This window comes from Triticum urartu, chromosome 6A (genome assembly GCF_056163025.1).
Source record: "Triticum urartu cultivar PI428250 chromosome 6A, HENAU_Tu73, whole genome shotgun sequence".
Classification (NCBI taxonomy): domain Eukaryota; kingdom Viridiplantae; phylum Streptophyta; class Magnoliopsida; order Poales; family Poaceae; genus Triticum; species Triticum urartu.
In genome coordinates this window covers 250,308,326-250,379,499 of record NC_141878.1, presented here as the reverse complement: position 1 = coordinate 250,379,499, position 71,174 = coordinate 250,308,326, and positions in this window count along the sequence as shown.

The following is a 71,174-nucleotide window of genomic DNA, read 5'->3' as shown; positions in this document are numbered from 1 at the left end:
GTTGCTCACCACTTGGTAGGATTTTTCCAACATAGGCGAATACTAGACTGCAACTAAAACCTCGAGTGAGAGGGTTGCTCACCACTCGGTAGGATTTTCCAAACTTAGGCGAGTACTAGACTGCAGCTAAGCCCCCGAGTGAGAGGGTTGCTCACCACTCGGTAGGATTTTTCAAATTAGGCGAGTACTGGACTGCAGCTAAGCCTCCGAGTGTGAGGGTTGCTCACCACTCGGTGGGATTTTTCAAACTTAGGCGAGTACCAGACTGCAACTAAGCCTCCGAGTGTGAGGGTTGCTCACCACTCGGTAGGATTTTTCAAACTTAGGCGAGTACTGGACTGCAGCTAAGCCCCCGAGTGGGAAGGTTGCTCACCACTCGGTAGGATTTTTCAAACATAGGCGAGTACTGGACTATAGCTAAGCCCCCGAGCGAGAGGGTTGCTCACCACTCGGTAGGATTTTTCAAACATAGTCGAGTACTGGACTGCAACTAAAACCCCGAGTGAGAGGGTTTCTCAACACTCAGTAGGATTTTTCAAACTTAGGCGAGTACTGGACTGCAGCTAAGCCTCCGAGTGTGAGGGTTCCTCACCCCTCGGTAGGATTTTTCAAACTTAGGCGAGTACTGGACTGCAGCTAAGCCTCCGAGTGTGACGGTTGCTCACAACACGGTAGGATTTTTCAAACTTAGGCGAGTACTGGACTGCAGCTAAGCCTCCGAGTGTGATGGTTGCTCACCACTCGGAAGGATTTTTCAAACTCAGGCGAGTAATGGACTGCAGCTAAACCTCCAAGTGTGAGGGTTGCTCACTACACGGTAGGATTTTTCAAACTGAGGCGAGTACTGGACTGCAGCTAAGCCTCCGAGTGTGAGGGTTGGTCACCACTCGGTAGGATTTTTCAAACATAGGCAAGTACTGGACTACAGCTAAACCCCCAATTGCGAGGGTTTCTCTCCACTCGGTAGGATTTTTCAAACTTAGGCGAGTACTGGACTGCAGCTAAGCCCCTGAGTGAGAGGTTTGCTCACCACTCGGTAGGATTTTTAAAACTTAGGCGAGTACTGGACTGCAGCTAAGCCCCCGAGTGAGAGGGTTGCTCACCACTCGGTAGGACTTTTCAAACTTAGGCGAGTACTGGACTGCAGCTAAACCTCCGAGTGTGAGGTTTGCTCACCACTCGGTAGGATTTCTCAAACTTAGGCGAGTACTAGGCTGCAGCTAAGCCTCCGAGTGTGACGGTTGCTCACTAATTGGTAGGATTTTTCAAACTTAGGCGTGTACTGGGCTGCAGCTAAGCCTCCGAGTGTGAGGGTTGCTCACCACTCGGTAGGATTTCTCAAACTTAGGCGAGTACTGGACTGCAGCTAAGCCTCCGAGTGTGAGGGTTGCTCACCACTCGGTAGGATTTTTCAAACTTAGGCGAGTACTGGACTGCAGCTAAGCCTCCGAGTGGGAGGGTTGCTCACCACTCGGTAGGATTTTTCAAACTTAGGCGAGTACTGGACTGCAGCTAAGCCCCCGAGATGAGAGGCTGGCTCAACACTCGGTAGGATTTTTCAAACTTAGGCGAGTCCTGGACTACAGCTAAGCCCTCGAGTGAGAGGCTTTCTCACCACTCGGTAGGATTTGTCGAACTTAGGCAAGTACTGGACTGCAGCTAATTCCCCGAGTCGGAGGGTTGCTCACCACTCGGTAGGATTTCTCAAACTTAGGCAAGTACTGGACTGCAGCTAAGCCCCCGAGATGAGAGGCTTGCTCAACACTCGGTAGGATTTTTCAAACTTAGGGGAGTACTGGACTATAGCTAAGCCCTCGAGTGAGAGGCTTTCTCACCACTCAGTAGGATTTTTCGAACTTAGGCAAGTACTGGACTGCAGCTAAGCCCTCGAGTGAGAGGGCTGCTCACCACTCGGTAGGATTTTTCAAACATAGGCGAGTACTGGACTGCAGCTAAGCCTCCGAGTGTGAGGGTTGCTCACCACTCGGTAGGATTTTTCAAACTTAGGCGAGTACTGGACTATAGCTAAGCCCCGAGTGGGAGGGTTGCTCACCACTCGGTAGGATTTTTCAAACATAGGAGAGTATTGGACTACAACTAAAACCCCGGGTGGGAGGGTTGCTCACCACTCGGTAGGATTTTTCAAACTTAGGCGAGTACTAGACTGCACCTAAGCCCCCGAGTGAGAGGGTTGCTCACCACTGGGTAGGATTTTTCAAACTTAGGCGAGTACTGGACTGCAGCTAAGCCTCCGAGTGTGAGGGTTGATCACCACTCGGTAGGATTTTTCTAACTTAGGCGAGTACTAGACTACAACAAACCTCCGAGTGTGAGGGTTGCGCACCACTCGGTAGGATTTTTCAAACTTAGGCGAGTACTGCACTGCAGCTAAGCCTCCGAGTGTGAGGGTTGCTCACCACTCGGTAGGATTTTTCAAACTTAGGCAAGTACTAGACTGCAACTAAGCCTCCGAGTGTGAGGGTTGCTCACCACTCGGTAGGATTTTTCAAACATAGGCGAGTACTGGACTGCAGCTAAGCCTCCGAGTGTGAGGGTTGCTCACCACTCGGTAGGATTTTTCAAACTTAGGCGAGTACTGGACTGCAGCTAAGCCTCCGAGTGGGAGGGTTGCTCACCACTTGGTAGGATTTTTCAAACGTAGGTGAGTACTGGACTGCAGCTAAGCCCCCGAGATGAGAGGCTGGCTCAACACTTGGTAGGATTTTTTGAACTTAGGCGAGTACTGGACTACAGCTAAGCCCTCGAGTGAGAGGCTTTCTCACAACTCGGTAGGATTTTTCGAACTTAGGCAAGTACTGGACTGCAGCTAAGCCCTCGAGTGAGAGGGCTGCTCACCACTCGGTAGGATATTACAAACATAGGCGAGTACTGGACAGCAGCTAAGCCTCCGAGTGTGAGGGTTGCTCACCACTCGGTAGGATTTTTCAAACTTAGGCGAGTACTGGACGGCAGCTAAGCCTCCGAGTTTGAGGGTTGCTCACCACTCGGTAGGATTTTTCAAACTTAGGCAAGTACTAGACCGCACCTAAGCCTCCGAGTGTGAGGGTTGCTCACCACTCGGTAGGATTTTTCAAACTTAGGGGAGTACTGGACTGTAGCTAAGCCTCCGAGTGTGAGGGTTGCTCACCACTCGGTAGGATTTTTCAAACTTAGGGGAGTACTGGACTGCAGCTAAGCCTCCGAGTGGGAGGGTTGCTCACCACTCGGTAGGATTTTTCAAACTTAGGCGAGTACTGGAGTGCAACTAAAACCCCGAGTGAGAGGGTTGCTCAACACTTGGTAGGATTTTTCGAACTTATGCGAGTACTGGACTACAGCTAAGCCCTCGAGTGAGAGGCTTTCTCACCACTCGGTAGGATTTTTCGAACTTAGGCAAGTACTGGACTGCAGCTAAGCCCTCGAGTGAGAGGGCTGCTCACCACTCGGTAGGATTTTTCAAACATAGGCGAGTACTGGACTGCAGCTAAGCCTCCGAGTGTGAGGGTTGCTCACCACTCGGTAGGATTTTTCAAACTTAGGCGAGTACTGGACTGCAGCTATGCCTCCGAGTGTGACGGTTGCTCACCACTCGGTAGGATTTTTCAAACTTAGGCAAGTACTAGACTGCACCTAAGCCTCCGACTGTGAGGGTTGCTCACCACTCGGTAGGATGTTTCAAACTTTGGCGAGTACTGGACTGCAGCTAAGCCTCCGAGTGTGAGGGTTGCTCACCACTCGGTAGGATTTTTCAAACTTAGGCGAGTACTGGACTGCAGCTAAGCCTCTGAGTGGGAGGGTTGCTCACCACTCGGTAGGATTTTTCAAACTTAGGCGAGTACTGGACTGCAGCTAAGCCCCCGAGATGAGAGGCTGGCTCAACACTTGATAGGATTTTTCGAACTTAGGCGAGTACTGGACTACAGCTAAGCCCTCGAGTGAGAGGCTTTCTCACCACTCGGTAGGATTTTTCGAACTTAGGCAAGTACTGGACTGCAGCTAAGCGCTCGAGTGAGAGGGCTGCTCACCACTCGGTAGGATTTTTCAAACATAGGCGAGTACTGGACTGCAGCTAAGCCTCTGAGTGTGAGGCTTGGTCACCACTCGGTAGGATTTTTCAAACTTAGGCGAGTACTGGACTATAGCTAAGCCCCCGAGTGGGAGGGTTGGTCACCACTCGGTAGGATTTTTCAAGCATAGGCGAGTACTGGACTGCAACTAAAACCCCGAGTGAGAGGGTTGGTCACCACTCAGTAGGATTCTTTAAACTTAGGCGAGTACTAGACTGCAGCTAATGCCCCGAGTGAGAGGGTTGCTCGCCACTCGGTAGGATTTTTCAAACTTAGGTGAGTACTGGACTGCAGCTAAGCCTCCGAGTGTGAGGGTTGCTCACCACTCGGTAGGATTTTTCAAACTTAGGCGAGTACTGGACTGCAGCTAAGCCTCCGAGTGTGAGGGTTGCTCACCACTCGGTAGGATTTTTCAAACTTAGGCGAGTACTGTACTGCAGCTAAGCCCCCGAGTGGGAGGGTTGCTCACCACTCGGTAGGATTTTTCAAACTTAGGCGAGTACTGGACTGCAGCTAAGCCCCCGAGATGAGAGGCTGGCTCAACACTCGGTAGGATTTTTCAAACTTAGGCGAGTATTGGACTACAGCTAAGCCCTCGAGTGAGAGGCTTTCTCACCACTCGGTAGGATTTTTCGAACTTAGGCAAGTACTGGACTGCAGCTAAGCGCTCAAGTGAGAGGGCTGCTCACCACTCGGTAGGATTTTTCAAACATAGGCGAGTACTGGACTGCAGCTAAGCCTCCGAGTGTGAGGCTTGCTCACCACTCGGTAGGATTTTTCAAACATAGGCGAGTACTGGACTATAGCTAAGCCCCCGAGTGGGAGGGTTGCTCACCACTTGGTAGGATTTTTCCAACATAGGCGAATACTAGACTGCAACTAAAACCTCGAGTGAGAGGGTTGCTCACCACTCGGTAGGATTTTCCAAACTTAGGCGAGTACTAGACTGCAGCTAAGCCCCCGAGTGAGAGGGTTGCTCACCACTCGGTAGGATTTTTCAAATTAGGCGAGTACTGGACTATAGCTAAGCCCCCGAGCGAGAGGGTTGCTCACCACTCGGTAGGATTTTTCAAACATAGTCGAGTACTGGACTGCAACTAAAACCCCGAGTGAGAGGGTTTCTCAACACTCAGCAGGATTTTTCAAACTTAGGCGAGTACTGGACTGCAGCTAAGCCTCCGAGTGTGAGGGTTCCTCACCCCTCGGTAGGATTTTTCAAACTTAGGCGAGTACTGGACTGCAGCTAAGCCTCCGAGTGTGACGGTTGCTCACAACACGGTAGGATTTTTCAAACTTAGGCGAGTACTGGACTGCAGCTAAGCCTCCGAGTGTGATGGTTGCTCACCACTCGGAAGGATTTTTCAAACTCAGGCGAGTAATGGACTGCAGCTAAACCTCCAAGTGTGAGGGTTGCTCACTACACGGTAGGATTTTTCAAACTGAGGCGAGTACTGGACTGCAGCTAAGCCTCCGAGTGTGAGGGTTGGTCACCACTCGGTAGGATTTTTCAAACATAGGCAAGTACTGGACTACAGCTAAACCCCCAATTGCGAGGGTTTCTCTCCACTCGGTAGGATTTTTCAAACTTAGGCGAGTACTGGACTGCAGCTAAGCCCCTGAGTGAGAGGTTTGCTCACCACTCGGTAGGATTTTTAAAACTTAGGCGAGTACTGGACTGCAGCTAAGCCCCCGAGTGAGAGGGTTGCTCACCACTCGGTAGGACTTTTCAAACTTAGGCGAGTACTGGAGTGCAGCTAAACCTCCGAGTGTGAGGTTTGCTCACCACTCGGTAGGATTTCTCAAACTTAGGCGAGTACTAGGCTGCAGCTAAGCCTCCGAGTGTGACGGTTGCTCACTAATCGGTAGGATTTTTCAAACTTAGGCGTGTACTGGGCTGCAGCTAAGCCTCCGAGTGTGAGGGTTGCTCACCACTCGGTAGGATTTCTCAAACTTAGGCGAGTACTGGACTGCAGCTAAGCCTCCGAGTGTGAGGGTTGCTCACCACTCGGTAGGATTTTTCAAACTTCGGCGAGTACTGGACTGCAGCCAAGCCTCCGAGTGGGAGGGTTGCTCACCACTCGGTAGGATTTTTCAAACTTAGGCGAGTACTGGACTGCAGCTAAGCCCCCGAGATGAGAGGCTGGCTCAACACTCGGTAGGATTTTTCAAACTTAGGCGAGTCCTGGACTACAGCTGAGCCCTCGAGTGAGAGGCTTTCTCACCACTCGGTAGGATTTGTCGAACTTAGGCAAGTACTGGACTGCAGCTAATTCCCCGAGTCGGAGGGTTGCTCACCACTCGGTAGGATTTCTCAAACTTAGGCAAGTACTGGACTGCAGCTAAGCCCCCGAGATGAGAGGCTTGCTCAACACTCGGTAGGATTTTTCAAACTTAGGCGAGTACTGGACTATAGCTAAGCCCTCGAGTGAGAGGCTTTCTCACCACTCAGTAGGATTTTTCGAACTTAGGCAAGTACTGGACTGCAGCTAAGCCCTCGAGTGAGAGGGCTGCTCACCACTCGGTAGGATTTTTCAAACATAGGCGAGTACTGGACTGCAGCTAAGCCTCCGAGTGTGAGGGTTGCTCACCACTCGGTAGGATTTTTCAAACTTAGGCGAGTACTGGACTATAGCTAAGCCCCGAGTGGGAGGGTTGCTCACCACTCGGTAGGATTTTTCAAACATAGGAGAGTATTGGACTACAACTAAAACCCCGGGTGGGAGGGTTGCTCACCACTCGGTAGGATTTTTCAAACTTAGGCGAGTACTAGACTGCACCTAAGCACCCGAGTGAGAGGGTTGCTCACCACTGGGTAGGATTTTTCAAACTTAGGCGAGTACTGGACTGCAGCTAAGCCTCCGAGTGTGAGGGTTGATCACCACTCGGTAGGATTTTTCTAACTTAGGCGAGTACTAGACTACAACAAACCTCCGAGTGTGAGGGTTGCGCACCACTCGGTAGGATTTTTCAAACTTAGGCGAGTACTGCACTGCAGCTAAGCCTCCGAGTGTGAGGGTTGCTCACCACTCGGTAGGATTTTTCAAACTTAGGCAAGTACTAGACTGCAACTAAGCCTCCGAGTGTGAGGGTTGCTCACCACTCGGTAGGATTTTTCAAACTTAGGCGAGTACTGGACTGCAGCTAAGCCTCCGAGTGTGAGGGTTGCTCACCACTCGGTAGGATTTTTCAAACTTAGGCGAGTACTGGACTGCAGCTAAGCCTCCGAGTGGGAGGGTTGCTCACCACTTGGTAGGATTTTTCAAACGTAGGTGAGTACTGGACTGCAGCTAAGCCCCCGAGATGAGAGGCTGGCTCAACACTTGGTAGGATTTTTTGAACTTAGGCGAGTACTGGACTACAGCTAAGCCCTCGAGTGAGAGGCTTTCTCACCACTCGGTAGGATTTTTCGAACTTAGGCAAGTACTGGACTGCAGCTAAGCCCTCGAGTGAGAGGGCTGCTCACCACTCGGTAGGATATTACAAACATAGGCGAGTACTGGACTGCAGCTAAGCCTCCGAGTGTGAGGGTTGCTCACCACTCGGTAGGATTTTTCAAACTTAGGCGAGTACTGGACGGCAGCTAAGCCTCCGAGTTTGAGGGTTGCTCACCACTCGGTAGGATTTTTCAAACTTAGGCAAGTACTAGACCGCACCTAAGCCTCCGAGTGTGAGGGTTGCTCACCACTCGGTAGGATTTTTCAAACTTAGGGGAGTACTGGACTGTAGCTAAGCCTCCGAGTGTGAGGGTTGCTCACCACTCGGTAGGATTTTTCAAACTTAGGGGAGTACTGGACTGCAGCTAAGCCTCCGAGTGGGAGGGTTGCTCACCACTCGGTAGGATTTTTCAAACTTAGGCGAGTACTGGAGTGCAACTAAAACCCCGAGTGAGAGGGTTGCTCAACACTTGGTAGGATTTTTCGAACTTAGGCGAGTACTGGACTACAGCTAAGCCCTCGAGTGAGAGGCTTTCTCACCACTCGGTAGGATTTTTCGAACTTAGGCAAGTACTGGACTGCAGCTAAGCCCTCGAGTGAGAGGGCTGCTCACCACTCGGTAGGATTTTTCAAACATAGGCGAGTACTGGACTGCAGCTAAGCCTCCGAGTGTGAGGGTTGCTCACCACTCGGTAGGATTTTTCAAACTTAGGCGAGTACTGGACTGCAGCTATGCCTCCGAGTGTGACGGTTGCTCACCACTCGGTAGGATTTTTCAAACTTAGGCAAGTACTAGACTGCACCTAAGCCTCCGACTGTGAGGGTTGCTCACCACTCGGTAGGATGTTTCAAACTTTGGCGAGTACTGGACTGCAGCTAAGCCTCCGAGTGTGAGGGTTGCTCACCACTCGGTAGGATTTTTCAAACTTAGGCGAGTACTGGACTGCAGCTAAGCCTCTGAGTGGGAGGGTTGCTCACCACTCGGTAGGATTTTTCAAACTTAGGCGAGTACTGGACTGCAGCTAAGCCCCCGAGATGAGAGGCTGGCTCAACACTTGATAGGATTTTTCGAACTTAGGCGAGTACTGGACTACAGCTAAGCCCTCGAGTGAGAGGCTTTCTCACCACTCGGTAGGATTTTTCGAACTTAGGCAAGTACTGGACTGCAGCTAAGCGCTCGAGTGATAGGGCTGCTCACCACTCGGTAGGATTTTTCAAACATAGGCGAGTACTGGACTGCAGCTAAGCCTCTGAGTGTGAGGCTTGGTCACCACTCGGTAGGATTTTTCAAACTTAGGCGAGTACTGGACTATAGCTAAGCCCCCGAGTGGGAGGGTTGGTCACCACTCGGTAGGATTTTTCAAGCATAGGCGAGTACTGGACTGCAACTAAAACCCCGAGTGAGAGGGTTGGTCACCACTCAGTAGGATTCTTTAAACTTAGGCGAGTACTAGACTGCAGCTAATGCCCCGAGTGAGAGGGTTGCTCGCCACTCGGTAGGATTTTTCAAACTTAGGTGAGTACTGGACTGCAGCTAAGCCTCCGAGTGTGAGGGTTGCTCACCACTCGGTAGGATTTTTCAAACTTAGGCGAGTACTGGACTGCAGCTAAGCCTCCGAGTGTGAGGGTTGCTCACCACTCGGTAGGATTTTTCAAACTTAGGCGAGTACTGTACTTCAGCTAAGCCCCCGAGTGGGAGGGTTGCTCACCACTCGGTAGGATTTTTCAAACTTAGGCGAGTACTGGACTGCAGCTAAGCCCCCGAGATGAGAGGCTGGCTCAACACTCGGTAGGATTTTTCAAACTTAGGCGAGTATTGGACTACAGCTAAGCCCTCGAGTGAGAGGCTTTCTCACCACTCGGTAGGATTTTTCGAACTTAGGCAAGTACTGGACTGCAGCTAAGCGCTCAAGTGAGAGGGCTGCTCACCACTCGGTAGGATTTTTCAAACATAGGCGAGTACTGGACTGCAGCTAAGCCTCCGAGTGTGAGGCTTGCTCACCACTCGGTAGGATTTTTCAAACATAGGCGAGTACTGGACTATAGCTAAGCCCCCGAGTGGGAGGGTTGCTCACCACTTGGTAGGATTTTTCCAACATAGGCGAATACTAGACTGCAACTAAAACCTCGAGTGAGAGGGTTGCTCACCACTCGGTAGGATTTTCCAAACTTAGGCGAGTACTAGACTGCAGCTAAGCCCCCGAGTGAGAGGGTTGCTCACCACTTGGTAGGATTTTTCAAATTAGGCGAGTACTGGACTATAGCTAAGCCCCCGAGCGAGAGGGTTGCTCACCACTCGGTAGGATTTTTCAAACATAGTCGAGTACTGGACTGCAACTAAAACCCCGAGTGAGAGGGTTTCTCAACACTCAGCAGGATTTTTCAAACTTAGGCGAGTACTGGACTGCAGCTAAGCCTCCGAGTGTGAGGGTTCCTCACCCCTCGGTAGGATTTTTCAAACTTAGGCGAGTACTGGACTGCAGCTAAGCCTCCGAGTGTGACGGTTGCTCACAACACGGTAGGATTTTTCAAACTTAGGCGAGTACTGGACTGCAGCTAAGCCTCCGAGTGTGATGGTTGCTCACCACTCGGAAGGATTTTTCAAACTCAGGCGAGTAATGGACTGCAGCTAAACCTCCAAGTGTGAGGGTTGCTCACTACACGGTAGGATTTTTCAAACTGAGGCGAGTACTGGACTGCAGCTAAGCCTCCGAGTGTGAGGGTTGGTCACCACTCGGTAGGATTTTTCAAACATAGGCAAGTACTGGACTACAGCTAAACCCCCAATTGCGAGGGTTTCTCTCCACTCGGTAGGATTTTTCAAACTTAGGCGAGTACTGGACTGCAGCTAAGCCCCTGAGTGAGAGGTTTGCTCACCACTCGGTAGGATTTTTAAAACTTAGGCGAGTACTGGACTGCAGCTAAGCCCCCGAGTGAGAGGGTTGCTCACCACTCGGTAGGACTTTTCAAACTTAGGCGAGTACTGGACTACAGCTAAACCTCCGAGTGTGAGGTTTGCTCACCACTCGGTAGGATTTCTCAAACTTAGGCGAGTACTAGGCTGCAGCTAAGCCTCCGAGTGTGACGGTTGCTCACTAATCGGTAGGATTTTTCAAACTTAGGCGTGTACTGGGCTGCAGCTAAGCCTCCGAGTGTGAGGGTTGCTCACCACTCGGTAGGATTTCTCAAACTTAGGCGAGTACTGGACTGCAGCTAAGCCTCCGAGTGTGAGGGTTGCTCACCACTCGGTAGGATTTTTCAAACTTCGGCGAGTACTGGACTGCAGCCAAGCCTCCGAGTGGGAGGGTTGCTCACCACTCGGTAGGATTTTTCAAACTTAGGCGAGTACTGGACTGCAGCTAAGCCCCCGAGATGAGAGGCTGGCTCAACACTCGGTAGGATTTTTCAAACTTAGGCGAGTCCTGGACTACAGCTGAGCCCTCGAGTGAGAGGCTTTCTCACCACTCGGTAGGATTTGTCGAACTTAGGCAAGTACTGGACTGCAGCTAATTCCCCGAGTCGGAGGGTTGCTCACCACTCGGTAGGATTTCTCAAACTTAGGCAAGTACTGGACTGCAGCTAAGCCCCCGAGATGAGAGGCTTGCTCAACACTCGGTAGGATTTTTCAAACTTAGGCGAGTACTGGACTATAGCTAAGCCCTCGAGTGAGAGGCTTTCTCACCACTCAGTAGGATTTTTCGAACTTAGGCAAGTACTGGACTGCAGCTAAGCCCTCGAGTGAGAGGGCTGCTCACCACTCGGTAGGATTTTTCAAACATAGGCGAGTACTGGACTGCAGCTAAGCCTCCGAGTGTGAGGGTTGCTCACCACTCGGTAGGATTTTTCAAACATAGGAGAGTATTGGACTACAACTAAAACCCCGGGTGGGAGGGTTGCTCACCACTCGGTAGGATTTTTCAAACTTAGGCGAGTACTAGACTGCACCTAAGCCCCCGAGTGAGAGGGTTGCTCACCACTGGGTAGGATTTTTCAAACTTAGGCGAGTACTGGACTGCAGCTAAGCCTCCGAGTGTGAGGGTTGATCACCACTCGGTAGTATTTTTCTAACTTAGGCGAGTACTAGACTACAACAAACCTCCGAGTGTGAGGGTTGCGCACCACTCGGTAGGATTTTTCAAACTTAGGCGAGTACTGCACTGCAGCTAAGCCTCCGAGTGTGAGGGTTGCTCACCACTCGGTAGGATTTTTCAAACTTAGGCAAGTACTAGACTGCAACTAAGCCTCCGAGTGTGAGGGTTGCTCACCACTCGGTAGGATTTTTCAAACTTAGGCGAGTACTGGACTGCAGCTAAGCCTCCGAGTGTGAGGGTTGCTCACCACTCGGTAGGATTTTTCAAACTTAGGCGAGTACTGGACTGCAGCTAAGCCTCCGAGTGGGAGGGTTGCTCACCACTTGGTAGGATTTTTCAAACGTAGGTGAGTACTGGACTGCAGCTAAGCCCCCGAGATGAGAGGCTGGCTCAACACTTGGTAGGATTTTTTGAACTTAGGCGAGTACTGGACTACAGCTAAGCCCTCGAGTGAGAGGCTTTCTCACCACTCGGTAGGATTTTTCGAACTTAGGCAAGTACTGGACTGCAGCTAAGCCCTCGAGTGAGAGGGCTGCTCACCACTCGGTAGGATATTACAAACATAGGCGAGTACTGGACTGCAGCTAAGCCTCCGAGTGTGAGGGTTGCTCACCACTCGGTAGGATTTTTCAAACTTAGGCGAGTACTGGACGGCAGCTAAGCCTCCGAGTTTGAGGGTTGCTCACCACTCGGTAGGATTTTTCAAACTTAGGCAAGTACTAGACCGCACCTAAGCCTCCGAGTGTGAGGGTTGCTCACCACTCGGTAGGATTTTTCAAACTTAGGGGAGTACTGGACTGCAGCTAAGCCTCCGAGTGTGAGGGTTGCTCACCACTCGGTAGGATTTTTCAAACTTAGGGGAGTACTGGACTGCAGCTAAGCCTCCGAGTGGGAGGGTTGCTCACCACTCGGTAGGATTTTTCAAACTTAGGCGAGTACTGGACTGCAACTAAAACCCCGAGTGAGAGGGTTGCTCAACACTTGGTAGGATTTTTCGAACTTAGGCGAGTACTGGACTACAGCTAAGCCCTCGAGTGAGAGGCTTTCTCACCACTCGGTAGGATTTTTCGAACTTAGGCAAGTACTGGACTGCAGCTAAGCCCTCGAGTGAGAGGGCTGCTCACCACTCGGTAGGATTTTTCAAACATAGGCGAGTACTGGACTGCAGCTAAGCCTCCGAGTGTGAGGGTTGCTCACCACTCGGTAGGATTTTTCAAACTTAGGCGAGTACTGGACTGCAGCTATGCCTCCGAGTGTGACGGTTGCTCACCACTCGGTAGGATTTTTCAAACTTAGGCAAGTACTAGACTGCACCTAAGCCTCCGACTGTGAGGGTTGCTCACCACTCGGTAGGATGTTTCAAACTTTGGCGAGTACTGGACTGCAGCTAAGCCTCCGAGTGTGAGGGTTGCTCACCACTCGGTAGGATTTTTCAAACTTAGGCGAGTACTGGACTGCAGCTAAGCCTCTGAGTGGGAGGGTTGCTCACCACTCGGTAGGATTTTTCAAACTTAGGCGAGTACTGGACTGCAGCTAAGCCCCCGAGATGAGAGGCTGGCTCAACACTTGGTAGGATTTTTCGAACTTAGGCGAGTACTGGACTACAGCTAAGCCCTCGAGTGAGAGGCTTTCTCACCACTCGGTAGGATTTTTCGAACTTAGGCAAGTACTGGACTGCAGCTAAGCGCTCGAGTGAGAGGGCTGCTCACCACTCGGTAGGATTTTTCAAACATAGGCGAGTACTGGACTGCAGCTAAGCCTCTGAGTGTGAGGCTTGCTCACCACTCGGTAGGATTTTTCAAACTTAGGCGAGTACTGGACTATAGCTAAGCCCCCGAGTGGGAGGGTTGGTCACCACTCGGTAGGATTTTTCAAGCATAGGCGAGTACTGGACTGCAACTAAAACCCCGAGTGAGAGGGTTGGTCACCACTCAGTAGGATTCTTTAAACTTAGGCGAGTACTAGACTGCAGCTAATGCCCCGAGTGAGAGGGTTGCTCGCCACTCGGTAGGATTTTTCAAACTTAGGTGAGTACTGGACTGCAGCTAAGCCTCCGAGTGTGAGGGTTGCTCACCACTCGGTAGGATTTTTCAAACTTAGGCGAGTACTGGACTGCAGCTAAGCCTCCGAGTGTGAGGGTTGCTCACCACTCGGTAGGATTTTTCAAACTTAGGCGAGTACTGTACTGCAGCTAAGCCCCCGAGTGGGAGGGTTGCTCACCACTCGGTAGGATTTTTCAAACTTAGGCGAGTATTGGACTGCAGCTAAGCCCCCGAGATGAGAGGCTGGCTCAACACTCGGTAGGATTTTTCAAACTTAGGCGAGTATTGGACTACAGCTAAGCCCTCGAGTGAGAGGCTTTCTCACCACTCGGTAGGATTTTTCGAACTTAGGCAAGTACTGGACTGCAGCTAAGCGCTCAAGTGAGAGGGCTGCTCACCACTCGGTAGGATTTTTTAAACATAGGCGAGTACTGGACTGCAGCTAAGCCTCCGAGTGTGAGGCTTGCTCACCACTCGGTAGGATTTTTCAAACATAGGCGAGTACTGGACTATAGCTAAGCCCCCGAGTGGGAGGGTTGCTCACCACTTGGTAGGATTTTTCCAACATAGGCGAATACTAGACTGCAACTAAAACCTCGAGTGAGAGGGTTGCTCACCACTCGGTAGGATTTTCCAAACTTAGGCGAGTACTAGACTGCAGCTAAGCCCCCGAGTGAGAGGGATGCTCACCACTCGGTAGGATTTTTCAAATTAGGCGAGTACTGGACTGCAGCTAAGCCTCCGAGTGTGAGGGTTGCTCACCACTCGGTGGGATTTTTCAAACTTAGTCGAGTACCAGACTGCAACTAAGCCTCCGAGTGTGAGGGTTGCTCACCACTCGGTAGGATTTTTCAAACTTAGGCGAGTACTGGACTGCAGCTAAGCCCCCGAGTGGGAAGGTTGCTCACCACTCGGTAGGATTTTTCAAACTTAGGCGAGTACTGGACTGCAGCTAAGCCCCCGAGATAAGAGGCTGGCTCAACACTCGGTAGGATTTTTGAAACTTAGGCGAGTACCCGACTGCAGCTAAGCCCTCGAGTGAGAGGGCTGCTCACCACTCGGTAGGATTTTTCAAACATAGGCGAGTACTGGACTATAGCTAAGCCCCCGAGTGGGAGGGTTGCTCACCACTCGGTAGGATTTTTCAAGCATAGGCGAGTACGGGACTGCAACTAAAACCCCGAGTGAGAGGGTTGCTCACCACTCAGTAGGATTTTTTAAACTTAGGCGAGTACTAGACTGCAGCTAATCCCCCGAGTGAGAGGGTTGCTCACCACTCGGTAGGATTTTTCAAACTTAGGTGAGCACTGGACTGCAGCTAAGCCTCCGAGTGGGAGGGTTGCTCACCACTCGGTAGGATTTTTCAAACTTAGGCGAGTACTGGACTGCAGCTAAGCCCCCGAGATGAGAGGCTGGCTCAACAGTCGGTAGGATTTTTCGAACTTAGGCGAGTACTGGACTATAGCTAAGCCCTCGAGTGAGAGGGCTGCTCACAACTTGGTAGGATTTTTCAAACATAGGCGAGTACTGGACTGCAGCTAAGCCTCCGAGTGTGAGGGTTGCTCACCACTCGGTAGGATTTTTCAAACTTATGCAAGTACTGGACTATAGCTAAGCCCCCGAGTGGGTGGGTTGCTCACCACTCGGTAGGATTTTTCCAACATAGGCGAATACTAGACTGCAACTAAAACCTCGAGTGAGAGGGTTGCTCACCACTCGGTAGGATTTTTCAAACTTAGGCGAGTACTAGACTGCAGCTAAGCCCCCGAGTGAGAGGGTTGCTCACCACTCGGTAGGATTTTTCAAATTAGGCGAGTACTGGACTGCAGCTAAGCCTCCGAGTGTGAGGGTTGCTCACCACTCAGTGGGATTTTTCAAACTTAGGCGAGTACCAGACTGCAACTAAGCCTCCGAGTGTGAGGGTTGCTCACCACTCGGTAGGATTTTTCAAACTTAGGCGAGTACTGGAGTGCAGCTAAGCCCCCGAGTGGGAGGGTTGCTCACCACTCGGTAGGATTTTTCAAACTTAGGCGAGTACTGGACTGCAGCTAAGCCCCAGAGATGAGAGGCTGGCTCAACACTCGGTAGGATTTTTCGAACTTAGGCGAGTACTGGACTACAGCTAAGCCCTCGAGTGAGAGGCTTTCTCACCACTCGGGACAATTTTTCGAACTTAGTCAAGTACTGGACTGCAGCTAAGCCCTCGAGTGAGAGGGCTGCCCACTACTCGGTAGGATTTTTCAAACATAGGCGAGTACTGGACTGCAGCTAAGCCTCCGAGTGTGAGGGTTGCTCACCACTCGGTAGGATTTTTCAAACTTAGGCGAGTACTGGACTATAGCTAAGCCCCCGAGCGGGAGGGTTGCTCACCACTCGGTAAGATTTTTCAAACATAGGCGAGTACTGGACTGCAACTAAAACCCCGAGTGAGAGGGTTGCTCACCACTCGGTAGGATTTTTCAAACTTAGGCGAGTACTGGACTGCAGCTAAGCCCCCGAGATGAGAGGCTGGCTCAACACTCGGTAGGATTTTTCAAACTTAGGCGAGTATCCGACTGCAGCTAAGCCCTCGAGTGAGAGGGCTGCTCACCACTCGGTAGGATTTTTCAAACATAGGCGAGTACTGGACTGCAGCTAAGCCTCCGAGTGTGAGGGTTGCTCACCACTCGGTAGGATTTTTCAAACTTAGGCGAGTACTGGACTATAGCTAAGCCCCCGAGTGGGAGGGTTGCTCACCACTCGGTAGGATTTTTCAAGCATAGGCGAGTACTGGACTGCAACTAAAACCCCGAGTGAGAGGGTTGCTCACCACTCAGTAGGATTTTTTAAACTTAGGCGAGTACTAGACTGCAGCTAATCCCCCGAGTGAGAGGGTTGCTCACCACTCGGTAGGATTTTTCAAACTTAGGTGAGTACTGGACTGCAGCTAAGCCTCCGAGTGTGAGGGTTGCTCACCACTCGGTAGGATTTTTCAAACTTAGGCGAGTACTGGACTGCAGCTAAGCCTCCGAGTGTGAGGGTTGCTCACCACTCGGTAGGATTTTTCAAACCTAGGCGAGTACTGGACTGCAGCTAAGCCCCCGAGAGGGAGGGTTGCTCACCACTCGGTAGGATTTTTCAAACTTAGGCGAGTACTCGACTGCAGCTAAGCCCCCGAGATGAGAGGCTGGCTCAACACTCGGTAGGATTTTTCGAACTTAGGCGAGTACTGGACTATAGCTGAGCCCTCGAGTGAGAGGGCTGCTCACCACTCGGTAGGATTTTTCAAACATAGGCGAGTACTGGACCGCAGCTAAGCCTCCGAGTGTGAGGGTTACTCACCACTCGGTAGGATTTTTCAAACTTAGGCGAGTACTGGACTATAGCTAAGCCTCCGAGTGTGAGGGTTACTCACCACTCGGTAGGATTTTTCCAACATAGGCGAATACTAGACTGCAACTAAAACCTCGGGTGAGAGGGTTGCTCACCACTCGGTAGGATTTTTCAAACTTAGGCGAGTACTCGACTGCAGCTAAGCCCCCGAGTGAGAGGGTTGCTCACCACTCGGTAGGATTTTTCAAATTAGGCGAGTACTGGACTGCAGCTAAGCCTCCGAGTGTGAGGGTTGCTCACCACTCGGTGGGATTTTTCAAACTTAGGCGAGTACCAGACTGCAACTAAGCCTCCGAGTGTGAGGGTTGCTCACCACTCGGTAGGATTTTTCAAACTTAGGCGAGTACTGGACTGCAGCTAAGCCCCCGAGTGGGAGGGTTGCTCACCACTCGGTAGGATTTTTCAAGCATAGGCGAGTACTGGACTGCAACTAAAACCCCGAGTGAGAGGGTTGCTCACCACTCAGTAGGATTTTTTAAACTTAGGCGAGTACTAGACTGCAGCTAATCCCCCGAGTGAGAGGGTTGCTCACCACTCGGTAGGATTTTTCAAACTTAGGTGAGTACTGGACTGCAGCTAAGCCTCCGAGTGTGAGGGTTGCTCACCACTCGGTGGGATTTTTCAAACTTAGGCGAGTACCAGACTGCAACTAAGCCTCCGAGTGTGAGGGTTGCTCACCAATCGGTAGGATTTTTCAAACTTAGGCGAGTACTGGACTACAGCTAAGCCCCCGAGTGGGAGGGTTGCTCACCACTCGGTAGGATTTTTCAAACTTAGGCGAGTACTGGACTGCAGCTAAGCCCCAGAGATGAGAGGCTGGCTCAACACTCGGTAGGATTTTTTGAACTTAGGCGAGTACTGGACTACAGCTAAGCCCTCGAGTGAGAGGCTTTCTCACCACTCGGGACAATTTTTCGAACTTAGTCAAGTACTGGACTGCAGCTAAGCCCTCGAGTGAGAGGGCTGCCCACTACTCGGTAGGATTTTTCAAACATAGGCAAGTACTGGACTGCAGCTAAGCCTCCGAGTGTGAGGGTTGCTCTCCACTCGGTAGGATTTTTCAAACTTAGGCGAATACTGGACTATAGCTAAGCCCCCGAGCGGGAGGGTTGCTCACCACTCGGTAAGATTTTTCAAGCATAGGCGAGTACTGGACTGCAACTAAAACCCTGAGTGAGAGGGTTGCTCACCACTCGGTAGGATTTTTCAAACTTAGGCGAGTACTGGACTGCAGCTAAGCCTCCGAGTGTGAGGGTTCCTCACCACTCGGTATGATTTTTCAAACTTAGGCGAGTACTGGACTGCAGCTAAGCCTCCGAGTGTGAGGGTTGCTCACAACACGGTAGGATTTTTCAAACTTAGGCGAGTACTGGACTGCAGCTATGCCTCCGAGTGTGATGGTTGGTCACCACTCTGTAGGATGTTTCAAACTTAGGCGAGTACTGGACTGCAGCTAAACCTCCAAGTGTGAGGGTTGCTCACTACACGGTAGGATTTTTCAAACTTAGGCGAGTACTAGACTGCAGCTAAGCCTCCGAGTGTGAGGGTTGGTCACCACTCGGTAGGATTTTTCAAACTTAGGCGAGTACTGGACTGCAGCTAAACCTCCGAGTGTGAGGTTTGCTCACCACTCGGTAGGATTTTTCAAACTTAGGCGAGTATTGGACTGCAGCTAAGCCCCCGAGATGAGAGGCTGGCTCAACACTCGGTAGGATTTTTCGAACTTAGGCGAGTACTGGACTACATCTAAGCCCTCGAGTGAGAGGCTTTCTCACCACTCGGGACGATTTTTCGAACTTAGTCAAGTACTGGACTACAGCTAAGCCCTCGAGTGAGAGGGCTGCCCACCACTCGGTAGGATTTTTCAAACATAGGCGAGTACTGGACTGCAGCTAAGCCTCCGAGTGTGAGGGTTGCTCACCACTCGGTAGGATTTTTCAAACTTAGGCGAGTACTGGACTATAGCTAAGCCCCCGAGCGGGAGGGTTCCTCACCACTCGGTAAGATTTTTCAAACATAGGCAAGTACTTGACTGCAACTAAAACCCCGAGTGAGAGGGTTGCTCACCACTCGGTAGGATTTTTCAAACTTAGGCGAGTACTGGACTGCAGCTAAGCCTCCGAGTGTGAGGGTTCCTCACCACTCGGTATGAATTTTCAAACTTAGGCGAGTACTGGACTGCAGCTAAGCCTCCGAGTGTGAGGGTTGCTCACAACACGGTAGGATTTTTCAAACATAGGCGAGTACTGGACTGCAGCTAAGCCTCCGAGTGTGATGGTTGCTCACCACTCTGTAGGATGTTTCAAACTTAGGCGAGTACTGGACTGCAGCTAAACCTCCAAGTGTGAGGGTTGCTCACTACACGGTAGGATTTTTCAAACTTAGGCGAGTACTAGATTGCAGCTAAGCCTCCGAGTGTGAGGGTTGGTCACCACTCGGTAGGATTTTTCAAACTTAGGCGAGTACTGGACTGCAGCTAAACCTCCGAGTGTGAGGTTTGCTCACCACTCGGTAGGATTTTTCAAACTTAGGCGAGTACTGGACTACAGCTAAGCCCCCGAGTGAGGGTTTCTCTCCACTCGGTAGGATTTTTCAAATTTAGGGGAGTACTGGACTGCAACTAAGCCCCTGAGTGAGAGGGTTGCTCACCACTTGGTAGGATTTTTCAAACTTAGGCAAGTACTGGACTGCAGCTAAACCTCCGAGTGTGAGGTTTGCTCACCACTCGGTAGGATTTTTCAAACTTAGGCGAGTACTAGGCTGCAGCTAAGCCTCCGAGTGTGAGGGTTGCTCACCAATCGGTAGGATTTTTCAAACTTAGGCATGTACTGGGCTGCAGCTAAGCCTTCGAGTGTGAGGGTTGCTCACCAATCGATAGGATTGTTCTAACTTAGGCGAGTACTGGACTGCAGCTAAGCCAAGAGTGGGAGGGTTGCTCGACACTCGGTAGGATTTCTCAAACTTAGGCGAGTACTGGACTGCAGCTAAGCGCCCGAGTGAGAGGCTTGCTCACCACTCGGTAGGATTTTTCGAACTTACGCGAGTATTGGAGTATAGCTAAGCCCCTGAGTGAGAGGCTTTCTCACCACTCGGTAGGATTTTTCAAACTTAGGCGAGTACTGGACTGCAGCTAAGCCTCCGAGTGTGAGGGTTGCTCACCACTCGGTAGGATTTTTCAAACTTAGGCGAGTACTGGACTGCAGCTAAGCCTCCGAGTGTGAGGGTTGCTCACCACTCGGTAGGATTTTTCAAACTTAGGCGAGTACTGGACTGCAGCTAAGCCCCCGAGTGAGAGGGTTGCTCACCACTTGGGGCATTTTTCAAACTTAGGCGAGTACTGGACAATAGCTAAGCCCTCGATTGAGAGGCTTTCTCACCACTCAGTAGGATTTTTTGAACTTAGGCAAGTACTGGACTGCAGCTAAGCCCTCGAGTGAGAGGGCTGCTCACCACTCGGTAGGATTTTTCAAATATAGGCGAGTACTGGACTGCAGCTAAGCCTCCGAGTGTGAGGGTTGCTCACCACTCGGTAGGATTTTTCAAACTTAGGCGAGTACTGGACTATAGCTAAGCCCCCGAGTGGGAGGGTTGCTCACCACTCGTAAGGATTTTTCAAACATAGGCGAGTACTGGACTGCAACTAAAACCCCGAGTGAGAGGGTTGCTCACCAATCGGTAGGATTTTTCAAACTGAGGCGAGTACTAGACTGCAGCTAAGCCTCTGAGTGAGAGGGTGGCTCACCACTCGGTAGGTTTTTTCAAACTTAGGCGAGTACTGGACTGCAGCTAAGCCTCCGAGTGTGAGGGTTGCTCACCACTCGATAGGATTTTTCAAACTTAGGCGAGTACTAGACTGCAAGTAAGCCTCCGAGTGTGAGGGTTGCTCACCACTCGGTAGGATTTTTCAAACTTAGGCGAGTACTGGACTACAGCTAAGCCTCTGAGTGTGAGGGTTGCTCACCACTCGGTAGGATTTTTCAAACTTAGGGAAGTACCAGACTGCAACTAAGCCTCCGAGTGTGAGGGTTGCTCACCACTCGGTAGGATTTTTCAAACTTAGGCGAGTACTGGACTGCAGCTAAGCCTCCGAGTGTGAGGGTTGCTCACCACTCGGTAGGATTTTTCAAACTTAGGCGAGTACTCGACTGCAGCTAAGCCCACGAGTGGGAGGGCTGCTCACCACTCGGTAGGATTTTTCAAACTTAGGCGAGTACTGGACTGCAGCTAAGCCCCCGAGATGAGAGGCTGGCTCAACACTTGGTAGGATTTTTTGAACTTAGGCGAGTACTGGACTACAGCTAAGCCCTCGAGTGAGAGGCTTTCTCACCACTCGGTAGGATTTTCCGAACTTAGGAAAGTACTGGACTGCAGCTAAGCCCTTGAGTGAGAGGGCTGCTCACCACTTGGTAGGATTTTTCAAACATAGGAGAGTACTGGACTGCAGCTAAGCCTCCGAGTGTGAGGGTTGCTCACCACTCGGTAGGATTTTTCAAACATAGGCGAGTACTGGACTTCAACTAAAACCCCGAGTGAGAGGGTTGCTCACCACTCGGTAGGATTTTTCAAACTTAAGCGAGTACTAGACTGCAGCTAAGCCCCCGAGTGAGAGGGTTGCTCACCACTCGGTAGGATTTTTCAAACTTATGCGAGTACTGGACTGTAGCTAAGACTCCGAGTGTGAGGGTTGCTCACCACTCGGTAGGATTTTTCAAACTTAGGCGAGTACTGGACTGCAACTAAGCCTCCGAGTGTGAGGGTTGCTCACCACTCGGTAGGATTTTTCAAACTTAGGCGAGTACTGGACTGCAGCTAAGCCTCCGAGTGTGAGGGTTGCTCACCACTCGGTAGGATTTTTCAAACTTAGGCGAGTACTCGACTGCAGCTAAGCCCACGAGTGGGAGGGCTGCTCACCACTCGGTAGGATTTTTCAAACTTAGGCGAGTACTGGACTGCAGCTAAGCCCCCGAGATGAGAGGCTGGCTCAACACTTGGTAGGATTTTTTGAACTTAGGCGAGTACTGGACTACAGCTAAGCCCTCGAGTGAGAGGCTTTCTCACCACTCGGTAGGATTTTCCGAACTTAGGAAAGTACTGGACTGTAGCTAAGCCCTTGAGTGAGAGGGCTGCTGACCACTTGGTAGGATTTTTCAAACATAGGCGAGTACTGGACTGCAGCTAAGCCTCCGAGTGTGAGGGTTGCTCACCACTCGGTAGGATTTTTCAAACATAGACGAGTACTGGACTTCAACTAAAACCCCGAGTGAGAGGGTTGCTCACCACTCGGTAGGATTTTTCAAACTTAAGCGAGTACTAGACTGCAGCTAAGCCCCCGAGTGAGAGGGTTGCTCACCACTCGGTAGGATTTTTCAAACTTATGCGAGTACTGGACTGCAGCTAAGCCTCCGAGTGTGAGGGTTGCTCACCACTCGGTAGGATTTTTCAAACTTAGGCGAGTACTGGACTATAGCTAAGCCCCCGAGCGGGAGGGTTCCTCACCACTCGGTAAGATTTTTCGAACATAGGCGAGTACTGGACTGCAACTAAAACCCCGAGTGAGAGGGTTGCTCACCACTCGGTAGGATTTTTCAAACTTAGGTGAGTACTGGACGGCAGCTAAGCCTCCGAGTGTGAGGGTTCCTCACCACTCGGTATGAATTTTCAAACTTAGGCGAGTACTGGACTGCAGCTAAGCCTCCGAGTGTGAGGGTTGCTCACAACACGGTAGGATTTTTCAAACATAGGCGAGTACTGGACTGCAGCTAAGCCTCCGAGTGTGATGGTTGCTCACCACTCTGTAGGATGTTTCAAACTTAGGCGAGTACTGGACTGCAGCTAAACCTCCAAGTGTGAGGGTTGCTCACTACACGGTAGGATTTTTCAAACTTAGGCGAGTACTAGACTGCAGCTAAGCCTCCGAGTGTGAGGGTTGGTCACCACTCGGTAGGATTTTTCAAACTTAGGCGAGTACTGGACTGCAGCTAAACCTCCGAGTGTGAGGTTTGCTCACCACTCGGTAGGATTTTTCAAACTTAGGCGAGTACTGGACTACAGCTAAGCCCCCGAGTGAGAGGGTTTCTCTCCACTCGGTAGGATTTTTCAAACTTAGGGGAGTACTGGACTGCAACTAAGCCCCTGAGTGAGAGGGTTGCTCACCACTTGGTAGGATTTTTCAAACTTAGGCAAGTACTGGACTGCAGATAAACCTCCGAGTGTGAGGTTTGCTCACCACTCGGTAGGATTTTTCAAACTTAGGCGAGTACTAGGCTGCAGCTAAGCCTCCGAGTGTGAGGGTTGCTCACCAATCGGTAGGATTTTTCAAACTTAGGCATGTACTGGGCTGCAGCTAAGCCTTCGAGTGTGAGGGTTGCTCACCAATCGATAGGATTTTTCTAACTTAGGCGAGTACTGGACTGCAGCTAAGCCAAGAGTGGGAGGGTTGCTCAACACTCGGTAGGATTTCTCAAACTTAGGCGAGTACTGGACTGCAGCTAAGCGCCCGAGTGAGAGGCTTGCTCACCACTCGGTAGGATTTTTCGAACTTACGTGAGTATTGGAGTATAGCTAAGCCCCTGAGTGAGAGGCTTTCTCACCACTCGGTAGGATTTTTCAAACTTAGGCGAGTACTGGACTGCAGCTAAGCCTCCGAGTGTGAGGGTTGCTCACCACTCGGTAGGATTTTTCAAACTTAGGCGAGTACTGGACTGCAGCTAAGCCTCCGAGTGTGAGGGTTGCTCACCACTCGGTAGGATTTTTCAAACTTAGGCGAGTACTGGACTGCAGCTAAGCCCCCGAGTGAGAGGGTTGCTCACCACTTGGGGGATTTTTCAAACTTAGGCGAGTACTGGACAATAGCTAAGCCCTCGATTGAGAGGCTTTCTCACCACTCAGTAGGATTTTTCGAACTTAGGCAAGTACTGGACTGCAGCTAAGCCCTCGAGTGAGAGGGCTGCTCACCACTCGGTAGGATTTTTCAAATATAGGCGAGTACTGGACTGCAGCTAAGCCTCCGAGTGTGAGGGTTGCTCACCACTCGGTAGGATTTTTCAAACTTAGGCGAGTACTGGACTATAGCTAAGCCCCCGAGTGGGAGGGTTGCTCACCACTCGTAAGGATTTTTCAAACATAGGCGAGTACTGGACTGCAACTAAAACCCCGAGTGAGAGGGTTGCTCACCAATCGGTAGGATTTTTCAAACTGAGGCGAGTACTAGACTGCAGCTAAGCCCCTGAGTGAGAGGGTTGCTCACCACTCGGTAGGTTTTTTCAAACTTAGGCGAGTACTGGACTGCAGCTAAGCCTCCGAGTGTGAGGGTTGCTCACCACTCGATAGGATTTTTCAAACTTAGGCGAGTACTAGACTGCAAGTAAGCCTCCGAGTGTGAGGGTTGCTCACCACTCGGTAGGATTTTTCAAACTTAGGCGAGTACTGGACTGCAGCTAAGCCTCCGAGTGTGAGGGTTGCTCACCACTCGGTAGGATTTTTCAAACTTAGGGAAGTACCAGACTGCAACTAAGCCTCCGAGTGTGAGGGTTGCTCACCACTCGGTAGGATTTTTCAAACTTAGGCGAGTACTGGACTGCAGCTAAGCCTCCGAGTGTGAGGGTTGCTCACCACTCGGTAGGATTTTTCAAACTTAGGCGAGTACTCGACTGCAGCTAAGCCCACGAGTGGGAGGGCTGCTCACCACTCGGTAGGATTTTTCAAACTTAGGCGAGTACTGGACTGCAGCTAAGCCCCCGAGATGAGAGGCTGGCTCAACACTTGGTAGGATTTTTTGAACTTAGGCGAGTACTGGACTACAGCTAAGCCCTCGACTGAGAGGCTTTCTCACCACTCGGTAGGATTTTCCGAACTTAGGAAAGTACTGGACTGCAGCTAAGCCCTTGAGTGAGAGGGCTGCTCACCACTTGGTAGGATTTTTCAAACATAGGCGAGTACTTGACTGCAGCTAAGCCTCCGAGTGTGAGGGTTGCTCACCACTCGGTAGGATTTTTCAAACATAGGCGAGTACTGGACTTCAACTAAAACCCCGAGTGAGAGGGTTGCTCACCACTCGGTAGGATTTTTCAAACTTAAGCGAGTACTAGACTGCAGCTAAGCCCCCGAGTGAGAGGGTTGCTCACCACTCGGTAGGATTTTTCAAACTTATGCGAGTACTGGACTGCAGCTAAGCCTCCGAGTGTGAGGGTTGCTCACCACTCGGTAGGATTTTTCAAACTTAGGCGAGTACTGGACTGCAACTAAGCCTCCGAGTGTGAGGGTTGCTCACCACTCGGTAGGATTTTTCAAACTTAGGCGAGTACTGGACTGCAGCTAAGCCTCCGAGTGTGAGGGTTGCTCACCACTCGGTAGGATTTTTCAAACTTAGGCGAGTACTCGACTGCAGCTAAGCCCACGAGTGGGAGGGCTGCTCACCACTCGGTAGGATTTTTCAAACTTAGGCGAGTACTGGACTGCAGCTAAGCCCCCGAGATGAGAGGCTGGCTCAACACTTGGTAGGATTTTTTGAACTTAGGCGAGTACTGGACTACAGCTAAGCCCTCGAGTGAGAGGCTTTCTCACCACTCGGTAGGATTTTCCGAACTTAGGAAAGTACTGGACTGTAGCTAAGCCCTTGAGTGAGAGGGCTGCTGACCACTTGGTAGGATTTTTCAAACATAGGCGAGTACTGGACTGCAGCTAAGCCTCCGAGTGTGAGGGTTGCTCACCACTCGGTAGGATTTTTCAAACATAGACGAGTACTGGACTTCAACTAAAACCCCGAGTGAGAGGGTTGCTCACCACTCGGTAGGATTTTTCAAACTTAAGCGAGTACTAGACTGCAGCTAAGCCCCCGAGTGAGAGGGTTGCTCACCACTCGGTAGGATTTTTCAAACTTATGCGAGTACTGGACTGCAGCTAAGCCTCCGAGTGTGAGGGTTGCTCACCACTCGGTAGGATTTTTCAAACTTAGGGAAGTACCAGACTGCAACTAAGCCTCCGAGTGTGAGGGTTGCTCACCACTCGGTAGGATTCTTCAAACTTAGGCGAGTACTGGACTGCAGCTAAGCCTCCGAGTGTGAGGGTTGCTCACCACTCGGTAGGATTTTTCAAACTTAGGCGAGTACTCGACTGCAGCTAAGCCCACGAGTGGGAGGGCTGCTCACCACTCGGTAGGATTTTTCAAACTTAGGCGAGTACTGGACTGCAGCTAAGCCCCCGAGATGAGAGGCTGGCTCAACACTTGGTAGGATTTTTTGAACTTAGGCGAGTACTGGACTACAGCTAAGCCCTCGACTGAGAGGCTTTCTCACCACTCGGTAGGATTTTCCGAACTTAGGAAAGTACTGGACTGCAGCTAAGCCCTTGAGTGAGAGGGCTGCTCACCACTTGGTAGGATTTTTCAAACATAGGCGAGTACTTGACTACAGCTAAGCCTCCGAGTGTGAGGGTTGCTCACCACTCGGTAGGATTTTTCAAACATAGGCGAGTACTGGACTTCAACTAAAACCCCGAGTGAGAGGGTTGCTCACCACTCGGTAGGATTTTTCAAACTTAAGCGAGTACTAGACTGCAGCTAAGCCCCCGAGTGAGAGGGTTGCTCACCACTCGGTAGGATTTTTCAAACTTATGCGAGTACTGGACTGCAGCTAAGCCTCCGAGTGTGAGGGTTGCTCACCACTCGGTAGGATTTTTCAAACTTAGGCGAGTACTGGACTGCAACTAAGCCTCCGAGTGTGAGGGTTGCTCACCACTCGGTAGGATTTTTCAAACTTAGGCGAGTACTGGACTGCAGCTAAGCCTCCGAGTGTGAGGGTTGCTCACCACTCGGTAGGATTTTTCAAACTTAGGCGAGTACTCGACTGCAGCTAAGCCCACGAGTGGGAGGGCTGCTCACCACTCGGTAGGATTTTTCAAACTTAGGCGAGTACTGGACTGCAGCTAAGCCCCCGAGATGAGAGGCTGGCTCAACACTTGGTAGGATTTTTTGAACTTAGGCGAGTACTGGACTACAGCTAAGCCCTCGAGTGAGAGGCTTTCTCACCACTCGGTAGGATTTTCCGAACTTAGGAAAGTACTGGACTGTAGCTAAGCCCTTGAGTGAGAGGGCTGCTGACCACTTGGTAGGATTTTTCAAACATAGGCGAGTACTGGACTGCAGCTAAGCCTCCGAGTGTGAGGGTTGCTCACCACTCGGTAGGATTTTTCAAACATAGACGAGTACTGGACTTCAACTAAAACCCCGAGTGAGAGGGTTGCTCACCACTCGGTAGGATTTTTCAAACTTAAGCGAGTACTAGACTGCAGCTAAGCCCCCGAGTGAGAGGGTTGCTCACCACTCGGTAGGATTTTTCAAACTTATGCGAGTACTGGACTGCAGCTAAGCCTCCGAGTGTGAGGGTTGCTCACCACTCGGTAGGATTTTTCAAACTTAGGCGAGTACTGGACTATAGCTAAGCCCCCGAGCGGGAGGGTTCCTCACCACTCGGTAAGATTTTTCAAACATAGGCGAGTACTGGACTGCAACTAAAACCCCGAGTGAGAGGGTTGCTCACCACTCGGTAGGATTTTTCAAACTTAGGTGAGTACTGGACGGCAGCTAAGCCTCCGAGTGTGAGGGTTCCTCACCACTCGGTATGAATTTTCAAACTTAGGCGAGTACTGGACTGCAGCTAAGCCTCCGAGTGTGAGGGTTGCTCACCACTCTGTAGGATTTTTCAAACATAGGCGAGTACTGGACTGCAGCTAAGCCTCCGAGTGTGATGGTTGCTCACCACTCTGTAGGATGTTTCAAACTTAGGCGAGTACTGGACTGCAGCTAAACCTCCAAGTGTGAGGGTTGCTCACTACACGGTAGGATTTTTCAAACTTAGGCGAGTACTAGACTGCAGCTAAGCCTCCGAGTGTGAGGGTTGGTCACCACTCGGTAGGATTTTTCAAACTTAGGCGAGTACTGGACTGCAGCTAAACCTCCGAGTGTGAGGTTTGCTCACCACTCGGTAGGATTTTTCAAACTTAGGCGAGTACTGGACTACAGCTAAGCCCCCGAGTGAGAGGGTTTCTCTCCACTCGGTAGGATTTTTCAAACTTAGGGGAGTACTGGACTGCAACTAAGCCCCTGAGTGAGAGGGTTGCTCACCACTTGGTAGGATTTTTCAAACTTAGGCAAGTACTGGACTGCAGCTAAACCTCCGAGTGTGAGGTTTGCTCACCACTCGGTAGGATTTTTCAAACTTAGGCGAGTACTAGGCTGCAGCTAAGCCTCCGAGTGTGAGGGTTGCTCACCAATCGGTAGGATTTTTCAAACTTAGGCATGTACTGGGCTGCAGTTAAGCCTTCGAGTGTGAGGGTTGCTCACCAATCGATAGGATTTTTCTAACTTAGGCGAGTACTGGACTGCAGCTAAGCCAAGAGTGGGAGGGTTGCTCAACACTCGGTAGGATTTCTCAAACTTAGGCGAGTACTGGACTGCAGCTAAGCGCCCGAGTGAGAGGCTTGCTCACCACTCGGTAGGATTTTTCGAACTTACGTGAGTATTGGAGTATAGCTAAGCCCCTGAGTGAGAGGCTTTCTCACCACTCGGTAGGATTTTTCAAACTTAGGCGAGTACTGGACTGCAGCTAAGCCTCCGAGTGTGAGGGTTGCTCACCACTCGGTAGGATTTTTCAAACTTAGGCGAGTACTGGACTGCAGCTAAGCCTCCGAGTGTGAGGGTTGCTCACCACTCGGTACGATTTTTCAAACTTAGGCGAGTACTGGACTGCAGCTAAGCCCCCGAGTGAGAGGGTTGCTCACCACTTGGGGGATTTTTCAAACTTAGGCGAGTACTGGACAATAGCTAAGCCCTCGATTGAGAGGCTTTCTCACCACTCAGTAGGATTTTTCGAACTTAGGCAAGTACTGGACTGCAGCTAAGACCTCGAGTGAGAGGGCTGCTCACCACTCGGTAGGATTTTTCAAATATAGGCGAGTACTGGACTGCAGCTAAGCCTCCGAGTGTGAGGGTTGCTCACCACTCGGTAGGATTTTTCAAACTTAGGCGAGTACTGGACTATAGCTAAGCCCCCGAGTGGGAGGGTTGCTCACCACTCGTAAGGATTTTTCAAACATAGGCGAGTACTGGACTGCAACTAAAACCCCGAGTGAGAGGGTTGCTCACCAATCGGTAGGATTTTTCAAACTGAGGCGAGTACTAGACTGCAGCTAAGCCCCTGAGTGAGAGGGTTGCTCACCACTCGGTAGGTTTTTTCAAACTTAGGCGAGTACTGGACTGCAACTAAGCCTCCGAGTGTGAGGGTTGCTCACCACTCGATAGGATTTTTCAAACTTAGGGAAGTACCAGACAGCAACTAAGCCTCCGAGTGTGAGGGTTGCTCACCACTCGGTAGGATTTTTCAAACTTAGGCGAGTACTGGACTGCAGCTAAGCCTCCGAGTGTGAGGGTTGCTCACCACTCGGTAGGATTTTTCAAACTTAGGCGAGTACTCGACTGCAGCTAAGCCCACGAGTGGGAGGGCTGCTCACCACTCGGTAGGATTTTTCAAACTTAGGCGAGTACTGGACTGCAGCTAAGCCCCCGAGATGAGAGGCTGGCTCAACACTTGGTAGGATTTTTTGAACTTAGGCGAGTACTGGACTACAGCTAAGCCCTCGAGTGAGAGGCTTTCTCACCACTCGGTAGGATTTTCCGAACTTAGGAAAGTACTGGACTGCAGCTAAGCCCTTGAGTGAGAGGGCTGCTCACCACTTGGTAGGATTTTTCAAACATAGGCGAGTACTGGACTGCAGCTAAGCCTCCGAGTGTGAGGGTTGCTCACCACTCGGTAGGATTTTTCAAACATAGGCGAGTACTGGACTTCAACTAAAACCCCGAGTGAGAGGGTTGCTCACCACTCGGTAGGATTTTTCAAACTTAAGCGAGTACTAGACTGCAGCTAAGCCCCCGAGTGAGAGGGTTGCTCACCACTCGGTAGGATTTTTCAAACTTAGGCGAGTACTGGACTGCACCTAAGCCTCCGAGTGTGAGGGTTGCTCACCACTCGGTAGGATTTTTCAAACTTAGGCGAGTACTGGACTGCAGCTAAGCCTCCGAGTGTGAGGGTTGCTCACCACTCGGTAGGATTTTTCAAACTTAGGCGAGTACTCGACTGCAGCTAAGCCCACGAGTGGGAGGGCTGCTCACCACTCGGTAGGATTTTTCAAACTTAGGCGAGTACTGGACTGCAGCTAAGCCCCGGAGATGAGAGGCTGGCTCAACACTTGGTAGGATTTTTTGAACTTAGGCGAGTACTGGACTACAGCTAAGCCCTCGAGTGAGAGGCTTTCTCACCACTCGGTAGGATTTTCCGAACTTAGGAAAGTACTGGACTATAGCTAAGCCCTTGAGTGAGAGGGCTGCTCACCACTTGGTAGGATTTTTCAAACATAGGCAAGTACTGGACTGCAGCTAAGCCTCCGAGTGTGAGGGTTGCTCACCACTCGGTAGGATTTTTCAAACATAGGCGAGTACTGGACTTCAACTAAAACCCCGAGTGAGAGGGTTGCTCACCACTCGGTAGGATTTTTCAAACTTAAGCGAGTACTAGACTGCAGCTAAGCCCCCGAGTGAGAGGGTTGCTCACCACTCGGTAGGATTTTTCAAACTTATGCGAGTACTGGACTGCAGCTAAGCTTCCGAGTGTGAGGGTTGCTCACCACTCGGTAGGATTTTTCAAACTTAGGCGAGTACTAGACTGCAGCTAAGCCCCCGAGTGAGAGGGTTGCTCACCACTCGGTAGGATGTTTCAAACTTATGCGAGTACTGGACTACAGCTAAGCCTCCGAGTGTGTGGGTTGCTCACCACTCGGTAGGATTTTTCAAACTTAGGCGAGTACTGGAATGCAACTAAGCCTCCGAGTGTGAGGGTTGCTCACCACTCGGTAGGATTTTTCAAACTTAGGCGAGTACTGGACTGCAGCTAAGCCCCCGAGTGGGAGGGTTGCTCACCACTCGATAGGATTTTTCAAACTTAGGCGAGTACTTGACTGCAGCTAAGCCCCCGAGATGAGAGGCTGGCTCAACACTCGGTAGGATTTTTTGTACTTAGGCGAGTACTGGACTATAGCTAAGCCCTCGAGTGAGAGGCTTTCTCACCACTCCGTAGGATATGTCGAACTTAGGAAAGTACTGGACTGCAGCTAAGCCCTCGAGTGAGAGGGCTGCTCACCACTCGGTAGGATTTTTCAAACATAGGCGAGTACTGGACTGCAGCTAAGCCTCCAAGTGTGAGGGTTGCTCACCACTCGATAGGATTTTTCAAACTTAGGCGAGTACTGGACTATAGCTAAGCCCCCGAGTGGGAGGGTTTCTCACCACTCGGTAGGATTTTTCAAACATAGGCGAGTACTGGACTGCAACTAAAACCCCGAGTGAGAGCGTTGCTCACCACTCGGTAGGATTTTTCAAACTTAGGCGAGAACTAGACTGCAGCTAAGCCCCCGAGTGAGAGGGTTGCTCACCACTCGGTAGGATTTTTCAAACTTAGGCGAGTACTGGACTGCATCTAAGCCTCCGAGTGTGAGGGTTGCTCACTACTCTGTAGAATTTTTCAAACCTAGGCGAGTACTAGACTGCAACTAAGCCTCCGAGTGTGAGGGTTGCTCACCTCTCAGTAGGATTTTTCAAACTTAGGCGAGTACTGGACTGCAGCTAAGCCTCCGAGTGTGAGGGTTGCTCACCACTCGGTAGGATTTTTCAAACTTAGGCAAGTACTAGACTGCAACTAAGCCTCCGAGTGTGAGGGTTGCTCACCACTCAGTAGGATTTTTCAAACTTAGGCGAGTACTGGACTGCAGCTAAGCCTCCGAGTGTGAGGGTTGCTCACCACAAGGTAGGATTTTTCGAACTTAGGCAAGTACTGGACTGCAGCTAAGCCCTCGAGTGACAGGGCTGCTCACTACTTGGTAGGATTTTTCAAACATAAGTGAGTACTGGACTGCAACTAAAACCCCGAGTGAGAGGGTTGCTCACCACTCGGTACGATTTTTCAAACTTAGGCGAGTACTGGAATGCAGCTAAGCCTCCGATTGTGTGGCTTCCTCACCACTCGGTAGGATTTTTCAAACATAGGCAAGTACTGGACTGCAGCTAAGCCTCTGAGTGTGAGGGTTGCTCACAACACGGTAGGATTTTTCAAACTTCGGCGAGTACTGGACTGCAGCTAAGCCTCCGAGTGTGATGGTTGCTCACCACTTGGTAGGATTTTTCAAACTTAGGCGAGTACTGGACTGCAGCTAAACCTCCAAGTGTGAGGGTTGCTCACTACACGGTAGGATTTTTCAAACTTAGGCAAGTACTGGACTGCAGCTAAGCCTCCGAATGTGAGGGTTGCTCACCCCTCTGTAGGATTTTTCAAAGTTAGGCAAGTACTGTACTGCAGCTAAGGCCCCGAGTGAGAGGGTTTCTCTCCACTCGGTAGGATTTTTCAAACTTAGGAGAGTACTGGACTGCAGCTAAGCCCCTGAGTGAGAGGGTTGCTCACCACTCGGTAGAATTTTTCAAACTTAGGCGAGTACTGGACTGCAGCTAAGCCTCCGAGTGTGAGGGTTGCTCACCACTCGGTAGGATTTTTCAAACTTAGGCGAGTACTGGACTGCAGCTAAGCCCCCGAGTGAGAGGGTTGCTCACCACTTGGGGGATTTTTCAAACTTAGGCGAGTACTGGACAATAGCTAAGCCCTCGATTGAGAGGCTTTCTCACCACTCAGTAGGATTTGTCGAACTTAGGCAAGTACTGGACTGCAGCTAAGCCCTTGAGTGAGAGGGCTGCTCACCACTCGGTAGGATTTTTCAAATATAGGCGAGTACTGGACTGCAGCTAAGCATCCGAGTGTGAGGGTTGCTCACCACTCGGTAGGATTTTTCAAACTTAGGCGAGTACTGGACTATAGCTAAGCCCCCAAGTGGGAGGGTTGCTCACCACTCGTAAGGATTTTTCAAACATAGGCGAGTACTGGACTGCAACTAAAACCCCGAGTGAGAGGGTTGCTCACCAATCGGTAGGATTTTTCAAACTGAGGCGAGTACTAGACTGCAGCTAAGCCCCTTAGTGAGAGGGTTGCTCACCACTCGGTAGGTTTTTTCAAACTTAGGTGAGTACTGGACTGCAGCTAAGCCTCCGAGTGTGAGGGTTGCTCACCACTCGATAGGATTTTTCAAACTTAGGCGAGTACTAGACTGCAAGTAAGCCTCCGAGTGTGAGGGTTGCTCACCACTCGGTAGGATTTTTCAAACTTAGGCGAGTACTGGACTGCAGGTAAGCCTCCGAGTGTGAGGGTTGCTCACCACTCGGTAGGATTTTTCAAACTTAGGGAAGTACCAGACTGCAACTAAGCCTCCGAGTGTGAGGGTTGCTCACCACTCGGTAGGATTTTTCAAACTTAGGCGAGTACTGGACTGCAGCTAAGCCTCCGAGTGTGAGGGTTGCTCACCACTCGGTAGGATTTTTCAAACTTAGGCGAGTACTCGACTGCAGCTAAGCCCACGAGTGGGAGGGCTGCTCACCACTCGGTAGGATTTTTCAAACTTAGGCGAGTACTGGACTGCAGCTAAGCCCCCGAGATGAGAGGCTGGCACAACACTTGGTAGGATTTTTTGAACTTAGGCGAGTACTGGACTACAGCTAAGCCCTCGAGTGAGAGGCTTTCTCACCACTCGGTAGGATTTTCCGAACTTAGGAAAGTACTGGACTGCAGCTAAGCCCTTTGGTGAGAGGGCTGCTCACCACTTGGTAGGATTTTTCAAACATAGGCGAGTACTGGACTGCAGCTAAGCCTCCGAGTGTGAGGGTTGCTCACCACTCGGTAGGATTTTTCAAACATAGGCGAGTACTGGACTTCAACTAAAACCCCGAGTGAGAGGGTTGCTCACCACTCGGTAGGATTTTTCAAACTTAAGCGAGTACTAGACTGCAGCTAAGCCCCCGAGTGAGAGGGTTGCTCACCACTCGGTAGGATTTTTCAAACTTATGCGAGTACTGGACTGCAGCTAAGCCTCCGAGTGTGAGGGTTGCTCACCACTCGGTAGGATTTTTCAAACTTAGGCGAGTACTGGACTGCAACTAAGCCTCCGAGTGTGAGGGTTGCTCACCACTCGGTAGGATTTTTCAAACTTAGGCGAGTACTCGACTGCAGCTAAGCCCACGAGTGGGAGGGCTGCTCACCACTCGGTAGGATTTTTCAAACTTAGGCGAGTACTGGACTGCAGCTAAGCCCCCGAGATGAGAGGCTGGCTCAACACTTGGTAGGATTTTTTGAACTTAGGCGAGTACTGGACTACAGCTAAGCCCTCGAGTGAGAGGCTTTCTCACCACTCGGTAGGGATTTCCGAACTTAGGAAAGTACTGGACTGCAGCTAAGCCCTCGAGTGAGAGGGCTGCTCACCACTCGGTAGGATTTTTCAAACATAGGCGAGTACTGGACTGCAGCTAAGCCTCCGAGTGTGAGGGTTGCTCACCACTCGGTAGGATTTTTCAAACTTAGGCGAGTACTGGACTATAGCTAAGCCCCCGAGTGGGAGGGTTTCTCACCACTCGGTAGGATTTTTCAAAGATAGGCGAGTACTGGACTGCAACTAAAACCCCGAGTGAGAGGGTTGCTCACCACTCGGTAGGATTTTTCAAACTTAGGCGAGTACTAGACTGCAGCTAAGCCCCCGAGTGAGAGGGTTGCTCACCACTCGGTAGAATTTTTCAAACTTAGGCGAGTACTGGACTGCAGCTAAGCCCCCGAGATGAGAGGCTGGCTCAACACTTGGTAGGATTTTTCGAACTTAGGCGAGTACTGGACTACAGCTAAGCCCTCGAGTGAGAGGCTTTCTCACCACTCGGTAGGATTTTCCGAACTTAGGAAAGTACTGGACTATAGCTAAGCCCTCGAGTGAGTGGGCTGCTCACCACTTGGTAGGATTTTTCAAACATAGGCGAGTACTGGACTGCAGCTAAGCCTCCGAGTGTGAGGGTTGCTCACCACTCGGTAGGATTTTTCAAACATAGGCGAGTACTAGACTGCAACTACAACCCCGAGTGAGAGGGTTGCTCACCACTCGGTAGGATTTTTCAAACTTAAGCGAGTACTAGACTGCAGCTAAGCCCCCGAGTGAGAGGGTTGCTCACCACTCGGTAGGATTTTTCAAACTTATGCGAGTACTGAACTTCAGCTAAGCCTCCGAGTGTGAGGGTTGCTCACCACTCGGTAGGATTTTTCAAACTTAGGCGAGTACTAGACTGCAACTAAGCCTCCGAGTGTGAGGGTTGCTCACCACTCGGTAGGATTTTTGAAACTTAGGCGAGTACTGTACTGCAGCTAAGCCTCCGAGTGTGAGGGTTGCTCACCACTCGGTAGGATTTTTCAAACTTAGGCGAGTACTGGACTGCAGCTAAGCCCCCGAGTGAGAGGGTTGCTCACCACTTGGGGGATTTTTCAAACTTAGGCGAGTACTGGACAATAGCTAAGCCCTCGATTGAGAGGCTTTCTCACCACTCGGTAGGATTTTTCGAACTTAGGCAAGTACTGGACTGCAGCTAAGCCCTCGAGTGAGAGGGCGGCTCACCACTCGGCAGGATTTTTCAAATATAGGCGAGTACTGTACTGCAGCTAAGCCTCCGAGTGTGAGGGTTGCTCACCACTCGGTAGGATTTTTCAAACTTAGGCGAGTACTGGACTATAGCTAAGCCCCCGAGTGGGAGGGTTGCTCACCACTCGTAAGGATTTTTCAAACATAGGCGAGTACTGGACTGCAACTAAAACCCCGAGTGAGAGGGTTGCTCACCACTCGGTAGGATTTTTCAAACTTAGGCGAGTACTAGACTGCAGCTAACCCCTTGAGTGAGAGGGCTGCTCACCACTTGGTAGGATTTTTCAAACATAGGCGAGTACTTGACTGCAGCTAAGACTCCTAGTGTGAGGGCTGCTCACCACTCGGTAGGATTTTTCAAACTTAGGAGCGTACTCGACTGCAGCTAAGCCCACGAGTGGGAGGGCTGCTCACCACTCGGTAGGATTTTTCAAACTTAGGCGAGTACTGGATTGCAGCTAAGCCCCCGAGATGAGAGGCTGGCTCAACACTTGGTAGGATTTTTCGAACTTAGGCGAGTACTGGACTACAGCTAAGCCCTCGAGTGAGAGGCTTTCTCACCACTCGGTAGGATTTTCCGAACTTAGGAAAGTACTGGATTGCAGCTAAGCCCTCGAGTGAGAGGGCTGCTCACCACTCGGTAGGATTTTTCAAACATAGGCGAGTACTGGACTGCAGCTAAGCCTCCGAGTGTGAGGGTTGCTCACCACTCGGTAGGATTTTTCAAACATAGGCGAGTACCGGACTGCAACTAAAACCCCGAGTGAGAGGGTTGCTCACCACTCGGTAGGATTTTTCAAACTTAGGCGAGTACTAGACTGCAGCTCAGCCCCCGAGTGAGAGGGTTGCTCACCACTCGGTAGGATTTTTCAAACTTAGGCGAGTACTGGACTGCAGCTAAGCCTCCGAGTGTGAGGGTTGCTCACCACTCGGTAGGATTTTTCAAACTTAGGCGAGTACTGGACTGCAGCTAAGCCTCCGAGTGTGAGGGTTGCTCACCACTCGGTAGAATTTTTCAAACTTAGGCGAGTACTCGACTACAGCTAAGCCCACGAGTGGGAGGGCTGCTCACCACTCGGTAGGATTTTTCAAACTTAGGCGAGTACTGGACTGCAGCTAAGCCCCCGAGATGAGAGGCTGGCTCAACACTTGGTAGGATTTTTTGAACTTAGGCGAGTACTGGACTACAGCTAAGCCCTCGAGTGAGAGGCCTTCTCACCACTCGGTAGGATTTTCCGAACTTAGGAAAGTACTGGACTGTAGCTAAGCCCTTGAGTGAGAGGGCTGCTCACCACTTGGTAGGATTTTTCAAACATAGGCGAGTACTGGACTGCAGCTAAGCCTCCGAGTGTGAGGGTTGCTCACCACTCGGTAGGATTTTTCAAACATAGGCGAGTACTGGACTTCAACTAAAACCCCGAGTGAGAGGGTTGCACACCACTCGGTAGGATTTTTCAAACTTAAGCGAGTACTAGACTGCAGCTAAGCCCCCGAGTGAGAGGGTTGCTCACCACTCGGTAGGATTTTTCAAACTTATGCGAGTACTGGACTGCAGCTAAGCCTCCGAGTGTGAGGGTTGCTCACCACTCGGTAGGATTTTTCAAACTTAGGCGAGTACTGGACTGCAACTAAGCCTCCGAGTGTGAGGGTTGCTCACCACTCGGTAGGATTTTTCAAACTTAGGAGAGTACTGGACTGCAGCTAAGCCCCCGTGTGGGAGGGTTGCTCACCACTCGGTAGGTTTTTTCAAACTTAGGTGAGTACTGGACTGCAGCTAAGCCTCCGAGTGTGAGGGTTGCTCACCACTCGATAGGATTTTTCAAACTTAGGCGAGTACTAGACTGCAAGTAAGCCTCCGAGTGTGAGGGTTGCTCACCACTCGGTAGGATTTTTCAAACTTAGGCGAGTACTGGACTGCAGGTAAGCCTCCGAGTGTGAGGGTTGCTCACCACTCGGTAGGATTTTTCAAACTTAGGGAAGTACCAGACTGCAACTAAGCCTCCGAGTGTGAGGGTTGCTCACCACTCGGTAGGATTTTTCAAACTTAGGCGAGTACTGGACTGCAGCTAAGCCTCCGAGTGTGAGGGTTGCTCACCACTCGGTAGGATTTTTCAAACTTAGGCGAGTACTCGACTGCAGCTAAGCCCACGAGTGGGAGGGCTGTTCACCACTCGGTAGGATTTTTCAAACTTAGGCGAGTACTGGACTGCAGCTAAGCCCCCGAGATGAGAGGCTGGCTCAACACTTGGTAGGATTTTTTGAACTTAGGCGAGTACTGGACTACAGCTAAGCCCTCGAGTGAGAGGCTTTCTCACCACTCGGTATGATTTTCCGAACTTAGGAAAGTACTGGACTGCAGCTAAGCCCTTTGGTGAGAGGGCTGCTCACCACTTGGTAGGATTTTTCAAACATAGGCGAGTACTGGACTGCAGCTAAGCCTCCGAGTGTGAGGGTTGCTCACCACTCGGTAGGATTTTTCAAACATAGGCGAGTACAGGACTTCAACTAAAACCCCGAGTGAGAGGGTTGCTCACCACTCGGTAGGATTTTTCAAACTTAAGCGAGTACTAGACTGCAGCTAAGCCCCCGAGTGAGAGGGTTGCTCACCACTCGGTAGGATTTTTCAAACTTATGCGAGTACTGGACTGCAGCTAAGCCTCCGAGTGTGAGGGTTGCTCACCACTCGGTAGGATTTTTCAAACTTAGGCGAGTACTGGACTGCAACTAAGCCTCCGAGTGTGAGGGTTGCTCACCACTCGGTAGGATTTTTCAAACTTAGGCGAGTACTCGACTGCAGCTAAGCCCACGAGTGGGAGGGCTGCTCACCACTCGGTAGGATTTTTCAAACTTAGGCGAGTACTGGACTGCAGCTAAGCCCCCGAGATGAGAGGCTGGCTCAACACTTGGTAGGATTTTTTGAACTTAGGCGAGTACTGGACTACAGCTAAGCCCTCGAGTGAGAGGCTTTCTCACCACTCGGTAGGGATTTCCGAACTTAGGAAAGTACTGGACTGCAGCTAAGCCCTGGAGTGAGAGGGCTGCTCACCACTCGGTAGGATTTTTCAAACTTAGGCGAGTACTGGACTGCAGCTAAGCCTCCGAGTGTGAGGGTTGCTCACCACTCGGTAGGATTTTTCAAACTTAGGCGAGTACTGGACTATAGCTAAGCCCCCGAGTGGGAGGGTTTCTCACCACTCGATAGGATTTTTCAAAGATAGGCGAGTACTGGACTGCAACTAAAACCCCGAGTGAGAGGGTTGCTCACCACTCGGTAGGATTTTTCAAACTTAGGCGAGTACTAGACTGCAGCTAAGCCCCCGAGTGAGAGGGTTGCTCACCACTCGGTAGGATTTTTCAAACTTAGGCGAGTACTGGACTGCAGCTAAGCCCCCGAGATGAGAGGCTGGCTCAACACTTGGTAGGATTTTTCGAACTTAGGCGAGTACTGGACTACAGCTAAGCCCTCGAGTGAGAGGCTTTCTCACCACTCGGTAGGATTTTCCGAACTTAGGAAAGTACTGGACTATAGCTAAGCCCTCGAGTGAGAGGGCTGCTCACCACTTGGTAGGATTTTTCAAACATAGGCGAGTACTGGACTGCAGCTAAGCCTCCGAGTGTGAGGGTTGCTCACCACTCGGTAGGATTTTTCAAACATAGGCGAGTACTAGACTGCAACTACAACCCCGAGTGAGAGGGTTGCTCACCACTCGGTAGGATTTTTCAAACTTAAGCGAGTACTAGACTGCAGCTAAGCCCCCGAGTGAGAGGGTTGCTCACCACTCGGTAGGATTTTTCAAACTTATGCGAGTACTGAACTTCAGCTAAGCCTCCGAGTGTGAGGGTTGCTCACCACTCGGTAGGATTTTTCAAACTTAGGCGAGTACTAGACTGCAACTAAGCCTCCGAGTGTGAGGGTTGCTCACCACTCGGTAGGATTTTTGAAACTTAGGCGAGTACTGTACTGCAGCTAAGCCTCCGAGTGTGAGGGTTGCTCACCACTCGGTAGGATTTTTCAAACTTAGGCGAGTACTGGACTGCAGCTAAGCCCCCGAGTGAGAGGGTTGCTCACCACTTGGGGGATTTTTCAAACTTAGGCGAGTACTGGACAATAGCTAAGCCCTCGATTGAGAGGCTTTCTCACCACTCGGTAGGATTTTTCGAACTTAGGCAAGTACTGGACTGCAGCTAAGCCCTCGAGTGAGAGGGCTGCTCACCACTCGGCAGGATTTTTCAAATATAGGCGAGTACTGGACTGCAGCTAAGCCTCTGAGTGTGAGGGTTGCTCACCACTCGGTAGGATTTTTCAAACTTAGGCGAGTACTGGACTATAGCTAAGCCCCCGAGTGGGAGGGTTGCTCACCACTCGTAAGGATTTTTCAAACATAGGCGAGTACTGGACTGCAACTAAAACCCCGAGTGAGAGGGTTGCTCACCACTCGGTAGGATTTTTCAAACTTAGGCGAGTACTAGACTGCAGCTAACCCCTTGAGTGAGAGGGCTGCTCACCACTTGGTAGGATTTTTCAAACATAGGCGAGTACTTGACTGCAGCTAAGACTCCTAGTGTGAGGGCTGCTCACCACTCGGTAGGATTTTTCAAACTTAGGAGCGTACTCGACTGCAGCTAAGCCCACGAGTGGGAGGGCTGCTCACCACTCGGTAGGATTTTTCAAACTTAGGCGAGTACTGGACTGCAGCTAAGCCCCCGAGATGAGAGGCTGGCTCAACACTTGGTAGGATTTTTCGAACTTAGGCGAGTACTGGACTACAGCTAAGCCCTCGAGTGAGAGGCTTTCTCACCACTCGGTAGGATTTTCCGAACTTAGGAAAGTACTGGATTGCAGCTAAGCCCTCGAGTGAGAGGGCTGCTCACCACTCGGTAGGATTTTTCAAACATAGGCGAGTACTGGACTGCAGCTAAGCCTCCGAGTGTGAGGGTTGCTCACCACTCGGTAGGATTTTTCAAACATAGGCGAGTACCGGACTGCAACTAAAACCCCGAGTGAGAGGGTTGCTCACCACTCGGTAGGATTTTTCAAACTTAGGCGAGTACTAGACTGCAGCTCAGCCCCCGAGTGAGAGGGTTGCTCACCACTCGGTAGGATTTTTCAAACTTAGGCGAGTACTGGACTGCAGCTAAGCCTCCGAGTGTGAGGGTTGCTCACCACTCGGTAGGATTTTTCAAACTTAGGCGAGTACTGGACTGCAGCTAAGCCTCCGAGTGTGAGGGTTGCTCACCACTCGGTAGGATTTTTCAAACTTAGGCGAGTACTCGACTACAGCTAAGCCCACGAGTGGGAGTGCTGCTCACCACTCGGTAGGATTTTTCAAACTTAGGCGAGTACTGGACTGCAGCTAAGCCCCCGAGATGAGAGGCTGGCTCAACACTTGGTAGGATTTTTTGAACTTAGGCGAGTACTGGACTACAGCTAAGCCCTCGAGTGAGAGGCTTTCTCACCACTCGGTTGGATTTTCCGAACTTAGGAAAGTACTGGACTGTAGCTAAGCCCTTGAGTGAGAGGGCTGCTCACCACTTGGTAGGATTTTTCAAACATAGGCGAGTACTGGACTGCAGCTAAGCCTCCGAGTGTGAGGGTTGCTCACCACTCGGTAGGATTTTTCAAACATAGGCGAGTACTGGACTTCAACTAAAACCCCGAGTGAGAGGGTTGCACACCACTCGGTAGGATTTTTCAAACTTAAGCGAGTACTAGACTGCAGCTAAGCCCCCGAGTGAGAGGGTTGCTCACCACTCGGTAGGATTTTTCAAACTTATGCGAGTACTGGACTGCAGCTAAGCCTCCGAGTGTGAGGGTTGCTCACCACTCGGTAGGATTTTTCAAACTTAGGCGAGTACTGGACTGCAACTAAGCCTCCGAGTGTGAGGGTTGCTCACCACTCGGTAGGATTTTTCAAACTTAGGAGAGTACTGGACTGCAGCTAAGCCCCCGTGTGGGAGGGTTGCTCACCACTCGATAGGATTTTTCAAACTTACGCGAGTACTTGACTGCAGCTAAGCCCCAGAGATGAGAGGCTGGCTCAACACTCGGTAGGATTTTTTGAACTTAGGCGAGTACTGGACTATAGCTAAGCCCTCGAGTGAGAGGCTTTCTCACCACTCAGTAGCATTTGTCGAACTTAGGAAAGTACTGGACTGGAGCTAAGCCCTCGAGTGAGAGGGCTGCTCACCACTCGGTAGGATTTTTCAAACATAGGCGAGTACTGGACTGCAGCTAAGCCTCCGAGTGTGAGGGTTGCTCACCACTCGGTAGGATTTTTCAAACTTAGGCGAGTACTGGACTATAGCTAAGCCCCCGAGTGGGAGGGTTTCTCACCACTCGGTAGGATTTTTCAAACATAGGCGAGTACTGGACTGCAACTAAAACCCCGAGTGAGAGGGTTGCTCACCACTCGGTAGGATTTTTCAAACTTAGGCGAGTACTAGACTGCAGCTAAGCCTCCGAGTGTGAGGGTTGCTCACCACTCGGTAGGATTTTTCAAACTTAGGCGAGTACTAGACTGCAACTAAGCCTCCGAGTGTGAGGGTTGCTCACCACTCGGTAGGATTTTTGAAACTTAGGCGAGTACTGTACTGCAGCTAAGCCTCCGAGTGTGAGGGTTGCTCACCACTCGGTAGGATTTTTCAAACTTAGGCGAGTACTGGACTGCAGCTAAGCCCCCGAGTGAGAGGGTTGCTCACCACTTGGGGGATTTTTCAAACTTAGGCGAGTACTGGACAATAGCTAAGCCCTCGATTGAGAGGCTTTCTCACCACTCGGTAGGATTTTTCGAACTTAGGCAAGTACTGGACTGCAGCTAAGCCCTCGAGTGAGAGGGCTGCTCACCACTCGGCAGGATTTTTCAAATATAGGCGAGTACTGGACTGCAGCTAAGCCTCTGAGTGTGAGGGTTGCTCACCACTCGGTAGGATTTTTCAAACTTAGGCGAGTACTGGACTATAGCTAAGCCCCCGAGTGGGAGGGTTGCTCACCACTCGTAAGGATTTTTCAAACATAGGCGAGTACTGGACTGCAACTAAAACCCCGAGTGAGAGGGTTGCTCACCACTCGGTAGGATTTTTCAAACTTAGGCGAGTACTAGACTGCAGCTAACCCCTTGAGTGAGAGGGCTGCTCACCACTTGGTAGGATTTTTCAAACATAGGCGAGTACTTGACTGCAGCTAAGACTCCTAGTGTGAGGGCTGCTCACCACTCGGTAGGATTTTTCAAACTTAGGCGAGTACTGGACTGCAGCTAAGCCCCCGAGATGAGAGGCTGGCTCAACACTTGGTAGGATTTTTCGAACTTAGGCGAGTACTGGACTACAGCTAAGCCCTCGAGTGAGAGGCTTTCTCACTACTCGGTAGGATTTTCCGAACTTAGGAAAGTACTGGATTGCAGCTAAGCCCTCGAGTGAGAGGGCTGCTCACCACTCGGTAGGATTTTTCAAACATAGGCGAGTACTGGACTGCAGCTAAGCCTCCGAGTGTGAGGGTTGCTCACCACTCGGTAGGATTTTTCAAACATAGGCGAGTACCGGACTGCAACTAAAACCCCGAGTGAGAGGGTTGCTCACCACTCGGTAGGATTTTTCAAACTTAGGCGAGTACTAGACTGCAGCTCAGCCCCCGAGTGAGAGGGTTGCTCACCACTCGGTAGGATTTTTCAAACTTAGGCGAGTACTGGACTGCAGCTAAGCCTCCGAGTGTGAGGGTTGCTCACCACTCGGTAGGATTTTTCAAACTTAGGCGAGTACTGGACTGCAGCTAAGCCTCCGAGTGTGAGGGTTGCTCACCACTCGGTAGGATTTTTCAAACTTAGGCGAGTACTCGACTACAGCTAAGCCCACGAGTGGGAGGGCTGCTCACCACTCGGTAGGATTTTTCAAACTTAGGCGAGTACTGGACTGCAGCTAAGCCCCCGAGATGAGAGGCTGGCTCAACACTTGGTAGGATTTTTTGAACTTAGGCGAGTACTGGACTACAGCTAAGCCCTCGAGTGAGAGGCTTTCTCACCACTCGGTTGAATTTTCCGAACTTAGGAAAGTACTGGACTGTAGCTAAGCCCTTGAGTGAGAGGGCTGCTCACCACTTGGTAGGATTTTTCAAACATAGGCGAGTACTGGACTGCAGCTAAGCCTCCGAGTGTGAGGGTTGCTCACCACTCGGTAGGATTTTTCAAACATAGGCGAGTACTGGACTTCAACTAAAACCCCGAGTGAGAGGGTTGCACACCACTCGGTAGGATTTTTCAAACTTAAGCGAGTACTAGACTGCAGCTAAGCCCCCGAGTGAGAGGGTTGCTCACCACTCGGTAGGATTTTTCAAACTTATGCGAGTACTGGACTGCAGCTAAGCCTCCGAGTGTGAGGGTTGCTCACCACTCGGTAGGATTTTTCAAACTTAGGCGAGTACTGGACTGCAACTAAGCCTCCGAGTGTGAGGGTTGCTCACCACTCGGTAGGATTTTTCAAACTTAGGAGAGTACTGGACTGCAGCTAAGCCCCCGTGTGGGAGGGTTGCTCACCACTCGATAGGATTTTTCAAACTTACGCGAGTACTTGACTGCAGCTAAGCCCCAGAGATGAGAGGCTGGCTCAACACTCGGTAGGATTTTTTGAACTTAGGCGAGTACTGGACTATAGCTAAGCCCTCGAGTGAGAGGCTTTCTCACCACTCAGTAGGATTTGTCGAACTTAGGAAAGTACTGGACTGGAGCTAAGCCCTCGAGTGAGAGGGCTGCTCACCACTCGGTAGGATTTTTCAAACATAGGCGAGTACTGGACTGCAGCTAAGCCTCCGAGTGTGAGGGTTGCTCACCACTCGGTAGGATTTTTCAAACTTAGGCGAGTACTGGACTATAGCTAAGCCCCCGAGTGGGAGGGTTTCTCACCACTCGGTAGGATTTTTCAAACATAGGCGAGTACTGGACTGCAACTAAAACCCCGAGTGAGAGGGTTGCTCACCACTCGGTAGGATTTTTCAAACTTAGGCGAGTACTAGACTGCAGCTAAGCCCCCGATTGAGAGGGTTGCTCACCACTCGGTAGGATTTTTCAAACTTAGGCGAGTACTGGACTGCAGCTAAGCCCCCGAGATGAGAGGCTGGCTCAACACTTGGTAGGATTTTTCGAACTTAGGCGAGTACTGGACTACAGCTAAGCCCTCGAGTGAGAGGCTTTCTCACCACTCGGTAGGATTTTCCGAACTTAGGAAAGTACTGGACTACAGCTAAGCCCTCGAGTGAGAGGGCTGCTCACCACTTGGTAGAATTTTTCAAACATAGGCGAGTACTGGACTGCAGCTAAGCCTCCGAGTGTGAGGGTTGCTCACCACTCGGTAGGATTTTTCAAACTTAAGCGAGTACTAGACTGCAGCTAAGCCCCCGAGTGAGAGGGTTGCTCACCACTCGGTAGGATTTTTCAAACTTATGCGAGTACTGAACTTCAGCTAAGCCTCCGACTGTGAGGGTTGCTCACCACTCGGTAGGATTTTTCAAACTTAGGCGAGTACTGGACTGCAACTAAGCCTCCGAGTGTGAGGGTTGCTCACCACTCGGTAGGATTTTTCAAACTTAGGCGAGTACTGGACTGCAGCTAAGCCCCCGTGTGGGAGGGTTGCTCACCACTCGATAGGATTTTTCAAACTTAGGCGAGTACTTGACTGCAGCTAAGCCCCCGAGATGAGAGGCTGGCTCAACACTCGGTAGGATTTTTTGAAATTAGGCGAGTACTGGACTATAGCTAAGCCCTCGAGTGAGAGGCTTTCTCACCACTCAGTAGGATTTGTCGAACTTAGGAAAGTACTGGACTGCAGCTAAGCCCTCGAGTGAGAGGGCTGCTCACCACTCGGTAGGATTTTTCAAACATAGGCGAGTACTGGACTGCAGCTAAGCCTCCGAGTGTGAGGGTTGCTCACCACTCGGTAGGATTTTTCAAACTTAGGTGAGTACTGGACTATAGCTAAGCCCCCGAGTGGGAGGGTTTCTCACCACTCGGTAGGATTTTTCAAACATAGGCGAGTACTGGACTGCAACTAAAACCCCGAGTGAGAGGGTTGCTCACCACTCGGTAGGATTTTTCAAACTTAGGCGAGTACTAGACTGCAGCTAAGCCCCCGAGTGAGAGGGTTGCTCACCACTCGGTAGGATTTTTCAAACTTAGGCGAGTACTGGACTGCATCTAAGCCTCCGAGTGTGAGGGTTGCTCACCACTCTGTAGAATTTTTCAAACTTAGGCGAGTACTAGACTGCAACTAAGCCTCCGAGTGTGAGGGTTGCTCACCACTCGGTAGGATTTTTCAAACTTAGGCGAGTAGTGGACTGCAGCTAAGCCTCCGAGTGTGAGGGTTGCTCACCACTCGGTAGGATTTTTCAAACTTAGGCAAGTACTAGACTACACCTAAGCCTCCGAGTGTGAGGGTTGCTCACCACTCAGTAGGATTTTTCAAACTTAGGCGAGTACTGGACTGCAGCTAAGCCTCCGAGTGTGAGGGTTGCTCACCACTCGGTAGGATTTTTCAAACTTAGGCGAGTACTCGACTGCAGCTAAGCCCACGAGTGGGAGGGCTGCTCACCACTCGGTAGGATTTTTCAAACTTAGGCGAGTACTGGACTGCAGCTAAGCCCCCGAGATGAGAGGCTGGCTCAACACTTGGTAGGATTTTTCGAACTTAGGCGAGTACTGGACTACAGCTAAGCCCTCGAGTGAGAGGCTTTCTCACCACTCGGTAGGATTTTCCGAACTTAGGAAAGTACTGGACTGCAGCTAAGCCCTCGAGTGAGAGGGCTGCTCACCACTCGGTAGGATTTTTCAAACATAGGCGAGTACTGGACTGCAGCTAAGCCTTCGAGTGTGAGGGTTGCTCACCACTCGGTAGGATTTTTGAAACATAGGCGAGTACTGAACTGCAACTAAAACCCCGAGTGAGAGGTTGCTCACCACTCGGTAGGATTTTTCAAACTTAGGCGAGTACTAGACTGCAGCTAAGCCCCCGAGTGAGAGGGTTGCTCACCACTCGGTAGGATTTTTCAAACTTATGCGAGTACTGGACTGCAGCTACGCCTCCGAGTGTGAGGGTTGCTCACCACTCGGTAGGATTTTTCAAACTTAGGCAAGTACCAGACGGTAACTAAGCCTCCGAGTGTGAGGGTTGCTCACCACTCGGTAGGATTTTTCAAACTTAGGCGAGTACTGGACTGCAGCTAAGACTCCTAGTGTGAGGGTTGCTCACCACTCGGTAGGATTTTTCAAACTTAGGAGAGTACTCGACTGCAGCTAAGCCCACGAGTGGGAGGGCTGCTCACCACTCGGTAGGATTTTTCAAACTTAGGCGAGTACTGGACTGCAGCTAAGCCCCCGAGATGAGAGGCTGGCTCAACACTTGGTAGGATTTTTCGAACTTAGGCGAGTACTGGACTACAGCTAAGCCCTCGAGTGAGAGGCTTTCTCACCACTCGGTAGGATTTTCCGAACTTAGGAAAGTACTGGATTGCAGCTAAGCCCTCGAGTGAGAGGGCTGCTCACCACTCGGTAGGATTTTTCAAACATAGGCGAGTACTGGACTGCAGCTAAGCCTCCGAGTGTGAGGGTTGCTCACCACTCGGTAGGATTTTTCAAACATAGGCGAGTACTGGACTGCAACTAAAACCCCGAGTGAGAGGGTTGCTCACCACTCGGTAGGATTTTTCAAACTTAGGCGAGTACTAGACTGCAGCTAAGCCCCCGAGTGAGAGGGTTGCTCACCACTCGGTAGGATTTTTCAAACTTATGCGAGTACTGGACTGCAGCTAAGCCTCCGAGTGTGAGGGTTGCTCACCACTCGGTAGGATTTTTCAAACTTAGGCGAGTACTGGACTGCAACTAAGCCTCCGAGTGTGAGGGTTCCTCACCACTCGGTAGGATTTTTCAAACTTAGGCGAGTACTGAACTGCAGCTAAGCCCCCGAGTGGGAGGGTTGCTCACCACTCGATAGGATTTTTCAAACTTAGGCGAGTACTTGACTGCAGCTAAGCCCCCGAGATGAGAGGCTGGCTCAACACTCGGTAGGATTTTTTGAACTTAGGCGAGTACTGGACTATAGCTAAGCCCTCGAGTGAGAGGCTTTCTCACCACTCAGTAGGATTTGTCGAACTTAGGAAAGTACTGGACTGCAGCTAAGCCCTCGAGTGAGAGGGCTGCTCACCACTCGGTAGGATTTTTCAAACTTAGGCGAGTACTGGACTGCAGCTAAGCCTCCGAGTGTGAGGGTTGCTCACCACTCGGTAGGATTTTTCAAACTTAGGCGAGTATTGGACTATAGCTAAGCCCCCGAGTGGGAGGGTTTCTCACCACTCGGTAGGATTTTTCAAACATAGGAGAGTACTGGACTGCAACTAAAACCCTGAGCGAGAGGGTTGCTCACCACTCGGTAGGATTTTTCAAACTTAGGCGAGTACTGGACTGCATCTAAGCCTCCGAGTGTGAGGGTTGCTCACCACTCTGTAGAATTTTTCAAACTTAGGCGAGTACTAGACTGCAACTAAGCCTCCGAGTGTGAGGGTTGCTCACCACACGGTAGGATTTTTCAAACTTAGGCGAGTACTGGACTGCAGCTAAGCCTCCGAGTGTGAGGGTTGCTCACCACTCGGTAGGATTTTTCAAACTTAGGCAAGTACTAGACTACAACTAAGCCTCCGAGTGTGTGGGTTGCTCACCACTCAGTAGGATTTTTCAAACTTAGGCGAGTACTAGACTGCAGCTAAGCCTCCGAGTGTGAGGGTTGCCCACCACTCGGTAGGATTTTTCAACCTTAGGCGAGTACTCGACTGCAGCTAAGCCCACGAGTGGGAGGGCTGCTCACCACTCGGTAGGATTTTTCAAACTTAGGCGAGTACTGGACTGCAGCTAAGCCCCCGAGATGAGAGGCTGGCTCAACACTTGGTAGGATTTTTCGAACTTAGGCGAGTACTGGACTACAGCTAAGCCCTCGAGTCAGAGGCTTTCTCACCACTCGGTAGGATTTTCCGAACTTAGGAAAGTACTGGACTGCAGCTAAGCCCTCGAGTGAGAGGGCTGCTCACCACTCGGTAGGATTTTTCAAACATAGGCGAGTACTGGACTGCAGCTAAGCCTTCGAGTGTGAGGGTTGCTCACCACTCGGTAGGATTTCTCAAACATAGGCGAGTACTGGACTGCAACTAAAACCCCGAGTGAGAGGGTTGCTCACCACTCGGTAGGATTTTTCAAACTTAGGCGAGTACTAGACTGCAGCTAAGCCCCCGAGTGAGAGCGTTGCTCACCACTCGGTAGGATTTTTCAAACTTATGCGAGTACTGGTCTGCAGCTAAGCCTCCGAGTGTGAGGGTTGCTCACCACTCGGTAGGATTTTTCAAACTTAGGCAAGTACCAGACTATAACTAAGCCTCCGAGTGTGAGGGTTGCTCACCACTCGGTAGGATTTTTCAAACTTAGGCGAGTACTGGACTACAGCTAAGCCTCCGAGTGTGAGGGTTGCTCACCACTCGATAGGATTTTTCAAACTTAGGCGAGTACTGGACTGCATCTAAGCCTCCGAGTGTGAGGGTTGCTCACCACTCTGTAGAATTTTTCAAACTTAGGCGAGTACTAGACTGCAACTAAGCCTCCGAGTGTGAGGGTTGCTCACCACCCGGTAGGATTTTTCAAACTTAGGCGAGTACTGGACTGGAGCTAAGCCTCCGAGTGTGAGGGTTGCTCACCGCTCGGTAGGATTTTTCAAACTTAGGCAAGTACTAGACTACAACTAAGCCTCCGAGTGTGTGGGTTGCTCACCACTCAGTAGGATTTTTCAAACTTAGGCGAGTACTGGACTGCAGCTAAGCCTCCGAGTGTGAGGGTTGCTCACCACTCGGTAGGATTTTTCAAACTTAGGCGAGTACTCGACTGCAGCTAAGCCCACGAGTGGGAGGGCTGCTCACCACTCGGTAGGATTTTTCAAACTTAGGCGAGTACTGGACTGCAGCTAAGCCCCCGAGATGAGAGGCTGGCTCAACACTTGGTAGGATTTTTCGAACTTAGGTGAGTACTGGACTACAGCTAAGCCCTCGAGTGAGAGGCTTTCTCACCACTCGGTAGGATTTTCCGAACATAGGAAAGTACTGGACTGCAGCTAAGCCCTCGAGTGAGAGGTCTGCTCACCACTCGGTAGGATTTTTCAAACTTAGGCAAGTACTAGACTACAACTAAGCCTCCGAGTGTGTGGGTTGCTCACCACTCAGTAGGATTTTTCAAACTTAGGCGAGTACTGGACTGCAGCTAAGCCTCCGAGTGTGAGGGTTGCTCACCACTCGGTAGGATTTTTCAAACTTAGGCGAGTACTCGACTGCAGCTAAGCCCACGAGTGGGAGGGCTGCTCACCACTCGGTAGGATTTTTCAAAGTTAGGCGAGTACTGGACTGCAGCTAAGCCCCCGAGATGAGAGGCTGGCTCAACACTTGGTAGGATTTTTCGAACTTAGGTGAGTACTGGACTACAGCTAAGCCCTCGAGTGAGAGGCTTTCTCACCACTCGGTAGGATTTTCCGAACATAGGAAAGTACTGGACTGCAGCTAAGCCCTCGAGTGAGAGGGCTGCTCACCACTCGGTAGGATTTTTCAAACATAGGCGAGTACTGGACTGCAGCTAAGCCTTCGAGTGTGAGGGTTGCTCACCACTCGGTAGGATTTTTCAAACATAGGCGAGTACTGGACTGCAACTAAAACCCCGAGTGAGAGGGTTACTCACCACTTGGTAGGATTTTTCAATCTTAGGCGAGTACTAGACTGCAGCTAAGCCCCCGAGTGAGAGGGTTGCTCACCACACGGTAGGATTTTTCAAACTTATGCGAGTACTGGACTGCAGCTAAGCCTCCGAGTGTGAGGGTTGCTCACCACTCGGTAGAATTTTTCAAACTTAGGAAAGTACCAGACTGTAACTAAGCCTCCGAGTGTGAGGGTTGCTCACCACTCGGTAGGATTTTTCAAACTTAGGCGAGTACTGGACTGCAGCTAAGCCTCCGAGTGTGAGGGTTGCTCACCACTCGGTAGGATTTTTCAAACTTAGGCGAGTACTCGACTGCAGCTAAGCCCACGAGTGGGAGGGCTGCTCACCACTCGGTAGGATTTTTCAAACTTAGGCAAGTACTGGACTACAGCTAAGCCCCCGAGATGAGAGGCTGGCTAAACACTTGGTAGGATTTTTCGAACTTAGGCGAGTACTGGACTACAGCTAATCCCTCGAGTGAGAGGCTTTCTCACCACTCGGTAGGATTTTCGGAACATAGGAAAGTACTGGACTGCAGCTAAGCCCTCGAGTGAGAGGGCTGCTCACCACACGGTAGGATTTTTCAAACATAGGCGAGTACTGGACTGCAGCTAAGCCTCCGAGTGTGAGGGTTGCTCACCACTCGGTAGGATTTTTCAAACATAGGCGAGTACTGGACTGCAACTAAAACCCCGAGTGAGAGGGTTGCTCACCACTCGGTAGGATTTTTCAAACTTAGGCGAGTACTAGACTGCAGCTAAGCCCCCGAGTGAGAGGGTTGCTCACCACTCGGTAGGATGTTTCAAACTTATGCGAGTACTGGACTGTAGCTAAGCCTTCGAGTGTGAGGGTTGCTCACCACTCGGTAGGATTTTTCAAACTTAGGCGAGTACTGGACTGCAACTAAGCCTCCGAGTGTGAGGGTTGCTCACCACTCGGTAGGATTTTTCAAACTTAGGCGAGTACTGGACTGCAGCTAAGCCCCCGAGTGGGAGGGTTGCTCACCACTCGATAGGATTTTTCAAACTTAGGCGAGTACTTGACTGCAGCTAAGCCCCCGAGATGAGAGGCTGGCTCAACACTCGGTAGGATTTTTTGAACTTAGGCGAGTACTGGACTATAGCTAAGCCCTCGAGTGAGAGGCTTTCTCACCACTCACTAGGATATGTCGAACTTAGGAAAGTACTGGACTGCAGCTAAGCCCTCGAATGAGAGGGCTGCTCACCACTCGGTAGGATTTTTCAAACATAGGCGAGTACTGGACTGCAGCTAGGCCTCCAAGTGTGAGGGTTGCTCACCACTCGATAGGATTTTTCAAACTTAGGCGAGTACTGGACTATAGCTAAGCCCCCGAGTGGGAGGGTTTCTCACCACTCGGTAGGATTTTTCAAACATAGGCGAGTACTGGACTGCAACTAAAACCCCGAGTGAGAGCGTTGCTCACCACTCGGTAGGATTTTTCAAACTTAGGCGAGAACTAGACTGCAGCTAAGCCCCCGAGTGAGAGGGTTGCTCACCACTCGGTAGGATTTTTCAAACTTAGGCGAGTACTGGACTGCATCTAAGCCTCCGAGTGTGAGGGTTGCTCACTACTCTGTAGAATTTTTCAAACCTAGGCGAGTACTAGACTGCAACTAAGCCTCCGAGTGTGAGGGTTGCTCACCTCTCGGTAGGATTTTTCAAACTTAGGCGAGTACTGGACTGCAGCTAAGCCTCCGAGTGTGAGGGTTGCTCACCACTCGGTAGGATTTTTCAAACTTAGGCAAGTACTAGACTGCAACTAAGCCTCCGAGTGTGAGGGTTGCTCACCACTCAGTAGGATTTTTCAAACATAGGCGAGTACTGGACTGCAGCTAAGCCTCCGAGTGTGAGGGTTGCTCACCACAAGGTAGGATTTTTCGAACTTAGGCAAGTACTGGACTGCAGCTAAGCCCTCGAGTGACAGGGCTGCTCACTACTTGGTAGGATTTTTCAAACATAAGTGAGTACTGGGCTGCAACTAAAACCCCGAGTGAGAGGGTTGCTCACCACTCGGTACGATTTTTCAAACTTAGGCGAGTACTGGAATGCAGCTAAGCCTCCGAGTGTGAGGCTTCCTCACCACTCGGTAGGATTTTTCAAACATAGGCAAGTACTGGACTGCAGCTAAGCCTCCGAGTGTGAGGGTTGCTCACAACACGGTAGGATTTTTCAAACTTCGGCGAGTACTGGACTGCAGCTAAGCCTCCGAGTGTGATGGTTGCTCACCACTTGGTAGGATTTTTCAAACTTAGGCGAGTACTGGACTGCAGCTAAACCTCCAAGTGTGAGGGTTGCTCACTACACGGTAGGATTTTTCAAACTTAGGCAAGTACTGGACTGCAGCTAAGCCTCCGAATGTGAGGGTTGCTCACCCCTCTGTAGGATTTTTCAAAGTTAGGCAAGTACTGTACTGCAGCTAAGGCCCCGAGTGAGAGGGTTTCTCTCCACTCGGTAGGATTTTTCAAACTTAGGCGAGTACTGGACTGCAGCTAAGCCCCTGAGTGAGAGCGTTGCCCACCACTCGGTTGAATTTTTCAAACTTAGCCGAGTACTAGGCTGCAGCTAAGCCTCCGAGTGTGAGGGTTGCTCACCACTCGGTAGGACTTTTCAAACTTAGGCGAGTACTGGGCTGCAGCTAAGCCTCCGAGTGTGAGGGTTGCTCACCACTCGGTAGGATTTTTCAAACTTAGGCGAGTACTAGGCTGTAGCTAAGCCTCCGAGTGTGAGGGTTGCTCACCAATCGGTAGGATTTTTCAAACTTAGGCGAGTACTGGGCTGCAGCTAAGCCTCCGAGTGTGAGGGTTGCTCACCACTCGGTAGGATTTTTCTAACTTAGGCGAGAACTGGACCGCAGCTAAGCCAAGAGTGGGAAGGTTGCTCATAACTCAGTAGGAGTTTTCAAACTTAGGCGAGTACTGGACTGCAGCTAAGCCCCTGAGTGAATGGGTTGCTCAACACTCGGTAGGTTTTCTTAAACTTAGGCGAGCACTAGACTGCAGCTAAGCGCTCGAGTGAGAGGCTTGCTCACCACTCGGTAGGATTTTTCGAACTTAGGCGAGTACTGGACTACAGCTAAGCCCCTGAGTGAGAGGCTTTCTCACCACTCGGTAGGATTTTTCAAACTTAGGCGAGTACTGGACTGCAGCTAAGCCTCCGAGTCTGAGGGTTGCTCACCACTCGGTAGGATTTTTGAAACTTAGGCGAGTACTGGACTCCAGCTAAGCCCCCGAGTGGGAGGGTTGCTCACCACTCGGTAGGATTTTTCAAACTTAGGTGAGTACTGGACTGCAGCTAAAACCCCTAGTAAGAGGGTTGCTCACCACTCGGTAGGATTTTTCAAACTTAGGTGAGTACGGGACTGCAGCTAAGCCCCCGAGTGAGAGGGTTGCTCACCGCTCGGCAGAATTTTTCAAACTTAGGCGAGTACTGGACTGCAGCTAAGCCTCCGAGTGTGAGGGTTGCTCACCCCTCGGTAGAATTTTCAAAGTTAGGCGAGTACTATACTGCAGCTAAGCCCCCGAGTGAGAGGCTTGCTCACCACTCGGTAGGATTTTCCGAACTTAGGCGAGTACTCGACTACAACTAAGCCCCCGAGTGAGAGGTTTTCTCACCACTCGGTAGGATTTTTCCAACTTAGGCGAGTACTGGACTGCAGCTAATCCCCCGAGTGAGAGGGCTGCTCACCACTCGGTAGGATTTTTCAAACATAGGCGAGTACTGGACTGCAACTAAAACCCCGAGTGAGAGGGTTACTCACCACTTGGTAGGATTTTTCAATCTTAGGCGAGTACTAGACTGCAGCTAAGCCCCCGAGTGAGAGGGTTGCTCACCACACGGTAGGATTTTTCAAACTTATGCGAGTACTGGACTGCAGCTAAGCCTCCGAGTGTGAGGGTTGCTCACCACTCGGTAGAATTTTTCAAACTTAGGAAAGTACCAGACTGTAACTAAGCCTCCGAGTGTGAGGGTTGCTCACCACTCGGTAGGATTTTTCAAACTTAGGCGAGTACTGGACTGCAGCTAAGCCTCCGAGTGTGAGGGTTGCTCACCACTCGGTAGGATTTTTCAAACTTAGGCGAGTACTCGACTGCAGCTAAGCCCACGAGTGGGAGGGCTGCTCACCACTCGGTAGGATTTTTCAAACTTAGGCAAGTACTGGACTACAGCTAAGCCCCCGAGATGAGAGGCTGGCTAAACACTTGGTAGGATTTTTCGAACTTAGGCGAGTACTGGACTACAGCTAAGCCCTCGAGTGAGAGGCTTTCTCACCACTCGGTAGGATTTTCGGAACATAGGAAAGTACTGGACTGCAGCTAAGCCCTCGAGTGAGAGGGCTGCTCACCACACGGTAGGATTTTTCAAACATAGGCGAGTACTGGACTGCAGCTAAGCCTCCGAGTGTGAGGGTTGCTCACCACTCGGTAGGATTTTTCAAACATAGGCGAGTACTGGACTGCAACTAAAACCCCGAGTGAGAGGGTTGCTCACCACTCGGTAGGATTTTTCAAACTTAGGCGAGTACTAGACTGCAGCTAAGCCCCCGAGTGAGAGGGTTGCTCACCACTCGGTAGGATGTTTCAAACTTATGCGAGTACTGGACTGTAGCTAAGCCTTCGAGTGTGAGGGTTGCTCACCACTCGGTAGGATTTTTCAAACTTAGGCGAGTACTGGACTGCAACTAAGCCTCCGAGTGTGAGGGTTGCTCACCACTCGGTAGGATTTTTCAAACTTAGGCGAGTACTGGACTGCAGCTAAGCCCCCGAGTGGGAGGGTTGCTCACCACTCGATAGGATTTTTCAAACTTAGGCGAGTACTTGACTGCAGCTAAGCCCCCGAGATGAGAGGCTGGCTCAACACTCGGTAGGATTTTTTGAACTTAGGCGAGTACTGGACTATAGCTAAGCCCTCGAGTGAGAGGCTTTCTCACCACTCACTAGGATATGTCGAACTTAGGAAAGTACTGGACTGCAGCTAAGCCCTCGAATGAGAGGGCTGCTCACCACTCGGTAGGATTTTTCAAACATAGGCGAGTACTGGACTGCAGCTAGGCCTCCAAGTGTGAGGGTTGCTCACCACTCGATAGGATTTTTCAAACTTAGGCGAGTACTGGACTATAGCTAAGCCCCCGAGTGGGAGGGTTTCTCACCACTCGGTAGGATTTTTCAAACATAGGCGAGTACTGGACTGCAACTAAAACCCCGAGTGAGAGCGTTGCTCACCACTCGGTAGGATTTTTCAAACTTAGGCGAGAACTAGACTGCAGCTAAGCCCCCGAGTGAGAGGGTTGCTCACCACTCGGTAGGATTTTTCAAACTTAGGCGAGTACTGGACTGCATCTAAGCCTCCGAGTGTGAGGGTTGCTCACTACTCTGTAGAATTTTTCAAACCTAGGCGAGTACTAGACTGCAACTAAGCCTCCGAGTGTGAGGGTTGCTCACCTCTCGGTAGGATTTTTCAAACTTAGGCGAGTACTGGACTGCAGCTAAGCCTCCGAGTGTGAGGGTTGCTCACCACTCGGTAGGATTTTTCAAACTTAGGCAAGTACTAGACTGCAACTAAGCCTCCGAGTGTGAGGGTTGCTCACCACTCAGTAGGATTTTTCAAACATAGGCGAGTACTGGACTGCAGCTAAGCCTCCGAGTGTGAGGGTTGCTCACCACAAGGTAGGATTTTTCGAACTTAGGCAAGTACTGGACTGCAGCTAAGCCCTCGAGTGACAGGGCTGCTCACTACTTGGTAGGATTTTTCAAACATAAGTGAGTACTGGGCTGCAACTAAAACCCCGAGTGAGAGGGTTGCTCACCACTCGGTACGATTTTTCAAACTTAGGCGAGTACTGGAATGCAGCTAAGCCTCCGAGTGTGAGGCTTCCTCACCACTCGGTAGGATTTTTCAAACATAGGCAAGTACTGGACTGCAGCTAAGCCTCCGAGTGTGAGGGTTGCTCACAACACGGTAGGATTTTTCAAACTTCGGCGAGTACTGGACTGCAGCTAAGCCTCCGAGTGTGATGGTTGCTCACCACTTGGTAGGATTTTTCAAACTTAGGCGAGTACTGGACTGCAGCTAAACCTCCAAGTGTGAGGGTTGCTCACTACACGGTAGGATTTTTCAAACTTAGGCAAGTACTGGACTGCAGCTAAGCCTCCGAATGTGAGGGTTGCTCACCCCTCTGTAGGATTTTTCAAAGTTAGGCAAGTACTGTACTGCAGCTAAGGCCCCGAGTGAGAGGGTTTCTCTCCACTCGGTAGGATTTTTCAAACTTAGGCGAGTACTGGACTGCAGCTAAGCCCCTGAGTGAGAGCGTTGCCCACCACTCGGTTGAATTTTTCAAACTTAGCCGAGTACTAGGCTGCAGCTAAGCCTCCGAGTGTGAGGGTTGCTCACCACTCGGTAGGACTTTTCAAACTTAGGCGAGTACTGGGCTGCAGCTAAGCCTCCGAGTGTGAGGGTTGCTCACCACTCGGTAGGATTTTTCAAACTTAGGCGAGTACTAGGCTGTAGCTAAGCCTCCGAGTGTGAGGGTTGCTCACCAATCGGTAGGATTTTTCAAACTTAGGCGAGTACTGGGCTGCAGCTAAGCCTCCGAGTGTGAGGGTTGCTCACCACTCGGTAGGATTTTTCTAACTTAGGCGAGAACTGGACCGCAGCTAAGCCAAGAGTGGGAAGGTTGCTCATAACTCAGTAGGAGTTTTCAAACTTAGGCGAGTACTGGACTGCAGCTAAGCCCCTGAGTGAATGGGTTGCTCAACACTCGGTAGGTTTTCTTAAACTTAGGCGAGCACTAGACTGCAGCTAAGCGCTCGAGTGAGAGGCTTGCTCACCACTCGGTAGGATTTTTCGAACTTAGGCGAGTACTGGACTACAGCTAAGCCCCTGAGTGAGAGGCTTTCTCACCACTCGGTAGGATTTTTCAAACTTAGGCGAGTACTGGACTGCAGCTAAGCCTCCGAGTCTGAGGGTTGCTCACCACTCGGTAGGATTTTTGAAACTTAGGCGAGTACTGGACTCCAGCTAAGCCCCCGAGTGGGAGGGTTGCTCACCACTCGGTAGGATTTTTCAAACTTAGGTGAGTACTGGACTGCAGCTAAAACCCCTAGTAAGAGGGTTGCTCACCACTCGGTAGGATTTTTCAAACTTAGGTGAGTACGGGACTGCAGCTAAGCCCCCGAGTGAGAGGGTTGCTCACCGCTCGGCAGAATTTTTCAAACTTAGGCGAGTACTGGACTGCAGCTAAGCCTCCGAGTGTGAGGGTTGCTCACCCCTCGGTAGAATTTTCAAAGTTAGGCGAGTACTATACTGCAGCTAAGCCCCCGAGTGAGAGGCTTGCTCACCACTCGGTAGGATTTTTCGAACTTAGGCGAGTACTCGACTACAACTAAGCCCCCGAGTGAGAGGTTTTCTCACCACTCGGTAGGATTTTTCCAACTTAGGCGAGTACTGGACTGCAGCTAATCCCCCGAGTGAGAGGGCTGCTCACCACTCGGTAGGATTTTTCAAACATAGGCGAGTACTGGACTGCAACTAAAACCCCGAGTGAGAGGGTTACTCACCACTTGGTAGGATTTTTCAATCTTAGGCGAGTACTAGACTGCAGCTAAGCCCCCGAGTGAGAGGGTTGCTCACCACACGGTAGGATTTTTCAAACTTATGCGAGTACTGGACTGCAGCTAAGCCTCCGAGTGTGAGGGTTGCTCACCACTCGGTAGAATTTTTCAAACTTAGGAAAGTACCAGACTGTAACTAAGCCTCCGAGTGTGAGGGTTGCTCACCACTCGGTAGGATTTTTCAAACTTAGGCGAGTACTGGACTGCAGCTAAGCCTCCGAGTGTGAGGGTTGCTCACCACTCGGTAGGATTTTTCAAACTTAGGCGAGTACTCGACTGCAGCTAAGCCCACGAGTGGGAGGGCTGCTCACCACTCGGTAGGATTTTTCAAACTTAGGCAAGTACTGGACTACAGCTAAGCCCCCGAGATGAGAGGCTGGCTAAACACTTGGTAGGATTTTTCGAACTTAGGCGAGTACTGGACTACAGCTAAGCCCTCGAGTGAGAGGCTTTCTCACCACTCGGTAGGATTTTCGGAACATAGGAAAGTACTGGACTGCAGCTAAGCCCTCGAGTGAGAGGGCTGCTCACCACACGGTAGGATTTTTCAAACATAGGCGAGTACTGGACTGCAGCTAAGCCTCCGAGTGTGAGGGTTGCTCACCACTCGGTAGGATTTTTCAAACATAGGCGAGTACTGGACTGCAACTAAAACCCCGAGTGAGAGGGTTGCTCACCACTCGGTAGGATTTTTCAAACTTAGGCGAGTACTAGACTGCAGCTAAGCCCCCGAGTGAGAGGGTTGCTCACCACTCGGTAGGATGTTTCAAACTTATGCGAGTACTGGACTGTAGCTAAGCCTTCGAGTGTGAGGGTTGCTCACCACTCGGTAGGATTTTTCAAACTTAGGCGAGTACTGGACTGCAACTAAGCCTCCGAGTGTGAGGGTTGCTCACCACTCGGTAGGATTTTTCAAACTTAGGCGAGTACTGGACTGCAGCTAAGCCCCCGAGTGGGAGGGTTGCTCACCACTCGATAGGATTTTTCAAACTTAGGCGAGTACTTGACTGCAGCTAAGCCCCCGAGATGAGAGGCTGGCTCAACACTCGGTAGGATTTTTTGAACTTAGGCGAGTACTGGACTATAGCTAAGCCCTCGAGTGAGAGGCTTTCTCACCACTCACTAGGATATGTCGAACTTAGGAAAGTACTGGACTGCAGCTAAGCCCTCGAATGAGAGGGCTGCTCACCACTCGGTAGGATTTTTCAAACATAGGCGAGTACTGGACTGCAGCTAGGCCTCCAAGTGTGAGGGTTGCTCACCACTCGATAGGATTTTTCAAACTTAGGCGAGTACTGGACTATAGCTAAGCCCCCGAGTGGGAGGGTTTCTCACCACTCGGTAGGATTTTTCAAACATAGGCGAGTACTGGACTGCAACTAAAACCCCGAGTGAGAGCGTTGCTCACCACTCGGTAGGATTTTTCAAACTTAGGCGAGAACTAGACTGCAGCTAAGCCCCCGAGTGAGAGGGTTGCTCACCACTCGGTAGGATTTTTCAAACTTAGGCGAGTACTGGACTGCATCTAAGCCTCCGAGTGTGAGGGTTGCTCACTACTCTGTAGAATTTTTCAAACCTAGGCGAGTACTAGACTGCAACTAAGCCTCCGAGTGTGAGGGTTGCTCACCTCTCGGTAGGATTTTTCAAACTTAGGCGAGTACTGGACTGCAGCTAAGCCTCCGAGTGTGAGGGTTGCTCACCACTCGGTAGGATTTTTCAAACTTAGGCAAGTACTAGACTGCAACTAAGCCTCCGAGTGTGAGGGTTGCTCAGCACTCAGTAGGATTTTTCAAACATAGGCGAGTACTGGACTGCAGCTAAGCCTCCGAGTGTGAGGGTTGCTCACCACAAGGTAGGATTTTTCGAACTTAGGCAAGTACTGGACTGCAGCTAAGCCCTCGAGTGACAGGGCTGCTCACTACTTGGTAGGATTTTTCAAACATAAGTGAGTACTGGGCTGCAACTAAAACCCCGAGTGAGAGGGTTGCTCACCACTCGGTACGATTTTTCAAACTTAGGCGAGTACTGGAATGCAGCTAAGCCTCCGAGTGTGAGGCTTCCTCACCACTCGGTAGGATTTTTCAAACATAGGCAAGTACTGGACTGCAGCTAAGCCTCCGAGTGTGAGGGTTGCTCACAACACGGTAGGATTTTTCAAACTTCGGCGAGTACTGGACTGCAGCTAAGCCTCCGAGTGTGATGGTTGCTCACCACTTGGTAGGATTTTTCAAACTTAGGCGAGTACTGGACTGCAGCTAAACCTCCAAGTGTGAGGGTTGCTCACTACATGGTAGGATTTTTCAAACTTAGGCAAGTACTGGACTGCAGCTAAGCCTCCGAATGTGAGGGTTGCTCACCCCTCTGTAGGATTTTTCAAAGTTAGGCAAGTACTGTACTGCAGCTAAGGCCCCGAGTGAGAGGGTTTCTCTCCACTCGGTAGGATTTTTCAAACTTAGGCGAGTACTGGACTGCAGCTAAGCCCCTGAGTGAGAGCGTTGCCCACCACTCGGTTGAATTTTTCAAACTTAGCCGAGTACTAGGCTGCAGCTAAGCCTCCGAGTGTGAGGGTTGCTCACCACTCGGTAGGACTTTTCAAACTTAGGCGAGTACTGGGCTGCAGCTAAGCCTCCGAGTGTGAGGGTTGCTCACCACTCGGTAGGATTTTTCAAACTTAGGCGAGTACTAGGCTGTAGCTAAGCCTCCGAGTGTGAGGGTTGCTCACCAATCGGTAGGATTTTTCAAACTTAGGCGAGTACTGGGCTGCAGCTAAGCCTCCGAGTGTGAGGGTTGCTCACCACTCGGTAGGATTTTTCTAACTTAGGCGAGAACTGGACCGCAGCTAAGCCAAGAGTGGGAAGGTTGCTCATAACTCAGTAGGAGTTTTCAAACTTAGGCGAGTACTGGACTGCAGCTAAGCCCCTGAGTGAATGGGTTGCTCAACACTCGGTAGGTTTTCTTAAACTTAGGCGAGCACTAGACTGCAGCTAAGCGCTCGAGTGAGAGGCTTGCTCACCACTCGGTAGGATTTTTCGAACTTAGGCGAGTACTGGACTACAGCTAAGCCCCTGAGTGAGAGGCTTTCTCACCACTCGGTAGGATTTTTCAAACTTAGGCGAGTACTGGACTGCAGCTAAGCCTCCGAGTCTGAGGGTTGCTCACCACTCGGTAGGATTTTTGAAACTTAGGCGAGTACTGGACTCCAGCTAAGCCCCCGAGTGGGAGGGTTGCTCACCACTCGGTAGGATTTTTCAAACTTAGGTGAGTACTGGACTGCAGCTAAAACCCCTAGTAAGAGGGTTGCTCACCACTCGGTAGGATTTTTCAAACTTAGGTGAGTACGGGACTGCAGCTAAGCCCCCGAGTGAGAGGGTTGCTCACCGCTCGGCAGAATTTTTCAAACTTAGGCGAGTACTGGACTGCAGCTAAGCCTCCGAGTGTGAGGGTTGCTCACCCCTCGGTAGAATTTTCAAAGTTAGGCGAGTACTATACTGCAGCTAAGCCCCCGAGTGAGAGGCTTGCTCACCACTCGGTAGGATTTTTCGAACTTAGGCGAGTACTCGACTACAACTAAGCCCCCGAGTGAGAGGTTTTCTCACCACTCGGTAGGATTTTTCCAACTTAGGCGAGTACTGGACTGCAGCTAATCCCCCGAGTGAGAGGGCTGCTCACCACTCGGTAGGATTTTTCAAACTTAGGCGAGTACTGTACTACAACTAAAACCCCGAGTGAGAGGGTTGCTCACCACTCGGTAGTATTTTTCAAACTTAGGTGAGTACTGGACTGCAGCTAAGCCTCCGAGTGTGAGGCTTCCTCACCACTCGGTAGGATTTTTCAAACTTAGGCAAGTACTGGACTGCAGCTAAGCCTCCGAGTGTGAGGGTTGCTCACAACACGGTAGGATTTTTCAAACTTCGGCGAGTACTGGACTGCAGCTAAGCCTCCGAGTGTGATGGTTGCTCACCACTCGGTAGAATTTTTCAAACTTAGGCGAGTACTGGACTGCAGCTAAACCTCCAAGTGTGAGGGTTGCTCACTACACGGTAGGATTTTTCGAACTTAGGGAAGTACTGGACTGCAGCTAAGCCTCCGAATATGAGGGTTGCTCACCCCTCGGTAGGATTTTTCAAAGTTAGGCAAGTACTGTACTGCAGCTAAGGCCCCGAGTGAGAGGGTTTCTCTCCACTCGTTAGGATTTTTCAAACTTAGGCGAGTACTGGACTGCAGCTAAGCCCCTGAGTGAGAGGGTTGCTCACCACTCGATAGGATTTTTCAAACTTAGCCGAGTACTAGGCTGCAGCTAAGCCTCCGAGTGTGAGGGTTGCTCACCACTCGGTAGGACTTTTCAAACTTAGGCGAGTACTGGGCTGCAGCTAAGCCTCCGAGTGTGAGGGTTGCTCACCAATCGGTAGGATTTTTCAAACTTAGGCGAGTACTGGGCTGCAGCTAAGCCTCCGAGTGTGAGGGTTGCTCACCACTCGGTAGGATTTTTCTAACTTAGGCGAGAACTGGACCGCAGCTAAGCCAAGAGTGGGAAGGTTGCTCATAACTCAGTAGGAGTTTTCAAACTTAGGCGAGTACTGGACTGCAGCTAAGCCCCTGAGTGAATGAGTTGCTCAACACTCGGTAGGTTTTCTTAAACTTAGGCGAGCACTGGACTCCAGCTAAGGGCTCGAGTGGGAGGCTTGCTCACCACTCGGTAGGATTTTTCGAACTTAGGCGAGTACTGGACTACAGCTAAGCCCCTGAGTGAGAGGCTTTCTCACCACTCGGTAGGATTTTTCAAACATAGGCGAGTACTGGACTGCAGCTAAGCCTCCGAGTCTGAGGGTTGCTCACCACTATGTAGGATTTTTCAAACTTAGGCGAGTACTGGACTCCAGCTAAGCCCCCAAGTGGGAGGGTTGCTCACCACTCGGTAGGATTTTTCAAACTTAGGCGAGTACTGGACTGCAGCTAAAACCCCTAGTAAGAGGGTTGCTCACCACTCGGTAGGATTTTTCAAACTTAGGTGAGTACGGGACTGCAGCATAGCCCCCGAGTGAGAGGGTTGCTCACCGCTCGGTAGGATTTTTCAAATTTAGGCGAGTACTGGACTGCAGCTAAAACCCCTAGTAAGAGGGTTGCGCACCACTCGGTAGGATTTTTCAAACTTAGTCGAGTACTGGACTGCAGCTAAGCCCCCGAGTGAGAGGGTTGCTCACCGCTCGGTAGAATTTTTCAAACTTAGGCGAGTACTGGACTGCAGCTAAGCCTCCTAGTGTGAGGGTCGCTCACCCCTCGGTAGGATTTTTCAAAGTTAGGAGAGTACTGTACTGCAGGTAAGACCCCGAGTGAGAGGCTTGCTCACCACTCGGTAGGATTTTTCGAACTGAGGCCAGTACTGGACTAAAACTAAGCCCCCGAGTGAGAGGCTTTGTCACCACTCGGTAAGATTTTTCAAACTTAGGCGAGTAATGGACTCCAGCTAAGCCACCGAGTGAGATGGCTGCTCACCACTCGGTAGCATTTTTCAAACTTAGGCGAGTACTGTACTGCAACTAAAACCCCGAGTGAGAGGGTTGCTCACCACTCGGTAGGATTTTTCAAACTTAGGCGAGTACTGGACTACAGCTAAGCCTCCGAGTGTGAGGGTTCCTCACCACTCGGTAGGATTTTTCAAACTTAGGCGAGTACTGGACTGCAGCTAAGCCTCCGAGTGTGAGGGTTGCTTACGACATGGTACGATTTTTCAAACCTAGGCGAGTACTGGACTGCAGCTAAGCCTCCGAGTGTGATGGTTGCTCACCACTCGGTAGGATTTTTCAAACTTAGGCGAGTACTGGACTTCAACTAAAACCCCGAGTGAGAGGGTTGATCACCACTCGGTAGGATTTTTCAAACATAGGCAAGTACTGGACTGCAGCTAAGCCTCCGAGCGTGAGGGTTCCTCACCACTCGGTAGGATTTTTCAAACTTAGGCGAGTACTGGACTGCAGCTAAGCCTCCGAGTGTGAGGGTTGCTCACGACACGGTAGGATTTTTCAAACTTAGGCGAGTAGTGGACTGCAGCTAAGCTTCCGAGTGTGATGGTTTCTCACCACTCGGTAGGATTTTTCAAACATAGGCGAGTACTGGACTGCAGCTAAGCCCCCGAGTGAGAGGGTTTCTCACCGCTCGGTAGAATTTTTCAAACTTAGGCGAGTACTGGACTGCAGCTAAGCCTCCGAGTGTGAGGGTTGCTCACCCCTCGGTAAGATTTTTCAAACTTAGGCGAGTACTGTACTACAGCTAAGCCCCTGAGTGAGAGGCTTTCTCACCACTCGGTAGGATTTTTCAAACATAGGCGAGTACTGGACTACAACTAAGCCCCCGAGTGAGAGGCTTTCTCACCACTCGGTAGGATTTTTCGAACTTAGGCGAGTACTGGACTGCAGCTAAGCCCCCAAGTGAGAGGGTTGCTCACCACTCGGTAGGATTTTTCAAACTTAGGCGAGTACTGGACTGCAGCTAAGCCTCCGAGTGTGAGGGCTCCTCACCACTCGGTAGGATTTTTCAAACATGGGCGAGTACTGGACTGCAGCTAAGCCTCCGAGTGTGAGGGTTGCTCACGACACGGTAGGATTTTTCAAACTTAGGCGAGTACTGGACTGCAGCTAAGCCTCCGAGTGTGATGGTTGCTCACCACTCGGTAGGCTTTTTCAAACTTAGGCGAGTACTGGACTGCAGCTAAACCTCCAAGTGTGAGTGTTGCTCAATACACGGTAGGATTTTTCAGACTTAGGCGAGTACTGGACTGCAGCTAAGCCTCCGAGTGTGAGGGTTGGTCACCACTCGGTAGGATTTTTCAAACTTAGGCAAGTACTGGACTACAGCTAAGCCCTCGAATGAGAGGGTTTCTCTCCACTCGGTAGGATTTTTCAAACTTAGGCGAGTACTGGACTGCAACTAAGCCCCTGAGTGAGAGGGTTGCTCACCACTCGGTAGGATTTTTCAAACTTAGGCGAGTACTGGACTGCAGCTAAGCCCCCGAGTGAGAGGGTTGCTCACCACTCGGTAGGACTTTTCAAACTTAGGCGAGTACTGGACTGCAGCTAAGCCTCCGAGTGTGAGGTTTGCTCACCACTCGGTAGGATTTTTCAAACTTAGGCGAGTACTAGGCAGCTAAGCCTCCGAGTGTGAGGGTTCCTCACCAATCGGTAGGATTTTTCAAACTTAGGCGAGTACTGGGCTGCAGCTAAGCCTCCGAGTGTGTGGGTTGCTCACCACTCGGTAGGATTTTTCTAACTTAGGCGAGTACTGGACTGCAGCTAAGCCAAGAGTGGGAGGGTTGCTCATAACTCAGTAGGAGTTTTCAAACTTAGGCGAGTACTGGACTGCAGCTATGCCCCTGAGTGAATGGGTTGCTCAACACTCGGTAGGATTTCTCAAACTTAGGCGAGCACTGGACTGCACCTAAGCGCCCGAGTGAGAGGCTTGCTCACCACTCGGTAGGATTTTTCGAACTTAGGGGAGTACTGGACTGCAGCTAAGCCCCTGAGTGAATGGGTTGCTCAACACTCGGTAGGATTTCTCAAACTTATGCGAGCACTGGACTACAGCTAAGCCTCCGAGTGTGATGGTTGCTCACCACTCGGTAGGATTTTTCGAACTTAGGCGTGTACTGGACTATAGCTAAGCCCCTGAGTGAGAGGCTTTCTCACCACTCGGTAGGATTTTTCAAACTTAGGCGAGTACTGGACTACAGCTAAGCCTCCGAGTCTGAGGGTTGCACACCACTAGGTAGGATTTTTCAAACTTAGGCGAGTACTGGGCTGCAGCTAAGCCCCCGAGTGGGAGGGTTTCTCACCACTTGGTAGGATTTTTCAAACTTAGGCGAGTACTGGACTACAGCTAAAACCCCTAGTAAGAGGGTTGCTCACCACTCGGTAGGATTTTTCAAACTTAGGCGAGTACTGGACTGCAGCTAAGCCTCCGAGTGTGAGGGTTGCTCACCCCTCGGTAGGATTTTTCAAAGTTAGGAGAGTACTGTACTGCAGCTAAGCCCCCGAGTGAGAGGCTTGCTCACCACTTGGTAGGATTTTTCGAACTTAGGCGAGTATTGGACTACAACTAAGCCCCCGAGTGAGAGGCTTTCTCACCACTCGGTAAGATTTTTCAAACTTAGGCGAGTACTGGACTCCAGCTAAGTCCCCGAGTGAGAGGGCTGCTCACCAATCGGTAGGATTTTCCAAAGTTAGGCGAGTACTGTACTACAACTAAAACCCCGAGTGAGAGGGTTGCTCACCACTCGGTAGGATTTTTCAAACTTAGGCGAGTACTAGACTGCAGCTTAGCCTCCGAGTGTGAGGGTTCCTCACCACTCGGTAGGATTTTTCAAACTTAGGCGAGTACTGGACTGCAGCTAAGCCTCAGAGTGTGAGGGTTGCTCACGACACGGTAGGATTTTTCAAACTTATGCGAGTACTGGACTGCAACTAAGCCTCCGAGTGTGATGGTTGCTCACCACTCGGTAGGATTTTTCAAACTTAGGCGAGTACTGGACTGCAACTAAAACCCCGAGTGAGAGGGTTGCTCACCACATGGTAGGATTTTTCAAACATAGGCGAGTACTGGACTTCAGCTAAGCCTCCGAGTGTGAGGGTTCCTCACCACTCGGTAGGATTTTTCAAACTTAGGCAAGTACTGGACTGCAGCTAAGCCTCCGAGTGTGAGGGTTGCTCATGACACGGTAGGATTTTTCAAACTTAGGCGAGTACTGGACTGCAGCTAACCCTCCGAGTGTGATGGTTGCTCACCAGTCGGTAGGATTTTTCAAACTTAGGCGAGTACTGGACTGCAGCTAAGCCCCCGAGTGAGAGGGTTTCTCACCGCTCGGTAGAATTTTTCAAACTTAGGCGAGTACTGGACAGCAGCTAAGCCTCCGAGTGTGAGGGTTGCTCACCCCTCGGTAGGATTTTTCAAACTTAGGCGAGTACTGTACTACAACTAAGCCCCCGAGTGAGAGGCTTGCTCACCACTCGGTAGGATTTTTCGAACTTAGGCGAGTACTGGACTGCAGCTAAGACCCCGAGTGAGAGGGTTGCTCACCGCTCGGTAGAATTTTTCAAACTTAGGCGAGTACTGGACTGCAGCTAAGCCTCCTAGTGTGAGGGTTGCTCACCCCTCTGTAGGATTTTTCAAAGTTAGGAGAGTACTGTACTGCAGGTAAGACCCCGAGTGAGAGGCTTGCTCACCACTCGGTAGGATTTTTCGAACTGAGGCCAGTACTGGACTAAAACTAAGCCCCCGAGTGAGAGGCTTTCTCACCACTTGGTAAGATTTTTCAAACTTAGGCGAGTACTGGACTCCAGCTAAGCCACCGAGTGAGATGGCTGCTCACCACTCGGTAGCATTTTTCAAACTTAGGCGAGTACTGTACTGCAACTAAAACCCCGAGTGAGAGGGTTGCTCACCACTCGGTAGGATTTTTCAAACTTAGGCGAGTACTGGACTGCAGCTAAGCCTCCGAGTGTGAGGGTTCCTCACCACTCGGTAGGATTTTTCAAACTTAGGCGAGTACTGGACTGCAGCTAAGCCTCCGAGTGTGAGGGTTGCTTACGACACGGTACGATTTTTCAAACCTAGGCGAGTACTGGACTGCAGCTAAGCCTCCGAGTGTGATGGTTGCTCACCACTCGGTAGGATTTTTCAAACTTAGGCGAGTACTGGACTTCAACTAAAACCCCGAGTGAGAGGGTTGATCACCACTCGGTAGGATTTTTCAAACATAGGCAAGTACTGGACTGCAGCTAAGCCTCCGAGCGTGAGGGTTCCTCACCACTCGGTAGGATTTTTCAAACTTAGGCGAGTACTGGACTGCAGCTAAGCCTCCGAGTGTGAGGGTTGCTCACGACACGGTAGGATTTTTCAAACTTAGGCGAGTAGTGGACTGCAGCTAAGCTTCCGAGTGTGATGGTTTCTCACCACTCGGTAGGATTTTTCAAACATAGGCGAGTACTGGACTGCAGCTAAGCCCCCGAGTGAGAGGGTTTCTCACCGCTCGGTAGAATTTTTCAAACTTAGGCGAGTACTGGACTGCAGCTAAGCCTCCGAGTGTGAGGGTTGCTCACCCCTCGGTAGGATTTTTCAAACTTAGGCGAGTACTGTACTACAGCTAAGCCCCTGAGTGAGAGGCTTTCTCACCACTCGGTAGGATTTTTCAAACATAGGCGAGTACTGGACTACAACTAAGCCCCCGAGTGAGAGGCTTTCTCACCACTCGGTAGGATTTTTCGAACTTAGGCGAGTACTGGACTGCAGCTAAGCCCCCAAGTGAGAGGGTTGCTCACCAGTCGGTAGGATTTTTCAAACTTAGGCGAGTACTGGACTGCAGCTAAGCCTCCGAGTGTGAGGGCTCCTCACCACTCGGTAGGATTTTTCAAACTTGGGCGAGTACTGGACTGCAGCTAAGCCTCCGAGTGTGAGGGTTGCTCACGACACGGTAGGATTTTTCAAACTTAGGCGAGTACTGGACTGCAACTAAGCCTCCGAGTGTGATGGTTGCTCACCACTCGGTAGGCTTTTTCAAACTTAGGCGAGTACTGGACTGCAGCTAAACCTCCAAGTGTGAGTGTTGCTCAATACACGATAGGATTTTTCAGACTTAGGCGAGTACTGGACTGCAGCTAAGCCTCCGAGTGTGAGGGTTGGTCACCACTCGGTAGGATTTTTCAAACTTAGGCAAGTACTGGACTACAGCTAAGCCCTCGAATGAGAGGGTTTCTCTCCACTCGGTAGGATTTTTCAAACTTAGGCGAGTACCGGACTGCAACTAAGCCCCTGAGTGAGAGGGTTGCTCACCACTCGGTAGGATTTTTCAAACTTAGGCGAGTACTGGACTGCAGCTAAGCCCCCGAGTGAGAGGGTTGCTCACCACTCGGTAGGACTTTTCAAACTTAGGCGAGTACTGGACTGCAGCTAAGCCTCCGAGTGTGAGGTTTGCTCACCACTCGGTAGGATTTTTCAAACTTAGGCGAGTACTAGGCAGCTAAGCCTCCGAGTGTGAGGGTTGCTCACCAATCGGTAGGATTTTTCAAACTTAGGCGAGTACTGGGCTGCAGATAAGCTTCCGAGTGTGTGGGTTGCTCACCACTCGGTAGGATTTTTCTAACTTAGGCGAGTACTGGACTGCAGCTAAGCCAAGAGTGGCAGGGTTGCTCATAACTCAGTAGGAGTTTTCAAACTTAGGCGAGTACTGGACTGCAGCTATGCCCCTGAGTGAATGGGTTGCTCAACACTCGGTAGGATTTCTCAAACTTAGGCGAGCACTGGACTGCACCTAAGCGCCCGAGTGAGAGGCTTGCTCACCACTCGGTAGGATTTTGCGAACTTAGGGGAGTACTGGACTGCAGCTAAGCCCCTGAGTGAATGGGTTGCTCAACACTCGGTAGGATTTCTCAAACTTATGCGAGCACTGGACTGCAGCTAAGCCTCCGAGTGTGATGGTTGCTCACCACCCGGTAGGATTTTTCGAACTTAGGCGTGTACTGGACTACAGCTAAGCCCCTGAGTGAGAGGCTTTCTCACCACTCGGTAGGATTTTTCAAACTTAGGCGAGTACTGGACTGCAGCTAAGCCTCCGAGTCTGAGGGTTGCACACCACTATGTAGGATTTTTCAAACTTAGGCGAGTACTGGGCTACAGCTAAGCCCCCGAGTGGGAGGGTTTCTCACCACTTGGTAGGATTTTTCAAACTTAGGCGAGTACTGGACTACAGCTAAAACCCCTAGTAAGAGGGTTGCTCACCACTCGGTAGGATTTTTCAAACTTAGGCGAGTACTGGACTGCAGCTAAGCCTCCGAGTGTGAGGGTTGCTCACCCCTCGGTAGGATTTTTCAAAGTTAGGAGAGTACTGTACTGCAGCTAAGCCGCCGAGTGAGAGGCTTGCTCACCACTTGGTAGGATTTTTCGAACTTAGGCGAGTATTGGACTACAACTAAGCCCCCGAGTGAGAGGCTTTCTCACCACTCGGTAAGATTTTTCAAACTTAGGCGAGTACTGGACTCCAGCTAAGCCTCCGAGTGTGATGGTTGCTCACCACTCGGTAGGATTTTTCAAACTTAGGCGAGTACTGGACTGCAACTAAAACCCCGAGTGAGAGGGTTGCTCACCACTCGGTAGGATTTTTCAAACATAGGCGAGTACTGGACTGCAGCTAAGCCTCCGAGTGTGAGGGTTCCTCACCACTCGGTAGGATTTTTCAAACTTAGGCGAGTACTGGACTGCAGCTAAGCCTCTGAGTGTGAGGGTTGCTCATGACACGGTAGGATTTTTCAAACTTAGGCGAGTACTGGACTGCAGCTAACCCTCCGAGTGTGATGGTTGCTCACCAGTCGGTAGGATTTTTCAAACTTAGGCGAGTACTGGACTGCAGCTAAGCCCCCGAGTGAGAGGGTTCTCACCGCTCGGTAGAATTTTTCAAACTTAGGCGAGTACTGGACAGCAGCTAAGCCTCCGAGTGTGAGGGTTGCTCACGCCTCGGTAGGATTTTTCAAACTTAGGCGAGTACTGTACTACAACTAAGCCCCCGAGTGAGAGGCTTGCTCACCACTCGGTAGGATTTTTCGAACTTAGGCGAGTACTGGACTGCAGCTAAGCCTCCGAGTGTGAGGGTTCCTCACCACTCGGTAGGATTTTTCAAACTTAGGCGAGTACTGGACTGCAGCTAAGCCCCCGAGTGAGAGGGTTGCTCACCACTCGGTAGGATTTTTCAAACATAGAAGAGTACTGTACTGCAACTAAAACCCCGAGTGAGAGGGTTGCTCACCACTCGGTAGGATTTTTCAAACTTAGCCGAGTACTGGACTGCAGCTAAGCCTCCGAGTGTGAGGGTTCCTCACCACTTGGTAGGATTTTTCAAACTTAGGCGAGTACTGGACTGCAGCTAAGCCTCCGAGTGTGAGGGTTGCTCACGACACGGTAGGATTTTTCAAACTTAGGCGAGTACTGGACTGCAGCTAAGCCTGCGAGTGTGATGGTTGCTCACCACTCGGTAGGATTTTTCAAACTTAGGCAAGTACTGGACTGCAGCTAAACCTCCAAGTGTGAGGATTGCTCATTACACGGTAGGATTTTTCAAACTTAGGCGAGTACTGGACTGCAGCTAAGCCTCCGAGTGTGAGGGTTGGTCACCACTTGGTAGGATTTTTCAAACTTAGGCGAGTACTGGACTGCAC